The sequence below is a fragment of the Pistacia vera genome, unplaced genomic scaffold, assembly GCF_008641045.1.
Source record: "Pistacia vera cultivar Batoury unplaced genomic scaffold, PisVer_v2 Contig189, whole genome shotgun sequence".
NCBI classification, from domain to species: domain Eukaryota; kingdom Viridiplantae; phylum Streptophyta; class Magnoliopsida; order Sapindales; family Anacardiaceae; genus Pistacia; species Pistacia vera.
Genome location: NW_022195989.1, coordinates 479,732 through 540,679, shown reverse-complemented (window position 1 = coordinate 540,679; position 60,948 = coordinate 479,732). Strand labels below are relative to the sequence as shown.

The following is a 60,948-nucleotide window of genomic DNA, read 5'->3' as shown; positions in this document are numbered from 1 at the left end:
CCTTAATACTCGGTAGCATTTACTTTCCCAGTAAGGGAGATAATATTAGAGAGAGAGAGAGAGAGAGAGAGAGAGAGAGAGAAGAGAGAACAGTTTCAGTTGTCAAGTTAACTTCAAATGTACAAGCATATCTAGCTGTACATGTAAATATATAAATATATACCATCCGTGCTAGAATTACATTGTTGAATTCTGACTATAAATTCAAAAAGAATAAGAGGCAGTGACACGGCGACACCGACTACAAAATGCAGTTCCCCCACTTCTGCCTCTAGCAACTGCTATTTCCTCATCAATGTAAAACCAAATAAAGAAAGGATCCTTGTTGCTTGGCTCTCTGTCATTTTTTTGGCCCAGACTGATTCCAGAGGTTTCAAATTCCCAATTTTGATGCGAATACATTCAAAAATGAAGGCCACTATTCTCTTCTTCCAAGAAAATCTTGTTGGAGTTGTCGACTACTTCAGCATTAATGGGTAATGGAGACGCACTCGGGGTCCCGCAAGAAGATTGTAGATAAAATAGGAGGGAGTCGTGCGTTCAAAGAAGCTCAACCTTTGTGAATGGATATGGGCGCTTCTACATCCAGCCAGAGAAGCTTTCATTAAATAATTTTACTACAATCCATTAATCAATCATTCAACGCCGTGCCCTTTTCTCTCCTTCTACTATTAATGTTTGATATGAAAAAGAAGGTTATTATTCTATTATATAAATAGTTATAACATGTGGCTTTTTTTTTTTTTCATCAAAAGCTAATTAAAAAAAAAAAGTTGTTTATCTAGAATCACAAACAATAAAAACTTAGAAAATATGAAATTTATTTTCTACGAATAGATAAAACCACTTTAAACTACTACTACTTTATTTGTTTCAAAGTGTTTGTCTCAATTATTGATTTCTGTTTATAATTTTGTATGAAAAGTTTTGATTTAAAAAGGAGTTTTTGTTTAATGAGAGAAAAGAATATATTGAAAAAAAGTAAAAGAATATTTTTATTTAAATTTCTAATTTATTATATTATTAGAAGTACCCACGTCAGTTTCTTTTGACTATTTACTTTATTTTATTAGATACCATTAGATTGTCTCATTCCAAGGTTTTAGTTTTAGCAGTATAGTGCTATTTCATTTCTCTTAAACTACCTGATTTTCGCTCTCCTCAAAGAAAACAGGGCTGAATCCATTGTATTTGGCTCTGCCACTGAAATTTTGAAGAAGATAGGTTCCCTTGCTGGTGGGGAATTGTCGTTGCTGTGGAATCTGGATAGTGATTTAAGAAGACTTCAGCGAACCATGAGCGCCATCAAAGCTGTGCTGTTGGATGCCGAGACAAAGCAGACTCAAAACCATCAACTGCGTGACTGGCTTGCCAAGCTTAAGGATGTTTTTTATGATGCTGAGGACGTTTTAGATGAATTCGACTTTCAAGCTTCCAGGAGATCACAACAGGGGAGCTCAACATTAAAGGTATGTCAATGCTTTTCAAGCTCTAGTCCTGTTTAAAATTGGTCACAAGATCAAGGAGATTAGAGAAAGGTTAGATGAGATCGCAGATGATAGGCGAAATTTTCCTTTTCTTCTTATTGAGAGTCATGTTGACGTGAGGCATGTAATTCCCAAGGAGAGGGAGACTAATTCCTTCTTCCAAGCTTCTAATGTCATTGGAAGAGAGAAGGATAAAGAAAACATCATAACCTTTTTGACACAACCAGGCGATGTTAATGTCTCCGTCATTCCCATAGTTGGGATTGGGGGTTTGGGTAAAACCACTCTTTCCAAAATGGTTTACAATGATTAGAGGGTCTATAGGCATTTTAAGTTAAAGATGTGGGTATGTGTTGGCGATGACTTTGAAGTTGTTAGGTTGATTAAAGAAATTATTTATTCTGCAACACATGTGGATTGTGCGAAGTTAAAAGGCGATGAAATACCCAGGGGTTTGCAAGAAACTTTAACTGGTCAAAAGTTTTTGCTTGTTTTAGATGATGTTTGGAATGAAAATCCAATGAAATGGATGGATCTGAGAAATTTACTGCTAAATGGTGCCAATGGAAGTAAAATTATTGTTAGTAAACGCAGTAAAACTGTTGCCGAGATAATGGGCACCGTTTCCCCAAATTTCATAGAATTACAAGGTCTTTCGCCTGAGGATTCTTTATTGTTGTTTAAAAGGTGCGCATTTAAAGATGGAGAAGGAAAAGATTTTCCAAACCTCATTAAAATCTCCAAGGACATTGTGGGAAAATTTAGCTCTGAGGACTTTAGGGAGCTTACTTTTTGCAAACACAGATGAAGATGAGTGGTTAAGAATAAAAAGAAGTGACACTTGGCAGCTGAAACAGGAAAAGGCAGGCATTTTACCAGTACTAAAACTAAGCTATGATAATTTGCCGTCTCACTTGAAGCAATGTTTTGCTTATCTTTCCTTATTTCCAAAGGATTATTTCTATGACAGTGATTACGTGACCGGATATTGGATGGCACATGGACTCTTGCAACCTCTAATGATGATATTGAAGAGTTAGAAGATGTTGCTGTGCGTTGTATGAAGGATTTACGGAACATTATCATTTATATTATAGGTTTAAAATGCATGATCTTGCAATATCAGTGGCAAAAAGTGACTATGTTTTTACAAAATCCAGAAGCCGAATAGTTGATGGGAGCGTTCGGCACTTTTCAATTATTGACTCTGATTTCAACGCTAAAAAAACTCCAGAAGTTCTAGATAATAGATCAAAGACAGTTCAGTCCCTTATTTTTCTGCAAGGAAACGAGCATATTGGTGTATCATGTATCCATACATGCATATCCAAATTCAAGCACCTGCGACTACTATAATCCAAAAGACTCACAACTAAAAAACGCTCCTAATTATCTCAAAAACCTTTAAAACCCTTAAAAGTTAAAACTAACACAAACCACCCCAAAAAGTAGGGGTGTTCAAAAGAGTCGGTTGGAACCGGAACCGGCAGGTATTTTGAGTTTGGTTCCAGTTCCTACCCAGAACCAGTTGTCAATAGGCAGGTTCCGGTTTCAAATTTTTAGAACCGTTATTATGTGGTTCCGGTTCCAGTTCCTATAGTTAGGAACCAGAACCGGAACCAGAAACCAGGAACCGAGACTAATATAAAATAAAATTAAAGATTAGGGGAGTTAATATAAACTTTTGTAGAAAAAGTAATGTGAATACATTTATATTTATATTTCATAACATTTAAAGTAAGTTGGTTTGACTTTTGAGAATCTACCTTTACAAAGTAATGGAGTTTGTAATTTTGAATTTATAATTTGTAATTTTATTTTTGTTAACAAGTGTCAAGTGGGGGGTATTTGTAAGTTTTTAAGGGTTTTTTTGCCATTTTAAAAACTTTTGGGGGCTCATGATTTTTATAGGGTACCCAAAATCGGAACCGGAATCGTTGTTACAGGTTCTGATTCTGGGTACCTAGGAACCGGAACTGTCAGTTCTGGTTCTGGTTCCAAATTTTAAGGAACCGTCGGTTCTGGTTCCTTCAAAAAGTGCAAGGTACCCGGAACCGAACACCCCTACCAAAAAGTACAGATATTTTACATTTCATTTAGCTACCACCAAAGTCACGGAATTCAGCTAAATAACCGATTCAACACACACAAGTGGGTTTATGCAGTCGAAAGAAGCAAACTAGTTATATCACAATCATATGATCTGTATCCAATAGGTTTCATTGATAGGTAAATAAATAAAAATTTTTGTTATCTAAAAATCAATAAAACCCCTAAAGTTTAAAAACTAATAGAAGGAAAAAAAAAAATGAATGAATGTTATATGAAGAAAGGATACTGAGTAGCGATGAAATCTATGAAAAATAATTTTTTAAAAAATTATAAAAAAAAAAGAACAAAGTGGTAAGTTTGTGTTGTGTTGTTCTTGACTGGTTTTTACAACCAGGATGTTCCATTCTTTTCTTCTGTTTTTGTTGTTGATACTTGGTAGTTTATTTGAAGCAATAGTGGAAGACCGGAAAAGCTGGACTGATTGTGATAGGGACAGACGACTATGATTTATTAAAAAACTAGATAGAAAGCCCGCGCATTGTGCTTGTATATTTGTAGAATTTTTTTTACATTATTATTAATTGTTTGGCTGGCTTGAAATTATTTGCGTTGAAGTTGATTTTATATTGAATTGATAATTAAAGAAATAAATAATAAAAATATTATATACCAAATAATGAGTATTAAATTTGTACATATTTTAATTATATATTTAATGTTGGTGTAAAGATACTGCACAGGTTCTAGTAGTTGTATCTCTACTCATTTAACACATAAAACAAACTCCTTGTTCTTAACCTTCTTTCTTTATCTTTTTCTTTCTGAAAATAATAATAATAAATTGAAGTTTTTGGCCAAGTTGTGTCATATTGTATTGCACCACAAAATCTTTTAACTCTTTATAGTAAAATTACTAGTACAAAAAATTTTAAGCTATATATTTATCAACTTAAGTGTCCAAAAACAAATGAACAACTTTCTTACTTTAGCACATAAAACATATGTAAATGAATCTAACTTCTACAATTCAATCTTATTATCTCGATCTATCATTTTCTCTTCTTTCATCAAGAATAGAAACCTATGAATTTGAGTACTTGAGTTTAGGTTGGTGAACATGGTACTCGGTGAAATAGCCGCGAATATTATAATACCACTAAGCAAGGCTAACTCCAATCCTAAACTATTAACAACCATGGATTATGGACATTGTTTAGATACACTTCTCTTGCTTTGTAAAAATTTTAGTTTCTTTAAAAGACCTGTTTCTGTGGTCACCATAGCCAACCCATATGTGTAGAGACCAAGGAAAATGCGCCATGGCAATACACTAATTCTTGATGCACGCACCTCCCCTCAATGCCAAAAGCTCAAGAAACCCACTATCCACTACAATTTCAATCAAAGTAGCTGCAACATTGGTATACTATTCTCTCCAATGTTATGTAATACCAAAACTAATCTTAATTTCTATAAAGTTTATACACCATCACAACAAAATTTGTTTTATAATAAAACTTTGTTTGCTCCTCCTGGATTTCTTCTCTTTCGGTAAGTTATTTGCAATTGTCATTTTTCAACAACCAAATTTCACAAAATCTCAGACTTAAATTATTCAGTATACTCCAACAATATTTGTGCATTCCAGACACATAATTAGCTTCCAATGATCCAGTAACTTTAAAGATCAAATTCAAGTTATATGTGATTTTAACAGTCCTAACTTGTGATATTTGCTAGACTTGGAACTGAATTTGATGAGTCTATGGACTGAACATCAGGCCTTTCTAGCTCAAATTAATCTAATTCTAGAATTTAAAACCACATAATCTGGAAATTTGAGAAATCCTGCTCTCTATAGCTGTAAAAATGGTAGATCTCTACTTTACAGTTACCAATTGAACAATAAATAAATGAAATAGAACAATTAAGATTGAAACTAACAGAAATCACAGAGTAAGATGATATCCAGATACAATCACAATTTTTCAATTTAAGAAATAACACAAAAGCATAGCACAGGATAGTCACTTGGGTGGTTTCAGGATCCATGGTAAAGATTGCTTCTTGTAAATTACCAAGAAACGAATCCATGATTAGAGCACTCGATACCATTATAAAACCAATCATACTAAAATTTGGTGAAGTTTGTGCATCCGCTAAGGTAAAAGGAATCATCCCTACAACTAAAAGTATTGTAGATACATATTCATGAACTGGGTATTTTCGTTTGAGGCTCGATATGAATGCGCCCATGAACATTACTGGCAAAACTTGATATTACAAAATAAATTTCCAATTATAGCCAAATTGATCTCGTTTACTTGATTCACATAGCAAGAGTCAATGAGCTAATCTGAGTAATTTACATCATTACAAATTAAGAGACCCAATTTGACTATCAAACAAAAACTAAAGTTATCAAAATGTCTGGTAAGGAAAATTGTTATTTTTTTCAACATGAAATTAAAAAAAGTAATGGAGTTAAATATTTACCTTGTGGATTTGAACGTGAGTTGTGTTGGATAGTTAAGAAAGCCAAACCATGAGAATCCATTACAACTGTAGAGAGCTTTACATAAGTCTTCTATGGATTCACCATCTGTTTAGTGGTGAAACCTTTAGGATAAATGAGAACGATATAGACAAATCCTTGAACAAATGTGAGGTACCAACCAAAATTGGGAAAACAAAAGGTGTCCATTGATCAAAATTTACAAACTAATCCTTGAAATTTCAAATCACTAATTAACAAATACTTAAAGAAAATCATTAAAATATTACCAATTACAACAATACTTATATGCAAATTATACCTGAATTGGAGCCTATTGTATACATATTCTTGCAAATTACGTAATAATCAGTGTACAATCAAGCGGATCAAATAATTAATTACTGAAAAAGTTAATTCTCAACTCTATTTGGAGGTTTAATAGAGTTGAGAAACTTGAGAAAAAATATATATATATATTTTCAGTACATATCTTTTCCTTGAGCTGTATTCCTCAAATTTCTCGATGACAAAAACATATTTCACTAAACTAAAACCTCATATCTCTTCAACCGCCATATCGACATTGCTTAAAAAATGGAAGGAAAAATAACTTAAAACTCCAAGTTCCATTTTTCTTTCCTTGGTAGTCAATTTTCTCTGAGATCAAGCATAATCTAATAAAACTAAAAATGAATTATTCACTTACAGCTTCATCAATTTCTCCAAGGAATGTAATCTTCTGTCCATTTTTCATGCCCTTCTCAACTACTAATTCCAATACCTTCTTCTCTTGAACAACTTTCTCATCCTTACACACTGTGCAACGATCCTTGTCACTAAGAGTTTCTCCAATCCAATTGATCCATCGTTCTTCATTAACCTATTCCTAGGTTCTAGTACCTACAAATAAAGCAATCACACATAAATTAACAAATCATAAATACAATGCCTGGTTGAATAAAGCTATTATCTTTACATTATAACTTACCCAGTAAGGGTACCAAGTCCTCACCATTGGTCTCAAAAGTGATAAATCTATGCCTTTACAAAAATTAAAGACAACCCATCAAAGACCAAATGTGAAATCAATAGCAGAAACTCAAGATAAACCGATTAGGATGATACAAATCATTATCACTACAAGAAAACTGACATTTAGCAACCAATTTTTTAGCAACTAACCAGAATTAGTTGCAAAAAGACTACATTTACCAACTAAATTGACATCAATCGAGCAAAGAGGATTAAAATTTTGGGGCCCACATGTTCCAACATTTGGCATCTAAGGTTAATTTTTTGCAACTATTTTGTTAGTCACATAACTGGTTGCTTTAGTGACTAATAAATTTAGTTGCAATTTTTTTCGGGTGATTTTTCTCTCCAAAATTTGATAATTTGCATCTAAAATATTATATTTTGCATTTACATTTTTTGTTACAAAAAACAATTTTTTGCAACTATCCCTTAATAGCTAAATTAGTTGCGAATAATTAGGGATTTGTTAGTAACTATTATGATTAGTTATAGAAAAATGAAATTACCAAAATATCCCATATTTGGACAGTAATTACAAGGGCCCCAAAGTATATACAACAACTGTAGATGCAAAAAATCTACCGTCATGAAAATAGGGTCTGATCCCGTGAGTTGAGGTCACTGATAATCCGTTGGACTTGCACACATGAAAGGGCAAGCGTGAAGCTTCCGGAAAACACCGAGGTGGTGTTTGCCGTAGGCACTCCGACGCTCAAGTCAGCAAGGCTGAAAGAGATTTAATAAGAATTAAGGAGGAGAAGAATTACCAGGAGTCTTGTCGGAGGCTAGGACTACGGTGGAGGCGTCGGGTTCTTGGAAGCAAGAACTTAGGAGCAAATAGATGGTTTTGAGTAATGCAGATTGACTGTCGGAGATTTCCCTTAATGAGAGGGCAAGCCTCTGTTTTTATAGTAAACCCAAGGGGTTGGAGTCCTAGTAGACAACTGGTGCCTCCTTTTTTGGGAGTAATCCCTATCAAGAAAGAAATATATTTCTCACCTTATTAGATTAAGTTTAATAGTTTAAATAAGATTTGAAATCTTAGTAGGACATTAAGTCCTATTGTGGGAGATAATCCCTATCATAAAAAGATAAATTTCTTGAACTTATCATATTAAGTTTAATAGTTTGAGTAAGATTTGGATCTAGTAGAAGAGGATAGAATGGGATTCTGTTTCCTATTTATAAACTGTTGCAGGCTAATGGGCTGAAACCTAGTTTAGCTTAACTTATAGGATAGCCCAACTCATAGAGTGGGTAGGTCGCAAGGTGATTTTAAGCGTGAGCCCATCAGGATTGGGTTGAGGCCTTGGGCCGTGACATGTTTTTCGTTATTGGGCCCCGTCAAGCCCAAGACGATTTTTGGCCCTAACAGTTAGCCCCCCACTCTCTAAGTTAAAGAGTATTTAGTTTAGAGAGTAGATTAAATCGAATGAGTGCAGACGAGCGGATTAGTGATAGCAGCTCGTTAGGCCGGATGGATCGTTGTGTGATTGGTCGATGACTTGTCGATTTGAGGTGCAAGAACCCTTCAACCAGTCTGGCTGACTAAATGTGTAGCTTTATGGACTGGGCAGGGCCAATCGAAGGTGCAAATCCGTGGATCGAGCAGGGTCGATTCAGGTGTAACTGTGGATCGAGCAGCTCAATCCGAAGGTGTAAATCCGATCGTAGGGTCGATCCGAAGATATAAATCTGTGGATCGAGCAGGGTCGATCCGAAGATGTAATCCATGGATCGAGCAGGTCGATCCGAAGGTGTAAATCTGTGGATCGGGCAAGGCCGATCCGAAGGTGTACGTACGTTTATCAGGCAGGCTGATTTGAAGATGTCCGTACGTTTATCGCGTGGCCGATTTGAAGTGTCCGTACGTTTATCGGGCAGCCCGATTTGAGGTGTCCGTTGTTTATCAGCAGGCCGATTTGAAGGTGGTCGTACGTTTATCGGCAGGCCGATTTGAAGTGTCCGTACTTTATCGGGCCGTCGATTGAAGTGTCCGTAAGTTATCGTCAGTCGATTTGAAGGTGTCCGTACGTTTTATCGCGCAGGCCGATTTGAAGGTGTCCGTACGTTTATCAGGCAGCTAATTTGAAGGGGTCCGTACGTTTATCGCCGACCATTTGAAGGTGTCCGTACGTTTTATCGGGCAGCCGATTTAAAGTGTCCGTACGTTTATCGGCAGGCCGATTTGAAGCTGTCCGTACGTTTATCGAGCAGACCGATTTGAAGGTGTCCGTACGTTTATCGGGCAGGCCGATTAAAGGTGTCCGTACGTTTATCGGCATACCGATTTGAAGGTGTATGTAAAGTAGAGCTTGTATGGAGCTTGCGGTCAGTCCGCGTGACCGACTTGTAGTTGAAACCTTTTGATTGAAGCTGGAGCAGTGACTTGCATGGCATGCATGTTTTAAGCAAAGCCGAATGAAGAGTTAATATGCATAATGTGCATGTGTTATGGACTGAATAAAGAGTGAGCTAAATGGAAAAATGGGCTGCATGTATTTAAGTAATGGGCCGATAAGAGAAAGATTTACCCAAATAGAGTGGTAGTTAAATGAGATAATGACACATACCTTTCCCCTTCAAGTGTTGCCACCCATGCTGTGCTGAATCAAGTGGAGTATTTGATTTGACTTTTAAGAGGTATATAAATACCATTAGTCCACTCAAAAAGCTCATGCAGCCAGAATGAAGAAGTAGCCTCGCCCAGGATAACGATGTTCCAAACAAGGTAGAGTTGTAATGCCACTAGAATGATTACTGTCATTCACCTCCATAAATCCTGATGTGTATCTTCTAGAACAAATCGAATAGAAAGAAAAGACCAAATGGAGAAATAACCAATGATCATATGGTGTTATGTGTATCATGCGTGTCACACAGTCGAATAAGCCAAATGGAGAAACAAAGGCTGAATGGAGTAAAATGCATGAGGCCGAATGAATATGTTTAAATCAATGAAAAGAATGAACCGAGCAAGTGCTGATCTTTGGCCCTTCTCCCCTGCATGTGAGAACAACTTATGAAATATGAGTCCATTGTGTAGGAGGTGGAATTGAAAGCTCACTTTTCCAAATATTTGCCACGTGGCCCTTTTGAATCAAGGTGCATTAAACGCATGAAAAAAGTCTTACAGCTTTTGAAGTTTGAAATATTTTATTATACTATAATTTTTGGCGTCAAGTCTTTAAAGAAAATGTGTATTTGATTTCTTTGACCCGTCATCTCCCCATTCAGTTTCTTCACGAAGATTTTTCTGGCCATAGGAGTTTTTCAACTTTTCCCTTAGCGAATCACGGTAAAGTCTTCTCCTCTCTTCAATTTCTTATTGTTTTCTACTTTTCTGTATCCAATATTTTGAGGAGTTGAGGTGTTTTTGGATAAAAAAGTTAAAGTTTAGGGCGGGGTTTGTGGCGTTTCTTGATAATTTTCTAGAGAGCGAAAATTGGAATTCTTTGAAATATGGTTTTGGTCTTGTAACAAATAATTTTGGGTTGGATTTGTTATTAGTCGGGTGAACTTCTGGAAAAAAGACGGATTTCTGTTGTGAAGTATTTTTACAAATGCTTGGTGCCTTTATTTTTGAAGGAGGCTGAAGGTGTTTCATGGGTTTCTTCGTTTTTTTACAAAGTTTCGTTTTCCAATAGCTCTTGAGGTTCTTTAAACGATTTGGTGATTTTGAGAGATTAGAATTGTTCTTGGCAAGTTTCTTGGGAACTTTGACATTTTTCATGGAAGAAGAAGGAGATTGGGAGGCGGCATTCTTCCCTATTTTCTATGGGTGTATTGACTAGTAGATGATGGATAGTAGACTACCGCACTAGGCTAGTATCTGACACTCGGTGGAGAACTCGAGTTATAGTCGGGGCTTCCCCCAGAATTATATGGACTGCGAGGACTAAATGACGGGCTTGAGGAATAAATGGAGACGTAGGTGAATATGATGAAGGTGTTGGGCTGTAATTTGGAGATGTGGACTGTAAGGCTGGCAGTGACAATCTTGGGCTGCTTGGTGGATAAGCCAATGATGACTATATTTGTTAGACTGGGACCGTGACTTGGCGAAGTAGGGCTATAGGTTGGTGAGTAGGGTTGTATGATGGAGATGTGGGGCTATAAGAGGGTGATTGTTGGTATAAATAAAAGAGGGAGTAATCGCGTGAGGGTCGCTTCTATCGTTTACATGGAAACCAATATGGATGGACAAAACTCTGGTGGCATGAACCGAATGACGGAATCCATGCTGACTGATCTAAGTATTATTACAGTTTTGACTGTTGTATGTATATGGCGCCATATGTGGAAAGGTAATGTAAAAAAGAAAGGAATCTGGCAAGTATGGGTGGGTGGGGGTGTTTTTGTTAATTTTTAAACTTTTTTCTCTGGGGGTATTTGATGAAATTAATAAACTTAAGGGGACTAAAAATAATTAAAAAAATAGACTAATATTTCTCAAATAATATGCCAAACAATATTTGGGGAATAGGATTTGGAATATGAGTAGAAATAATAAAACAAACGGAGCCTAAGTTATTCATGAAAGGGCTTTAGTTCATGATGAATAAGGAATGTATATTCATTGACAAAAAATTGTGATACAAAATGAACTTGTATTTATGAGAATGTATTTAAGAAATATATGTAAAGGTTCACTGGTTTATTATAAAAATATTAATCCCTCAAATATAATTGAGTGATAATGATCATCTCTTCTTTAATGTACTTTGTATATATAAAAGGAGTAAAACTGTAATGTTAAAAATGAGAACAAGACGTTACCTTGGTTCTTTTGGCATCAAAATTCTTGATTTCTCTTCATATATATCTTTTTATAGTTGTCTTTCTTTCATGTAGACGATCAATTTAAGTTCTCATTGCTTCATGAATGGTTCTGCAGCTTCATCCAAATTCCACACCATTCATCAAACATCGCCTTGCACCCAAAGTTAAGCAATAAGTTGGAGCTTCACTCTTTAGATTCTAGTTCATGGCTTGTTTTGTTGCTTGGGACCTATCCAAATGAGATGCCATTTTTTTCTTTCCACCAGGAAAAGCCATCGACAATTTCTCAACCATCCACATCCTGACTAAGGTAATATAAGCGTTAAAGTCGTGTGTTTTCAGAACCCCTCTAGTATTTAGAAACTAGTGTTTGATCAAAGGATTTCATGCCTCACTGGCTACAGTTTATAGAAGAACTTGGAGGCATAAAGCTACTTGATCCTCGTAAGTTTCCATCACTGTATGAATGGACTCAGAAATTACTACAAGTGCATTTGTTGCTTTAATGTTCCCTGCTGTCCTGATAAACAACCTAAGATTAAAAACATTACAAAAAAGATATCTCTAGAAAGCAGGTCACATCTGCGGTAAGGAAGAAGCATGATTCATGCATCGCAATAACCTTCAAATAATTCAATCACAGAACAATGTCCTAAGAAGCTACTAACATCTTTCCCCTAAATTTATGAATGTCCAATTGCTTCAAGATGTCTTTGACAGTAGTCCTAAATTTTTTGCGAAATGAATATGAAGAATCTAGTTAATATCACTGTTTCAGCTCCATTTAAACAGTAAAACCAGTGTAATGTAATGCCTCCCATAAACTCACACCACCACATTGCAGTGTCAGAACCTTAAAACTCAGCAGCATTTACTTTCCCAGTAAGGGAGATAACATTAGAGAGAGAGAACAGTTTCAACTGTCAAGTTAACTTGATATGTACAAGCATATCTAGCTATACATGTAAATATATGAATATATACCATCCGTGCTAGAATTACATTGTTGAATTCTGATTATAAATTCAAAAAGAATAAGAGGTATTGACACGGTGACACCGACACCAAAATGCAGTCCCCCCACTTCTGCCTCTAGCAACAGCTATTTCCTCATCAATGTAAAACCAAATAAAGAAAGGATCCTTGTTGCCTGGCTCTCTGTCATTTTTTTGGCCCAGACTGATCTCTAGAGGTTTCAATTGAAGCTCGACAGATCGAAGCTTGGAGAGAAGACTCTGTTCACGGTGGGACAATGGCGTGACTCTGTTGGAGTGCTGGGTGTTGGCGAACGACGAAATAGCTCACAGTGTGGATGGGTGATGGCGAACGACGATCGACGCAGACGAAGTGCAGAGATTTGAATCTTGAAATTTTCAGATTTGGTGACTGGAGGCTGAGAGAGTGAAAGACGAATGTGGATGGTGCTGTTGAAGGCTTGTAGCGTGACTGCGTGAGTGAAAAAAAAAAATTTTGCTTTTATATGTAGGGTAAAACCGGTTTAAAAACCGGTTTTCGGTTAACCGGTTTGCAATTTTTCAAATCGAACCAGTTTTTCGGTTTTTTGAATTTTACTAACCGAAAACCGAACCGGTTTGTAAAAAAACCTAATTTTCAGTTCGGTTTCGGTTCGGTTACCGGTTCGGTTCGGTTTTCGGATTTTTTATCCCGCCCCTAGATACAACCGAAGAAACCAAATATACTGTATGTTGAAAACATGAGCAACTAGGATAAAGAAAAGAGAGAAAATGGCAATGTTGTAATATAATATAGCAAATGTGGTTTAAAAATAAGATGAAGAGTGAAGATGAACACGTGTCATTACATTAAAGATACAATGAGAGGGAGTGATAGGCTCAAGTGTTTGTATAATTACATGCGAACCCTGTAGGTTTCAGATAAATACATTTTATCCCACTCTCATTTCGGGTGAGATTCTGTTATTTAAATGTAAATCCTCATAAGACTAACTCAGTTTGAACCCTAGATAATCCACAAACGCAGCTACTCAAATGGCCTCCAAAACCTTTCTTCGTCGTTGTTATTCTTCTTCTGAAACCAAATTCTCATCTTTATTGACAAATTCATGTAAAGTGGCTACAACTATACCAAAAGATTCAGTACATAATGTTGAAGAGGTAGCGAGGCTTGATAAATTCCTTCAAAAAGATTATAAAGAAGGTACTATCACTGCTGATGAAGCATGCTATTTCTTTTGTTTAATGACTCATATGCAACCGAAACCACCGATTTCTTCATTCAACCAGTTGTTTGGAGTGCTTGCTAAGAAAAAGTCTCATGAAGATGTTATTTTGCTGTACAAGAGAGTGGGTTTAATTGGGTTGTTGCCGGATTTGATTACTTTGAATATTTTAGTTAATTGTTTTTGTAATGTGGGTAGAGTATGTGATGGTTTTGTTGTTCTTGGGAGGATTTTGAGGTGGGGTTTTAGCCCAAATGTTGTGACTTTGACTTATTTGATTAAAGGATTGTGTTTGGAGAATAGGAGTTCAAAGGCTAGGAGGTTGTACAAGAAAATGGTTGTGTTTGGGGTTATGCCTAACGTGATTACGTATGTGACTTTGATTAACGGGTTGTGTCAGACAGGAAAGGTGGAGGAAGCTAATGGGTTGATGGAATTGATGATTCAAAGAGGTTTGCAGCCTAATGTGGTGACATTTAATACAATGATAAATGGGCTTTGCAGGGAGGGGAAGACGGAGGAAGCTAATAGGTTGCTGGAATTGATGAGTCAAAGAGGTTTGCAGCCTGATGTGGTGACTTTTACTACAATGATTAATGGGCTTTGCAAGAAGGGGAAGATGGAGGAAGCTAATGGGTTTTTAGAGTTGATGAGTCAAAGAGGTTTGCAGCCTGATGTGGTGACGTTCACTACAATGATAAGTGGGCTTTGCAAGGAGGGGAAGATAGAGGAAGCTAATGGGTTATTTGAATTGATGGGTCAAAGAGGTTTGCAGCCTAATGTGGTGACATTTAATATAATGATTAATGGGCTTTGCAAGGTGGGGAAGATGGAGGAAGCTAATGGGTTGTTTGAATTGATGAGTCAAAGAGGTTTGCAGCCTGATTTGGTGACATTTAATACAATGATTAATGGGCTTTGCAAAGTGGGGAAGATGGAGAAGGCTAATGGGTTGTTGGAATTGATGAGTTAAAGAGGTTTATCAAGAATATCGATCAACCAAACGAAAAATGCAACACTGGAACTAATTACTAATTACTGTTCCAAGAGTTGATTTCTAAGGATTTGATCTCAATTTCACCGAAGCTTTGTTTATACAATTTCCGGTGTGAAGCATCTAATTAGGGTGTTTCAGTTGATGGAATGGGGGTCATCGTGAAGAGACTAGGAGATATATATTGGGAAGAAATGTTTCAGGCTTAAGTGAGTACAATTTAGTAATGTATTATAGGAAGAGTGTAATGTTTACTGCTTTTCCTAACCGTATCGAATAGAACTTCTTCATATAAAACCTGCTCGATTTAGATTGGGAGAAAATCATGTGCTATGGTTCGAATCCATAGTCAATCCTATTTATAGGAGCAGTTGACAATTGATTCCAATTTTTCCATTAATTTCGTATTCGTAATAGTCCAAAAGGAAGGCTCGTCTCCGAGTTGTTCAAGAACATTGGCGTTGAGTTTATTATTTCACTGATTGTGATGGTGGACCAGGGCTTCATTGACTTCGTTGCTCATTTGCTTGAAGTGAATCTTAGGACATGCCTTACTGCATGGCAATCATAGCCTTAGAAGTTTCAACCCATATCAACTCACACAATCTGTATTCACTCAAATTAAATTCATGTTGTTGGTGATATATGAAGTATGATTTTCCTTTCTCATACGTAGTTGTATTTCAGTTTTCCATTATCAAGAATGTAAATTTGCACGTATCATGTATTTCAGGGATTCGTTCCTCGCTTTGTTTTATAGGGTAGTATCGGAATCTCATTACAGTCTTGTTGTACATCAGGAGAATTCTTCTTTCTTGTTTGAGGAAATATACTTTGAGTGTCTTTGACTATATTAGAATTTTTTATATAATTTTAGAACTTCTATCTTTTTAATCTTTTTCCTATTTCTCATAGTCCATTGCTAATTTATGTTCTAATCAATTACTAAATACTGTTCCAAGAGTAGATTTATATGATATGATCTCAATTTCACTGAAGCTTTGCTTATATGATTCTGGTGTGAAGCATCTAAGCAGGGTGTTTTAGTTGATGAAAGGGCAGTCGCTGTGCATTGTCTAGGAGATATATATTGAAGAGAAGAAGCATTTTAGACTGAAGTGTAGTGTAATTTTCAAACTCTTTAACATGAAATAAGCTGCAACATTTTTGTTGAAATTTTCTCTATGTGGGGGTTTGACGGTGGTGGCGACAAGCTACATGTGTGGCCGTGTAGCATTGGTTGATTGGTTGGGGGGATTGTATTGGTGGTTTTTTGTTAAAAGGCTGGATAACTTAATCTTTAAAGAATCAATCAAAGCTTCCATATATTAAGAGCCAGAGGGCTCTCATCACTATATATATAGTTAATTTACACAAACGAATAGCTTTGTATTTGTACTGGGCCTGTTCTCTGTTGTTTTATGCGGTTTCCAAGTTGAAATGTTCGACGGTGGCGGACGGCTGCCAACAATCAGTTGGGGGAGTAGAGGGTTTTTTCTTAATTTATAAACTTTTATTGTGAAAGCGTTTAGCTGAATTAACAAATATAATCATAATCATATCTTATTTGATTAAAGCATATCCTATCCTATTTAGAATAAAATAATACTAAAAAAAGTGTAACAAATGGAGCCCCATAGCTGTATTTGTTTCCTTATTCCTGTCATATCCTATTCAAAATGCATGTTTGTTTCACTGTTCCCAAAATCCAATCCTATTCTATTCAACTCAAAATATTTAAATTTTTTTAACCCCTTAGGTTTGTTAATTTAACTAAACACCCCCAACAATAAAAAATTATAAATTGACAAAAACACCTTCACCCACCCACATATTCCTGACAGAGTTGGTCACCACCGCCAGCATTTAATGGGTGGGTGAGAGTGTTTTTCTTAATTTTAAAACTTTTATTGTAGGGGATGTTTAACTAAATTAACAAATATAAGAGATTAAAAAATAATCTTACCAAACACATTTTCAAATTCGAATCCTATCCTCGTAATAATAACTCAACTTAACTTTTTCAAAAATACTACTCAAAATAATAAAACAAACACACTCTAGATATTCTTTTAGAAGCAAAGTTGATTAATTTAGTAAAGACTGGCTCACAACTCATACTTACAAACTTTCTCTCATAACCTTGATCTAGTAGTTCGTAATTGATCAACTAATAATTGAGTAAGCGAGATCCACTGCAAGCAGGCGGGACCAATTTGTGAGCAGAACAATTACGAGCTATCATGTCAGGGTTGTAAGAGAAAGTCTATGAGATTAGATTGTAAGTGTAGTACTGCCTGATTAATTGTGTCATGTATATTCTTTTTTAATTTCAAAATTTCTTCAAAAAAGAATGAAAAACCTCGTTAAAAGCATTTGAGCAAAAGTCCTTTCATAATTTGGATATGGATTATGAATTCATAAATAGATATATAAAATACTATATCATTTGAAATCATGAATGTTTTTGCCTTTTGAATGAAGGCAGATTTGAGTTCAATATTGAATTTGACCTAATCCATAATTAGGTTGGATTGCATTTAATACAATTTATCAATTTGAAGCTGTCAAGTGAGGCAAGGCCAGCCACTCGTGAGTAGTTTGAAATCATGAATGTTTTTGTTTGCTCAAATACTATTATATCATTTTTCTTCCACAGTGCATGTCTTGACAAGTTAGATATATTTGTGGCATACTCTGTTTACCGAAGTTCTTTAGTGGTGAATGTATACTTCCGTAGATATGATTTTCCTTTCCCAAACGAAGTTGTATTTCAACTTTTCATTATCAAGAATGTAAATTTGCACATATCATGTATTTTAGGGATTCGTGAAAATAATAGTAATAAATTGAAGTTCTTGGCCAAGTCTTCCCATATTGCATTGCACCACAAAATCGTTTGACACTTTGTAGTGAAATTACCATTACCAAAAATTTTAAGCTATATATATCTATCAACTTAACTATCCAAAAAAAAATGAACAACTTTCTTACTTTTGCATAGAAAACATATGTAAATCAATCTAACTTCTACAATTCAGTCTTATTATCTCAATCTATCATTTTCTCTTCTTTTTTTAAAAAGAGAAGCCTTGGAATTTTAGTACTTGAGTTTAGGTTGGTAAACATGGTACTCGGGTGAAATAGCCACGAATATTATAATACCATTGAGCAAGGCTAACCCCAATGCTAAACTACTAACAACCATGAATTTAGATACACTTCTCCTTTGTAAAAATGTCAGTTTGTTTAGAAGACCTGATTCTACAGTTGCCACAACTAACCCATATGTGCAGAGGCCAAGGAAAATGTGCCATGGCAATATACTAATTCATGATTTCAATCAAAGTAACGGCAACATTGTTATACTATTCTCTCCAATGTTATGTAATACCAAAATTAATCTTAATTTCTGCAAAGTTTATACACCATCCCAACAAAATTTGTTGTACAATAAAACTTTGTTTGCTCCTCCTGGATTTCTTCTCTTTCGGTAAGTTATTTGCAATTGTCATCTTTCAACAACCAAATTTCACTAAATCTCATACTTAAATTATTCAGTACACTCCAACAATATATGTGCACACCAAACACATAATTAGCTTCCAATGATCCAATAACTTTAAAGATCAAATTCAAGTTATATGTGATTTTAACACTCCTGACCTGTGATATTTGCAAGACTTGGAACTAAATTTGATGAGTCTATGGACTAAAAATCAGACCTTTCTAGCTCAAATTAATCTAATTCTGAAATTTAAAACCACAGAAGCTGGAAATTTGAGAAATCAAGTTCTCTATAGCTGTAAAAACGATAGCTCTTTTCTTTGCAGTCACCAATTGAACAATAAATAAATGAAATAGAACATTTAAGATTGAAACTAACATAAGTCACATAGTAAGATGATATCCAGATAAAGTCACAAATTTTCAAGTTAAGAAACAACACAAAAGCATAGCATAGGATAGTCACTTGGGTGGTTTCAAGATTCATGGTAAAGATTGCTTCTTGCAAATTACCAAGAAACGAATCCATGATTAGAGCACCCAATATCATTATAACACCAATCATACTGACATTTGGTGAAGTTTGTGCATCTGCTAAGGTAAAAAGAATCAACCCCACAACTAAAGGTATTGCAGATACATATTCATGAACCGAGTATTTTCGTATAAGGCCTGGTATGAATGCAGCCATGACCATTACAGGCAAAACCTGAGACGACAAAATAAATTTCTAATTATAGCCAAATTGATCCCATTTACTTGATTCACATTGCAAGAGTCAATGAGCTAATTTGAATAATTTACACCATTATAGATTAAGAGGCCCAGTTTGACTATCAAACAAAAACTGAAGTTATCAAAACGTCTAGTTAAGAAAATCGTTACTTTTTTCAACATGAAATTAAAAAAAGTAATGGAGTTAAATATATATCTTTGTGGATTTGAACGTGAGTTGTAATGGATAGTTAAGAAAGCCAAAGACTCTTTGGTAAGTCCATGAGAACCCATTAAGACTGGAGAGAGCTTCCACATAAGTCTTTCATGGATTCATCATTTGTTTAGTGGTGAAACCTTGAAGATAAATGAGAACGATATAGACAAATCCTTGAACAAATGTGAAGTACCAACCGTAACTGGGAAAACAAAAGGTGTCCATTGATCAAAATTTAAAAACTAATCCTTGAAATGTCATATCACTGATTAACAAATACTTAAAGAAAATCATTGAAATGTTACCAAATACAACAACACTTATATGCAAATTATACCTGAATTGGAGTCTATTGTATACATATTCCTGCAAATTACGTAATAATCAATTTACAATCAAGAGAATCAAATAATTAATTACTAAAAAAGTTAATTCTCAACTCTATTTGGAGGCTGAGAAACTTGAGAAATATATATATATATTTTTTCAGTACATATCTTTTCCTTGAGCTGTATTCCTCAAATTTCTCGACGACAAAAACATATTTTGCAAAACAGAAACCTCATATCTTTCATTGCTTAAAAAACGGAAGGAAAAATAACATAAAACTCCAAGTTCCATTTTTCTTTCCTTGGTAGTCAATTTTCTCTAAGATCAAACAGAATCTGAAAACTAAAAATGAATTATTCACTTACAGCTTCATCAGTTTCTCCAGGGAATGTAATCTTCTATCCATTTTGCATACCCTTCTCAACTACTTATTCCAATACCTTCTTCTCATCCTTACACACTATGCAACGATCCTTGTCGCTGATAATTTCTCTAGCCCAATTGATCCATCCTTCTTCACTAACCTCTTCCTAGGTTCCAGTACTTACAAATAAAGCAATCACACACTAATTAACAAATCATAAAGACAATGCTTGGTTGAATAAAGTTACTATCTTTATATTATAACTGATCCTGTAAGGGTATCAAGTCCCCGCCAGTGGTCTCAAAAGTGATAAATCTATGCCTTCACAAAAATTAAAGACAACCCATCAAAGACCAAATGTGAAATCAATAGCAGAAACTAAAGATAAACCCATCAGGACCATACACATCATGATACAGAAAAACCAAACACAACCATAAAAAGTAAACAACTTCTTGGCATGATTCCGACACAAGGTGAATGTGAAGAGACTAATGTGTGCTATTATTACTAATAACAAACAATTTCATATAAAAAAAGTTTTCTTGAGACCTTTGGGATCCCACTATTTAATTGTTATTAATATTTGGGTGAATGTGAAGGGACTAACATGAATGTATATTTGTTTTAGTTAAACCTTTAGATGCCCAATATGTGCTATTAATACTAATAAATAACAATTTACATATAAACAAAGTTTTCTTGAGACCTTTGGGATGCCACTATTTTTTTCTTATTAATATTTAGGTGAATGTGAAGGGACTAACATGAATCTTCCTACATGGCAATCATATATTAATAGAGCTCTTAAGATCCTATGTGGCATCCTAGGTGGAGTTATATGTGGATTCCAAATGGCGATCAATAGAGAGGGTGAACTTAAGGATTATATAGATGTATAGATCGTAGAAATTTATAATTAAATTTTAGTGAATGGGAATTATTATTTGATTTGATCTTTGAGAAAATAAATGGTCATTAGTAAATTATAAATTAACCCCATTCATGTGGGGATGAACATGGCATTTGCGGGTTCAGAATTTATATCCATATCAATATTGATTTTTTTTTTCTAATGATTGGAGCGTTTGGACAATTTGTGCACATCTCAACTATTTTTTTAGGGATTTTGAAAATTATCGGTCGAATAAGAGTTCTAGTAGCCACAAGTATTAACAACCTTAGAGACTTAAACTCGAGAGACAAAACTATCGGCCAAATAAGGTAGTAATTTATGTGTTGCTAATAGGGGTTACTATTAGTGTATATTAGTGTATGCCCTAGAAACCATTCGTGTTGTCGGTTTCAGAGAATTTTGTCTTGTATCTATATATATATCATAAATAATAGAAGAAAGAGTTCTTCAATTCATATATATAAATTGCTTCCTTTATTTAGTCACGCATTTAAAATAAAGTATGTATATGAATTGCCCAGATGATTCATTTAATCGGTAAATGAATTATCGAAAAGGGTTCCCTATAGAAGCAATATAATTTGGGCAACTATATTGCATAGTAGGCATATCGGATGCTTCCGAAAGATATCATGAGTTGATATAAGTACGGATGAGGATGATAGTCATGTCACTGGGGCATTGGTATGGATTGACGGTTGGTGAACTGTTTTTCGAACATGACCGAATAACGACAAATCACTTGGAAAAGCATGTAGTCAATGATTTATCGTTCGGTTATATCAGTGCACGATGTAGTCCTTTGACCTGAGACATTGTAGTCGGATCTGATATGGATGTATATGGTTCATACGGTGTATAAGTACGAGACTAATCATGTTTCGTACAATAAAGCCTATTTGGTCATGTGTTTTTCATATGCGGAAACGAACGATGGTCAAGAGGGGATCCATTGACTCGGAAATATATGATCGGGAGTACCGCGGACTCCATCCAGATTCGAGTTCCTAGACGAACATCGATAAATGTCGGAAAACTGAATCTCTGGCCAGAGTCTATTATTAGTCATACAAAAGCAAGTTTGTGATGACGAGTTTCGGACATATTGATTGACGATTCGGTAGAAGATCGAGTTTAGGATTTTGACTTTCCATGAATCCATACTCGATTAGGATATCTCAATGGAAGGACTTTACCTGCATGGTACGTATGATCTGAAATGGGTTCGATGAAGTATTTCTTCATCGTGGTTTAGGGACTATGGCACATTGCTTGATGTTTACCATAGTCGTTGGGCCTCCGGACAGGTTTTTGGATTCATCCAGAACCAGCTCACGGCTAATCCACGGTGGACCTACATGGTCACACCAATAGCCTTGAGAAGTTAGAGAAGGATGAGAGAGAGAAATGATTATCCGAAGAGGGCTAGCACCTTCTGAGGGTAATAACGGGATTTCTATAGTAATAGTTACATAGAAATCATTTGTGACATTTTAAGGGTTAAAATGGTCAAGAAATAATTAATTATATTTAATTATTATATCTTAAAGTGTTAAGATTAATGAGATGAACAAAAACAGCCTTTTAATAGTTAAAGGGTAAAAGAGGTAAATTTATGGGTTGTTAATGTAAACTAGTTTAGTTTACATGGGCCCTTGAATAATATTGATTATTCAAAGGGTAGCATATTAAATTCGTGGGGTCCCTTTATAAAATAAGATTTTATTGGGCTTGGAAGTGAAAAATAAATAATTGCAAAATTGACCAAGTATATATAAGTGCAAAAGATTGCATTTTAGTTCATTCTTGACTTGTTCACAAAAACACAAACCAAAACTCTCTCTCAAACACACGGCCACTCTCTAATCTCTCAAGGTGGTGTTAAAGTGTGGAGGTTTCATCCTTTTGAAGCTAATCTTCATCAATCCAAAGCCAAGGAGTAGGTATAATTTCTTCTCAAGCTTTGTTATAAAAACCGTTTTCTTGAATCCATCCTTTTATGCTTTCTTCTCCATCTCCACCACTCTTCATGCATGCATGCTGTTCTTTCAAATGGTATCAGAGCTAAAAGCTCCTTGCATGTCGAATTTATAAGCTAAAATGACATTTTCCATGTGTTCATATGTTCANCCTAGTCCAGGTCAAAGTTCAAAGTCACCTAGTTTCCTATAGGTCAACCTAGTCCTATAAGAATGAGCCAATCTCCTAGTCAGCCTAATTCAAGTTAGGTTCCCATAAGTCAACCTAGTCCCATAAGGATGAGCCAGTCTCGTAGTCAGCCTACCAATTTAGGTCTTACTCTAACTATATAGCCTACTCTTGGTAAACCAAACTCTTAGGAAAGATTGGAACCAAAGGAAGGTTTGGATAGATTAAATCAGCCAGGTCTTCAATGTTATTCTTGAAGAACTGACTATCAAAGTGGAAGGAAACCTAATGATCTGCATGAGCAATCATCCCAACTAGAAGAAACTAGTTATTCACAGTCACAGGGTAAGGAAGAACTATCTTCTGATGAGTCTAAATCAGGGCATGATGATTTACATTTACCTATTGCACTAAGGAAGGGTATTAGATCCTTTACATTGCATCCTATTGCTAAGTATGTGGCATACGATAAGTTGGTAGATGATTTTTTGGCATTCACCACTAATCTCTCAGGTGTGAAGGTTCCAACACCGATACATGAAGCGTTTGGGGATGAAAAATGGAGGAAGACTATGATAAAGGAGATGGAGGCTCTTGAGAAAAAACAAGAGTTGGGAGCTGGTGAGTTTACCTAGAGGGAAAACAACTGTGAGCTGCAAGTGGGTATTTACTATTAAGTATAAGGCAGATGGAACAGTTGAAAGGTATAAGGTAAGGCTGGCGGCAAGGGGATTTATGCAAATGCATGGAGTAGACTATGGGGTGACCTTTGCTCCGGTGGCTAAGTTGAATACTATCAGGGTGCTCATCTCTTGCAACAAATCTAGACTGGCCTTTACAACAACTAGATGTGAAAAAACGCGTTTTTAAATGGTGAACTTGCAAAAGAGGTATACATGGAAATGCCACAAGGGTTTATGGGAGTGGAAAGAATGNTGATTTTAACACTCCTAACCTATAATATTTGCAAGACTTGGAACTGAATTTGATGAGTCTATGGACTAAAAATCAGGCCTTTCTAGCTCAAATCAATCTAATTCTAAAATTTAAAACCACAAAAGCTGGAAATTTTAGAAATCCAGTTCTCTATGGCTGTAAAAAAATGATAGATCTCTTCTTTACAACCACCAATTGAACAATAAATAAATGAAATAGAACAATTAAGAATGACACTAACAGAAGTCACAGAGTAAGATGATATCCAGATAAAGTCACAAAAGCATAGCACAATATAGTCACTTGGGTGGTTTTAAGATTCATGGTAAAGATTGCTTCTTGCAAATTACCAAGAAACGAATCCATGATTTCAGCACCTAATACCATTATAACACCAATCATACTGAAATTTGGTGAAGTTTGTGCATTTGCTAAGGTAAAAAGAATCAACCCCACAACTAAAAGTATTGCAGATACATATTCATGAACTGGGTATTTTCGTCTGAGGCCTGATATGAATGTGCATGTGACCATTACAGGTAGAGGTGGAACAAATAGGCCGGGTTAGGGTTGAACCCAACCCGGCAGCAACCCCCAGGCGGGCCCACGGGTTGCTGTTTTGTCCTTTTTGAAGAAGGACTGCCCACCTGCCGGGTTGACCCGCGGGTTGGCTATTGTCAACCTGGCGGGTTGGCTGTTACACACTAACGGTCAACCCGGCAGGTTGGCCGGGTTGGCCAAAAAAAATTAAAAAAATAAAAAATTTTATTTGTTTTTTCAAATTACCCCCCGGGTTGGCCGGGTCTTTTTCATCATTTTCCTTTCCNTTGGGATTGAAAATCCACTCAAAAATACCCAAAACCTATGAATTTCCTTTGAAGAAGAATTGAAGAATTTGAGAGAATATGGAGGTGAAAGTGGCGTGAAAATGGGTAAGAGTGGCTAGGGTTTCACTCTTCAATTTGATATAACATAAAAATATATATATTAGATTCCCATTTTGCCCTTGCACTTTCTTTAAAATTCCATCTATGTCCCTTAGTCAATTACCATAATGCCCTCATTTTTATTGCATTCTCCATGAAATTCTACCTCTTTTCACTCCCCACTTTTTCAATAATTTTGAGTGAAAAGACCATTTTACCCTTAATGCCAGTTTAAGGCATTTTCTCAAAATAACTTTAGAAACAATCAACTAAAGATATAAGAACATAAATTAAATTACGTACCTCCATGTGGGCGTTACAAAAATTTGGTGTTAGAATTTAGAAATAAGGATTTTTTGCACCATACCTATGTAAGCATGTTGATCATAGACAAGTATGCAGAATTTTAAATATTATGTGTATAAACTTAAAGCAAAATAAGTGTGTAAAATGTAAATTTAGTTACAAATGACTGTTCTTTATTTATAAATGACCATTCCTTTAGTTGTTCCTTCATAAGGAACGACCATTCCTTCCCGAGGAATGACAATTCCTTCATAAAGAACGGTTGTTAACTATGAAAGAACGACCGTTTCTTTGGTCTAGTTAAAATTATTTTTGTAAGAGAAGTTTGTGAGAAAAAAGGTTATTGGTGTAGCATTACTCTACTTTATAATGGTTGTATAAACAATCGACTAATCAAAAGATGTCACGTCAAAGCTCGGGTGCTAGTTTACAAATTTATGAATCAAACCATGTCATGGATATATAGGAGTAAACCAGGAGAACAATAAAAACTTTGTAATTTCAATTGTGCATACAATAAACCAATCAAAGAAAAAAAAAAAAAAAGAATTATTCATAATTGATTGTACATACAATCAACGATAAATTTTATTTAACTTTTTTCTGGATTGACAGTTTATACAACCGACGAAACCAAATTTACAACAGTAATGCTACCCTTACACCATGTTTTTACAGAATTCTCTTACTTCATGACGTGGCAATTGACATGGCGTTACCACCTTATTTGACACATCAGCAAGTTTCCACATCACTTCCCCAAATGTATTTCTTTTTTTAATTTTAGTAACCCTAATTTTTCCCCAAATTCAAATCTCCTCCCAAAATTCATTTGCCCTAAATTTGCAAACCAAACCATAACCCTAACCCATTTAGCCAAATCCATGTAGCCCCCACCACCTAAAACCTCACCATCGCAACTTTGCCAGAGTCGCTACTACCGTCGCAACTTCGCCAAAGTCACTACTACCATTGCAACTTCGCCAGAGTTGCTGCTACTATCATAACTTCGCTAGAGTCACAACCGCAGCCGCAGCCGTACGCTAGGACACCACCTAATTGTAAATTTCTGCAAACAAGTCTGAATGGCAATGTGGTCATTGAAGGCCAATTTCAGTTGCTGAAAATCCAATTTTGAAGTTGTATTGTGGTTATTGAAGTTTAGTTTTGAAGTTGTGTTGTGGTTATTGAAGGTCAGTTTTGGTTGCTGCAAATCCAATTTTTGTGTTACTAAAGTTGTGATTGGATTATTGAAGTTTAGTTTTGGTTGCTGCAAATCCAATTTTTGTGTTACTAAAGTTGTAATTGGATTATTGAAGTTTACATTTGGTTGTTGCAAATTTTTGTTATTGGTTTTTTTTTTTTTTTTTTTTTTTTGGGTTACTAAAGTGATTTTGTTGTGTTGACTATTATGCAATTATGGCTGACTCTATCTGACTTGTCCTTGAATTGTGGCCCTTGGATGGTTATATGGGACTTTGATTCTGTTCTTGGATCCCATGAAAAGAAAGGTGGATGCCCCTCTCTTCAACTCGCTTGTAGTGCTTTCAAACAAATGTCTGATTTTTGTAACTTGATTCATCTTCACTCGATTGGAGCTCCCTATACATGGTCTAATGGTTGGAGAACCCGCAGTCATATTGAACTTCGGCTGGGCAAAGATTGTTGAAGTCATTTTGGTTATTAAAGGATGTTGCTACAAAGAAGATTTAGCTAATACAGAGAATGTTCTTGCAGAGAAGTTAAGCTAATGCAGAATATTGTTTTTTTTTTGTTTTAAGATGCTGCATTACTGAAAACTAGAAAAGTTAGAAGATGTTTAGTTTGAGGGGGAATGTTAGAATAAAAATGTAAATGAGAGTTAATTAGTCTTATAAAAGCCCACCTATGTATCAGTTTTATTTAGTTAATGAAAATCAATTCTTGTTTTTCTCTTCATAAGTTTTTCTTTGTTTGTACCCCACGAAGCATAAGAGATAGCCACAAGAAGGTTAGAGACAGCCATGATGGCTTGATATTTTTGTGGATATACTGACCACTTAGGAATAAAATCATTTGGGAATGTTCTTCATCAATTATGCCAAAGAAAATAGTTTCTATTAATCTGTTAGTGTATGCATTGTTGCTTTAGATTGTTGCATTTTATGCAAAGTCCATGATTTTTGTTCAACTGGTGCAGATTGGTAGGTGCTAGAAATGAAGCCTGGGCATGTTGTAGTTTTTGCATTGTGCAGATTGAGCAGGTGTGAGAGGTTGCAATTTGTTTCTGCAGTTTCTAAGAGTCTTAGGCAGTATGTGCAGGGTTGTGTGTGCTAGAATTGAAGTAGTGATCTGGACAGTGGTTTGTATAGAGCTGCAACGTGATTGCTACATTTTCTGCAGTTTATGTCTGGAGTCTTCAGCTTGGTTGTCATGTGTTTGTATTGCTTTTGTGTATAAGGATTGTATATCCTTGCTTGGTTTTGTTTCTTTTTGTGTAGTTTGGTCCCTTTTAATGTATTCCTTGTATTTTATCACAAGTTTCACTCTTTAGGGGAGATTACCCCAATTTTAATGATTCAATTGTAATTTATTCCCAGATTGCTTGTAATGAACAAAATTGAGGCTTTATGATAATGTATAAATTTCATATCGTTATTATTTGTATAAATGCACATATTATTATGCATGGATAGTAATGTAGAATAATGTTGTCTTCCACCTAAAAAGACCAAAAACAGACAATTTTGGTCAATTAGTATATAACATTTTTTTTTTTTGGGTAACTTGTAATTTTATACAAAGAATAAAGAATATCTACAAGATAAAGAAAAAATTGAAGCTGCACGCCCCTACTCACAAGAGAGGGATGAAACAAACAATCGAAGACAAGGAAAAACCAGCGTGCATAGCCCTATAAACACCCAATCAAGCTCCAAGAGCAAAACAAAAACCAGCCAGGGGCACCTAAGCACGACAGCCCTTAATAGGCCCCAACAGCAGCAAAAAAGTCTTAACCGTAGTACCCGCACCAGCAGCTAAAAGACCACCAACAGCAGTAGTAACAAAAAGCCCTAGCAGTAGTAGCAAAAAACAACCTAGGAGTAATAGCAAAAGCCCCAGCAGCAAAACAAAGCCCTAGCAATGACAGCCCCAACAACAGAAGAAGAACACCACCACTAGCAAAAAGGCTCTAACAATAGCAGCAGATCAACCCAGGAACAACAACACAAACCCTAGTAGTAGCAAACAAATGCCCCAACTATAACAGCCCCAGTCGGAGCAACAAAAGCACCCCATGAGTAGCAGCGAAACCCTAACAACAACAACCTGCACAACACCACATCTGCACAAACAAACCCAAGACCAGCAAACCATCCACAGCCAAAAAGAAACACCGCCTCACAACAAAACCATAGAATTACCCAAAGTGCACAGCCCTAATCAAACACAACCCAAACTCCACTTGCCCAAACAACTAGACCAGCAACCAGAAAAGCCACCAACAAANGGTAACTTGTAATTTTATACAAAGAATAAAGAATATCTTACAAGATAAAGAAAAAAACGAAGCTTCACGCCTCTACTCACAAGAAAGGGATGAAACAAACAATCGGAGACAAGGGAAAACCAAGATGCAAAGCCCTATAGACTCCCAATCAAGCCCCAAGAGCAAAACAAAAACCAGCCAGGGGCACCTAAGCACAACAACCCTTAATAGGCCTCAATAGTAGCAAAAAAAGTCCCAACAGTAGTACCCGCAACAGCAACTAAAAGACCACCAACAGTAATAGTAACAAAAAGCCCCCAACAGCAGTAGCAAAAAACAACCCAGGAGCAACAGCAAAAGCCCTAGCAGAAAAAGGCCCCAGCAGCAACGAAACAAAGCCCGAGCAATGATAGCCCCAACAACAGAAAAAGGAACACCACCAACAACAAAAAGGTTCCAACAACTGCAGTAGATCAACCCAGGAACAATAACACAAACCCTAGTAGTAGTAAACAAATGCCCCAATAGCAACAGCCCCAATCGCAGCAACAAAAGCACCCCATGAGCAGCAACAAAACCCCAACAACAATAACCTGCACCACATCTGCACAAACAAGCCCAAGACCAGCAAACCATCCATAGCCAAAAAGAAACATCGCCTCACAACAAAACCATAGAATTACCCAAAGTGTCCAGCCTAATCAATCACAACCCAAACTCCACTTGCCCAAACAACTAGACCAACAACCAGAAAAGCCACCAACAAATGGCCAAACAACAAAACACCTTCCATATTACACACACCCCAAGCCCCAATGACCTCACCAACCATAGTAACCCCCAAGATCCCTCCCAAACATGCTCCTCGGGCTGCAAAAAGACAAGGATTTACAATCCTAAATACCAGCAAGCTAGTCTTGCAGAGACCTAAAACAAGCAGACTAGCAGCACAAAAAGGGCAGGCCTTGTGATGAAGCAAAAAAATAGTCTGCACAACTATACACATGAAGCAGCTATAAAAAAAAACCCATTGCATATCAAAAGGATTTTTCTACTCCTATAATATATTGTTCCTATATACAAGTCAAAAATTGTGATTGCTTGCAAGCAATTTTCCACATTTTTATTAACGATCGGCTACCATGCATCTTCAAGTGATGGCCTCAAATTTACTAACATGTCATTATAACCCTGACCAGTGAAAACACAATAACATTAANCAACAGCAAAAGCCCAGCAGAAAAAGACCCCAGCTGCAACAAAACAAAGCCCCAGCAACGACAGCCCCAAAAACAGAAAAAAGAACACCACCAGTAGCAAAAAGGCTCCAACAATATTAGCAGATCAACCTAGGAACAACAAACAAACCCTAGTAGTAGCAAACAAATGCCCCAACAGCAACAGCTCCAACTGCAGCAACAAAAGCACCCTATGAGTTACAGCGAAACCCCAACAATAGTAACCTACACAACACCACATTCGCACAACCAAACCCAAGACTAGCAAACCATCCACAGCCAAAAAGAAACACCGCTTTACAACAAAACCATAGAATCACCCAAAGTGCCCAACCCCAATCACCCACAACCCAAACTCCACCAGCCCAAACAACCAGACCAGTAACCAGAAAAGCCACCAACAAACGGCCAAACAACAGAACACCTCCTATATTACACACACCCTAAACCCCAGTGACCTCACCAACCATACTAACCCCTAAGACCCCTCCCAAACACGCTCCTCGGGTAGCAAAAAGACAAGGATTTACAATCCTATATACCAGCGAGCTAGTCTCGTAGAGGTCTAAAACAAGCAGACTAGTAGCACAAAAAGCGCAGGCCTTGCGACAAAGCAAAAAAATAGTCTGCACAACTATACACATGAAGCAACTATCAAAAAAGACCCGTTGCATATCAAAAATGATTTTTCTACTCCTATAATATATTGTTCCTATATGCAAGTCAAAAATTGTGATTGCTTGCAAGCAATTTTCCACATTGTTACTAACGATTAGCTACTATGCATCTCCAAGCAATGAATCTCCAAGTGATGGCCTCAAACTTACTTACATGTCATTATAACCCTGACCAGTGAAAACACAATAACATTAATTTTTTACCGTAAAACAAGGTTCTAGTTACAACAAAAACATCTTATAAAATAAAGGATTCTTACTTGACTTAAACATAGACTCCTGCATCATGATTGTGGAAGTTAATATCATTTACATCAACTTCATTTGATTCTTGTGAACTCCCACCCTACAATTAAATATAAATGTAACATCTTCATAACATTTAGTAAAAGACTTGTAGACATTAACGATGAAGAAGTTACACTCACTTGGTTAAGCAATTTCTTCCTTTTCCGAACAATTTGCTTGACCTTCGATTGCTTTCTTTTGAATGGAGGTCGACCTTTAGAACGAACAGCCCGTGGAGTCATGATTTTATTGCTAACTTATATAGAAGTGTAATCAACACTATCAAAGTTAATTTTGCTTTTACATGCAACGTAAACGCTTCTATCAATCCCCCCAACATTGTCATTCAACAATAATTTCTTCTTCATGTCACTTATCATTTGCATCACCATATTACAATCATCAACACTGGTTGATGCCAAGTTACCACCTCACTAAAATGAAGTAGACAATGTGGTCAAAATCGTTCACCTTCGCACTAGTTCTCAAACGTATTAACACTTACTAACTTTCATGTGGCAATCTGAATACATTTTCCCTTCAATGCTTTAAAATGTACTATTCAAGGATAAGAGTAAATTTCTTATGTATAACACTGCAATTGCATGTCAACATAAAATCCCTTTAAACGCAAACAACGACACATAAACAAACCTCAAACAACAGTCTTAGACCAAACCACAACAGATCCGACGGTAGTCTCTCCAACCTTACATCTTCTTTCACAATGTAAACCCCAGCTATTATTCCGATGCCCTAAGGTATGAAATTTACCTTTCAAGTAATTTTCTTTTGAATGGAGGGTAAAATGGTCAATTTACATGTATTTCAAATATGTGGCCATTTATAAAGTGTAAAGGATGATGTCATTGAAGAGAAATGAGGTTAGAATGTTATAAAGTTGATTGATAAGGTTAAATGGCTAAACGGTAACCAAGGGTATAAGGGTCTTTTCATACAAAACCATATGATTTAAGTGTCCATAAAAGTGCACCAAGGGTAAATTAGTCATCATTACCTAGTAGAATCTTTAATGGTAGTGTTTTAAAGAAGTCAAAATGGGCATTAAATGAGTATATCTTTATGTTGTGGTAGAAGCCAAAACGCCCTTTATGAAAAAATTTATGCCAAATAACCTTAATCTAACTTTTATGACCAAATCACATTAGAGTATCAATGGAAGAATATTTACAAGGTTTAAAGAGAGTAGCGGCCTTGAGAGACCCCAAAGTATATCATCTTCTTCTATCTCTCAAATCCACCATAAAGCCACTAATCCAAGTTTTTATTCTCAAATTTCTTAGGATTTCAAGTTTATTTTAAAGGAGATCACCATCCCCTTAAAGAACTTCATATTCAGGGTTAAAGTGAGTTTCAAAACCCTAGTTTTTCTGAATTTTTTAGTTAAAAGAGAAATCATAAGTGGTTATGTGTGGAGGTAGAAAGGTAAAACTTTGGAGACCACAGAGAGGAAGGGCCTTGTGCTTTGAATACAAGGAAGGAAAAAATCTCCCATGACTACACATTGATAACACCTAGGTTTTGATGAAACTTACATTTATTTATGTTATATATGAGTGTTGATGCCATGTTTGGTAGGAGTTGTTAAATGGGTGGTTGATTGGTGTAGTGTGCATATGGAGGATGATTATGCCAATTAAGAGATTTGTAGTGTGGACCGTTTTGGCACTTTTTGGTTCGAAAAAGGGAGGTTTTATGGCCTTTTATACCTAGAAATGATATGGCAAATAATATGAATGGGCAATTGAAGGTGACATGGTTAAAATGAATAGGAATTCGGATTGGCTGTTTAAACAAGACTTTATTGTACAGCGTCACTGAATCCGTCATAACTGAAGTTAGAGAGTCAGATTGAGTGTCTTGAAGTGTTAAAAAGTGAGAGAAACAGACCTAAACTTTTGTTTTTAGGCAAGAACCAGTTCGAATTGGAAGATAAGGTAAAAATTCTTGAAAAGTGAGTGATTATATGGCATCCAATTCTTAATGGAAAATTCCCATTTGTTTTAATTTCTAATAACCCCTGAATAAACTTAATACCAAAGTTCCTTGAATGTATGAGAAATAAATGAATTAAGTTTAAAGTTTAGTAGTAGAGAATATAGTATGATTAAGCAGGGAGATGTTAGTCATAGTTTGCATTCATAATGGTAATGCATATAGCTTATTTAGTTGTCTATGAAAAAAAATTATGAAATGTTAATGAATGAATCCATGAGGTTCTTGAGGTAAAAAGATCAGAGGATGGAATTCTTATGGAAACCACTGAGTCCTTTGAGGGTGACGACCAAGAACAAGGTAATGGTTCAAATGAATCCGACGGATAACAAAGACTAATGAAATCGTCAAGTATATAGACAAAACAAAATAAGCATGCCATGTCACATGAATATTTATAAGTCATTTATGTTCTATTATATTATGTTGGTATGTTATGACTTATGTTCATGAGAAAAGTCCAAAATGTATGATATGTTTATGAACTTTGTTTGTCAAAGAATAAGGTCATGTTTTGTAGGTAGGTAAAGTCCTAAGTAATTTACTTGTATAATGAACCCTTAATAGTTATAAATGGCCATATTCCTACTGAGCGGATTAGCGCTCACCCACGAAAATGTTTTAAATGGTTTGGTAGGTACGGATTAAGGCATGAGCTGGGAGAGGATTCCAAGGGGACGCTATGAGCATGAGGGGATGCCTTTATGATGACTATTGAATGGTTTTGCTAATATTTAGTATAGTAATTATGTTCATATCATCAATGTGAGTAATTATGTCCATGTTCTATAATGGAGTAAATATGTTGTATTAATAAAGGAATCAAATTGCATAGTAAATTTATAAAGTGTGTATGTTCTAGTAATATTACATATGGATTTCATAATTTACTCAAGAAAGGAAATTATATTTTTGTGATTATACAATGAACTTATTATAGTTAAGAAAAAAAATTAAAACACATATATCTATATATATGTTTTAAACTACAAGTTATTCTTTAAATAGGATTTTAAAATAAACTTCTTTCCTGCGGGTGCGTTTTTTTAGGTTCTCAATGGCCAAGGGATACTTAGGAAAATACCCGGCTATGGAAGGGGTTACATTGGTATCAGAGCGTTGATTTTGGCGTTTGTAATGAGTTTGTGATTAAATTGTTAGAGGATTTTTATTTAATGATTGCTGGGAAAAGGGTTGTTTATAAGTAATGGAAGTATCATCCTGCTGCGTCCCAAGTACTCTCTCCCAGCCGATTGCTGTAAGTATTTGTCTACTTGTTAGTGAAATAGACTTAGTAAATGTGATTGAAAATTGGTGTTGTGAGTAAAGGATATGGCTACGGGAGGTGGTAACCACGAAGGAATAGGAGGGGCGAGGAGAAGGTTAAGTGAAAGTAGGGCAACTAGTCAACAGGTAGCACCGACTAGTAAGTGAACCCCCATAATAGTAGACACGCTATTGTCACCCAAATGCTTCTGTTTTGGATGAGATGCAATCAACAGGATGTTCAGACAGCATTACGAGCCTTTAGGGGTGGATCCCAGAGGGTAAAGTAACCCAACGTGAAAACATTAAATCCCTCAGCTCCAGAGTTCAGCCACAGCTCCCAATTACCCATTTCCACCATCCAGTAATGGGACCCCATTTATGCCGATGGTTGCTACCACCTTCTGGACACGTGGAACCCATAATAATCTTCTCAAAAGCACCAACCTCCAGAGTTCAGTGCGTTCAAACGATCGGCTGGAGGACAAGAGGAGTGGCTAGAGACTGCATGCGACACGAGCGCGCAAGTGGCCTTGGTTTCTCATGAGTGCATCAGGAAAAGAAAGTTACGCTATTTGTTCCTAGGATTTGTTGAGAGGAGATGCTGGGTAGTGGGGAAGCTAGATGAAGCATTACCTATGTGACGAGTAATCTTTCGATGATAAAGTTTGAAGAGAAATTAATATTTATTTTTAGGTTTACAAATTTTATTTGGGTCGGCAGGACATGTTTCTGTGAGAAGACTCAGTAGTTCACAGAATTGGCAAGGTTAAATATGGGACTGTTAGAGAGTAGTATTGCTACAAGTTCAAAACTCTTAGCACCGTTTTTGCTATCTACTATGTGTGAGTCTCAACAGTGCCGTTTAGAGCAGGATAGTTATTAATGGGACTACACCCAAAATTCTAGATGTTATAGCGGGTGGTCAACCCTCAGACTTATATGAGGCCTTGAACAGGCATGAGGCGGAGATTTATGTGAATAAGGAGAGGGGATGGAGAACCCCAAGTAGTTGGTGATTGGTAGTTTCTAGTTCAAGCCAGATAGCAGTTCAGGAAAGCTGAGTGGGGAATTCCACTCAATGCGCCGGAGGATAAAGGTAAAAGAAAGGCTCAGCAAGGATTTCAAAAGAGGGTGGCAAGAATAAAAGGACTCCACGCAACAACAGAGAGGAAAATCTTCCCCATTGTCAAAAATGTGGGAGGCAGATAAAGAGAATTGTCTCTAGGACCAAGTGTGTTTCAAATGTAAACAAACGGGCACACGGCAAAGGACTGTAAAGTTACTCAAGCTACTTCCCCTAGACTGTTGGGAGGTTCGACGTGCAGAGTTTCTCAGTGGCTCAGGGAAAGAAGATGAAGCCAATCCATCTGTAGTTATTGGTCAGTTACAATTCCACTTACCTCTTTATATGTACTAATGATTCTGGGGCTACCCATTTTTATCTCATATGGTATTCTAAAAAGACTAGGTTAGACGCCTTGAAAGTGGAACATGCTGTTAAAATCGAGATGCCTAAGGGGGAGATATTTTGCTGATAAGTTGTTAATGGGGGAAAACTATAGTGATTGATAGGCATGAGACATGTTGATTTGATTGTTTTAAGCCTGATTTTGAGATGATTTGTGGAATGGACTTCCTGAGCAAATATGGAGTATGATAGATTGTCGGAAGAAGAAGGCCAGGTTTAACTTAGATGCTGGAGATAGTTCACATTGGGGGAAGGTCATCTACAGCCTAATGATAAGTGCAATGAAGGCAATGAAGATGATAAGGAAGGGGTGTTGTACACTGTACATAGCTAATGTGGCAAATAAAAGAAAGTTTCCAAACGTTAGTGTCGAGATGTACCCATAGACGAGAATTCGAAGATGTATTCCCAGAAGATTTGCCAGGATCCTCCAGAAGAGAAGGTGGAGTTTGTATAGAATTAGCTCCTGGTGCGGCACACCAATATCTAAAGCCCCATATAGAATGGTCCAGCAGAGTTACAAGAGTTTAAAGAAGCAACTTAGGAGTTGTTAGATAAAGGTTCATTCGACCTAGTATTCCCATGGAGAGCTCCTATTTTATTTGTGAAGAAAAAAAGATGGTTCGATGGATGTATTGATTACAGGGGCTCAAAAGGTGGACGGTGTGAAACACAAGTATCCATTACCAAGAATTGAGACTTGTTTGATTAGTTAAAGGGATCCTTCGGTGTTTTCCAAGATTGATCTCAGTCAGGGCTACATCAAGTAGGGTCGCTGACAAGGATATTCCCAAGACTGCATTTTCGAACCAGATATGGGCATTATGAATTTATAGTGATACCTTTGGATTGGAATAATGCACCAGCAGTGTTCATGGATTGATGAATAGGATTTCATGATTGTTAGATAAATTTTCTAGAATTTTTATAGATGATATTCTGGTCATTCCAAAACAAAGGAAGATCAGAAGAGCATTGAGATTTGTGGTACAAAGACTAAAGGAGAAAAAGTTATATGTAAGTTCTCAATGTGAGTTTTGGTTGGATCAAGGTAACATTCTTGGGACATGTTGGTTCACAAAGGGTATTCAGTGGACCCCAGGAAGATTGAAGCAGTGATTGAATGGCCAAGACTAAAGACTGAAAAGAAGTTAGAAGTTTCTTGGTTTAGCAGGATATTACAGGAAATTTGGGGAAGGCTTTGCTAAATTAGCTTCTCCACCTCACAACGCTGACCAAAAAGGAAGCCCGTTCAGATGGACTGAACATGTGAGAGAGAGTTTCCAAAATTGAAAAGAAGATTAACCTATTGCTCCTATTTTAAACACTTCAGAGGATGGAGTAGTAGATTATGATATTATGATGCTTCTCATAACGGTTTGGGGGGCAGTATTGATGCAAAAAAGGCAGGGTGATTGCTATGCCTTCGTCAATTGAAGAAGAATATGAAAAAAGGTATCCCATTTATGATCTTGAATTAGCAGCAGTCGTTTTTGCTTTGAAGATTTGGAGACAGTATCTCTTTGGGGGGAAATGTAATATTACACAGATCACAAAAGGCTAAAAACTTTTCACCCAGAAAGATTGAATTGAGGCAGAGAAAAGATGGCTTGAGTTGGGGCGGTGAGGACTTGAATGTGATATTATGTATCAGCAAGGGAAAGCTAATGTAGTTGTAGATGCCCGCAGCGGAACGTCTCCTTAGCTCAATAACTTTTCAAAGCACCTGAAACAGAGAAAGAAGGACGGGGATGGAGTGTGGAGTTTGGGAAATTGTCCAAAATTGAAGTTCGGGTTTAAGTGTTGGAGGAAATTAGAGAAAAAACAAGCGAATGACGGGTTAGTAAAGGAATGAGCAGCAGTTTGAAAGATGGTAGAGGAATCAGAATTCAAATGGGTGCATGGAACTTGAAATTTAGAGATAGAGTGTAATGTCCTCCGGATATTGAATTAAGAAGAAGATTAGAGGAAGCATATAGTCTCTTTACGCTGCTCATCAGGGAGTGGAAAGAATGTATTGGAATTTGAGGAAGGACATTGGTGGCCAAGGTTTAAGGAAGATGTAACTGAGTATGTTGCCAGATGCTGTGTGCCAACAGTTGTAACACCTACTGAAAACTAGTACAATGCATGCAATTAACAATGAAAAATTGGGCCCAAAATGTTTCTTTTCATTACAATTCACATGTCTTTTATACACAAAGGTTACTGTTTACAAAAGGCATTTTAAAGACAAAATAGGGGAACAGTGTAGCTATTGCTCCTCGCGCGCCAACGCCCGCCCAACCGCATAAACACCAGAACCTGCATCCACAAAGGAAAATAACGGGGTGAGCACAAATAATGCTCAGTAAGTAAAACTCTCTAACGTCTTGTCCCCGTGGTGTGACTCTTAATTCTTTCTTTCTAATTCTGTTCTATTTCTGTTTCTATAACATCATGGCCTCATCTTACCGGAGGTACGGCCGAATGGCGTTCACACAGCACCATCTCACTCTCTATGGCTATCGGGTGGAATTCACACAGTACCAACCCGTTCTTAGTGACTACGAGTGAGGATCACAAAGCACCAACTCGGTTCTTCTAACTATCGGGTGGAGTCACCTAGCACCTACCCGTTCCTCATGAATTTTGGGTAACGATCACCAAGCAGTTACCCGTCTCTAGTCACTATCGGGTGATGATCACAAAGCATCAACCGCTTCTACTAGCCATTTGGATGATGATCACAAAGCATCAACCTACATATCTCTTATTTAATGGGTAGTGGTACAAAAGCATCTACCCATTCCTAACTATCTATGGGTGACGATCACTAAGATCGACCATCTCTAAGGGCCATTCGGAGGATGATCACAAAGCATCAATCGGTCTCATAACGGTGGGTGATGATCCCAACAGCATCATCCCAACCATACTACCTTCTAACTATTCTATTGTAGCATTTTTTTTTTTAATGCTCTCTACCCTTAGAGTAATTTTACCCACTAAGCTCTCTATCATAGGTATTTCATACACAAAGTTCCTACTCTTCTAGGTCACTTCAAGCATAACAATGCAAATGGATGATCATCTTACTAATGCACTTGTGAAAGCCAACATGCAATGTTGCAAGAATTAAGGTTCATTTCTCACACTCAAACCTCTATTGGGCATTCATCAAACAACTCATGGCACTATAAGACTCTATATAGCCATGAATCTAAAACTTTTCCTAACCATCCAAAATGGGGAAAAACCCTTCACAAAGCCATAATAACCTGCCAAATAACACAATTCCAAAAGGGTTTTCATAACACCCCTTCAAATCCATCTCAACTACCTTGCCCAATCCAACAATCCATTTCTCATATTACAAGGTATACATTCACAAAGCATAGAAATCTTATTCATAAACCATACATGCATATCACATGTATTTCACATACATACTCTATCTACTATAAAACCCTAATCAAGAAATTTATAAATCTCAACTTGGGGTGGGTTTTACTTACTTGCTATGGAGAGACTTCACCAAATCTTCTCCACTGGTTTCTTGGCTATTCTCTCTACTCTTAACCAAAAGAATGAAACCCCAAAAACCAAAATGACAAAATCTAATATCACACAACCTTAAGGAGAATCCTTACTTAGGAAGCCTTAGGTTGCTTTCTATACCCCCAACATCAATTCAAAACCCTTGAAATCTTTGAACCAAAAGAAAAGAGAAATTGAGAGGAGAGAGAGAAAATGAAGAGTCACGTTGAGAAGAAGAAATGAGGGGTTTGATTCTAATCCTTTAATGAAATATTAACACACTCATTCCCATTTGCCTTGTCTATTTTGGGAATTCCATCCAAATCCTTTGATTCATACAAACTCACCCCCATATCAACATATTCTCATAAAAATCCTTTACAATTCACTCCCCACTTTTCCTGCTATTAGGGGTAGAAGGGTCAAATTGTCCTTAGGGAAGAAAATGTTAAAACTCCACCAACATGAAATTCGGCCCGTCACGCCGGGGGAAGAAACATTTGTCGCCGCGGCGGAACTGTCCAGAGAGTTTCACCCTGGTTAACCCATCTTCGCGCGGCGAAGATTCTTCTTCGCCCCGGCGAAGCTTGGTACACTCAAATTCTTCTATTTTCAAACAATTTCAGGGCAACAATCAAACATAACATTCAAACAAACAAATATAACAAAAACCAACTCGTAAGGGCGAAAGAGGAAACAATAACAACGTACCCAAGCGGGGCGTTAACAATTCTTCCCCCCTTAAAAGAATTTCGTCCCGAAATTCAAACAAATAAATCTGGGAAACGATTCTGCATGTCGTTCTACTCCCAAGTGGCTTCTTCCACTTTATGATTCCTCCAAAGGACTTCACTAGCGGAACACTCTTGTTCCGAAGCTCCTAACCCTTCGGTCTAAAATCTGAACTGGACGTTCTTCATAATAGATTCTCTACTACTTCAAAGTCTTCTATGCTCAGGATGTTGGAGGGATCACTTAGATATTTCGTAGCATCGAGACATGGAAGACATCGTGCACTGTCCATGCTAGGTGGTAGAGCCAATCTATAAGCCATTTCCTACTCGTTGCAAGATCTCAAAGGGACCTACATACCTCGGTGCTAACTTCCCTTGGTTCCAGCGTTCTCGCTTGTAGGGGGGACCTCAGGAACACTTTGTCACACTAAGGTTCTACCTCTTTTCCTCTTCAAGTCGGCATAACTCTTCCGATCTTGGGCTTTCATTCTGTGTTTGATTAACCTCACATCTTGATATAGTCATCGTCTGCCCAGAGAGCGGTACTCAACTCATCTCTCTCTCCTACTTCATCAATGAAGCGGAGAGACCTACACCGTCTACATACAAAAAGCCTCGTAAGGCGCCATTCTAATTGTAGACTGATAACTATTGTTGTAGGCAAATTCCACTAAGGTAACATCTCATGCCAGGATACTCTATAATCCATGCAACAGGCTCTTAACATATCTCGGCACTGATTCGTTCTCTCGGTTTGGCCATTGTCTGAGGATATAGGCAGAGTACTGAATGCTAAACGGGTATCCAATCTCTGTAAACTTGTCCAGAAGGCGTGAAACAATCTGGAATCTCTATCTGATACTATAGTCTGGGCACACATGCAATCTGACTATCTCTTGAGGTAAATCTGAGCCAACTGATCTGTAGTGGTACTTTCCTTACGGGAGAAAATGGGCTGACTTGGTTAATCTATCCACATCAACCATATAACAGTACATCCTTTGCACCCTGGGGAGACCGTGATAAAATCCATTGAAATGCTCTCCATTTCCACTCGGAATACTCAATGGTTGGAGAAACCGGATGGCCGTTGATGTTTTGCTTTCACCTGCTGGCAGGTTAGACATTTAGCCACAAACTCGGCGCGATGTCTTTCTTCATACCTGACCACAGTAGCCTTCTTTACATCCTGATACATCTTGGTTGCTCCCGGATGAGCGGTTGTACGGTGTGTCATGAGCCTCTATGAGGAATTTCTATTTCAACTCCTATTTGGAGGAACGCACAACCGATTTCTGAAATAGAGGACACCATCTCTCACAAAGAACTCTGATGTCTTGCCCTCATGCACTGGAACTATTTTCGAGCACCACTCATCAGCCATTTGCTTTTTCCAATTTCCTCTAGTAAAGAGGACTGTGCCACAAGGCTGGCAATTCTTCCCGGAAACCACTCAATCTGCTCTTAGACAATTCTTCTATTAACTCTGTCTGCCTGGTAAGCCGGAAAAACATGAGCTTTTCTACTCAAGGCATCGGCTACTACATTGGCTTTCCCCGGTTGGTACTTGATCTCACAATCATATCCTGACCAGCTCTAACCACCTTCTCTGCCTATGTTCAACTCCTTTTGAGTGAAGAAGTACTTTAGACTCTTAGGTCGGTGTTTAGATATTACTCTTCACACCATAAAGGTAATGCTCCTATCTTTAAAGCAAAGACCACGGCTGCTAACTCTAGGTCATGCGTAGGGTATCTGGTCTCGTACTCTTTCAATTGACGAGAAGCATAAGCTATAACCCTACCTAAACTGCATCAAACACAGCTCAAGTCCCTGCAAAGAGGCGTCTGTATAAATGTCATAATCACAACCTCCTGCGGTAACACTAGCACAGGAGCTGATGTTAACCTCTTCTTCAACTCGTGAAAGCTTTCTTCACATGCTGCTGACCAGATAAAGGAGTCTTCTGTTTAGTAAGAGTGTCAACGGTTTAGCCAAATGGGCGAATCCCGCTACAAAACGCCGGTGAGTAACCTGCTAAGCCTAAGAAACCCTGATTTCTTTCACTGTCCTCGGCTTCTGCCATTCCAGAATTGCCTGCACTTTTACTCGGATCTAACGAGACCCTCCTCGACACGGTATGACCCAGGAATATCACTTGGTTCAGCCAAAACTCACACTTGGAAACTTAGCACACAACTTCTTTTCTCTCAGCCGTTGCAATACTAATTCCAAGTGTTTTATGTCTTCCCTGACTTGGTAAATCAGAATGTCGTCGATGAAGACAACAATAAACTGATCCAAGTACTCATGGAATACTCTGTTTTCACAGTCCATAAAAACGTGGGGCATTAGTCAAGCAAAAGGGATCACTACAAATTCATAATGCCCGTACTGGTACGAAAGGCAGTTTTAGCCACATCTTGCTCAGCCACTCTACTGATGATACCCCGGACTCAAATCAATTTTGGAGAACACTGTTGCACCTTTCAACTGATCAAAGAGGTCATCTACCGGGTACGGGGTACTTATTCTTCACTGTAACTTTATTCAACTCCCTATAATCGATACACATTCTTGTGATCCATCCTTCTTTTTCACAAACAGGATTGGAGCTCCCCAAGGGGAAATGACTTGGTCGGATGAAGCCTTTATCTAAAAGTTCTTGGAGTGGCTTCTTTTCTTGGAGCTCAGCTGTGGGGCTATTCAATAAGGGGCTTTGGATATTGGTGCTTCCTGCTGGTAGTCGATACTAAATTCTACTCTCTCTCTGGAGGGCAAACCCGGGAACTCTTCCGGAAACACATCTAGAAAGTCTCGAACTACTGGCACCCTCGGATCTCTAAGTGGAACATCACCACTCTGCATACAGGGCAATATACCCCGAACACCCTTTCTCACATCTTCTGGCCTTCACATTACTAATCAGCATGCTAACTGATGGCCTTCTCCAAAACTAAACTTATCTCACAATCGAGGTTAAACCTCCCTTCTTTTCCGACAGTCAATCTCTACTCCATATCTCCCTAGGAAGTCCATGCCCAGAATCACATCAAAATCGGGCATATCAAAAACTATTAAGTCAACTGTTAACTCTCTACCTGGATCACTAGGACTCTCTTAACAAAATCTCTTGAGTCCAACACTAACCCCATCGGGTAGTTCTATCTTAATGGGCTGAGTCGCTCTAGTAGGTTTCAAACCTAGCTCTCAAGCATCCCATAAGATATAAACGAATGGGTAGCACCCGAATCAATTAAAGCATATAAAGGGACTGCATGAATAATAACTGACCAGAACGGCTGATGGACTGGCCTCGCTTCCCCTTGTGCACAGTAAAACTCTGGCACTCGCAGTACCTCCTGAACTCTGAGCGTTGGTGGAAGAGGAGCTTTGCAATCCCTCATCATGTGCCTGGCTGCCGGACACCTATAGCATATCTCTGATCTTCAGACACTCCCCCGGGTGGTTCTTCCCACACTTAGGGCAAGGAGGAAACCCTTCCGTTCGAGGGCGCTTATTCCTCCACTCCTTCTATTCTGTCTATACTGAAACTTCTTCTTGATTCTTCATGTCTTTACCTTATCACCTCATGTTTCTCCTCGGAGGAGCGGAGGGTAGCTCCTTTGGTCCTCCTGTTGAGGATCTACGGGGAAGATTTTATTCTCAAAAATCTCCGCCTTCATTGCCCGCCTCAAGGCCTCACTGTAATTGCGAGGAGGGTTGGAGTGTCATAATATCCCGGGCTATCCGGCTTCAATCCATGCATAAACATCCCTTCTCAAGGCCGGAGTGCTCACTATTCCCGGTGCAAACCTTGCAAGAGCGTTGAACTTCACGGAGTATTCTTCACAGCGCTAGTCCCTTGCTGAAGACTGATAAATTCTTGGACTTCTCATGAACTTGGTCCTCTGATCTATACTCAGCCTCAAACTCTTGCCTAAACTTTCCCACGTCATTACTGTTGCGTCGTGAGTTTCTCATCAATTCCCACCAAATTCGGGCATCACCCCGAAACAAGAAACTCGCATACCGGATCTTCTCCGGTGCTGACATGGGAAATAAACCCGTGGCTCGTCTACTGACCCAAGCCACTCCTCTGCTGCTACTGGATCCGTAGTACCCTTAAACTCTGAGGGCTGATGCTGACTGGAAAGACCATAAATCGGTTCAACTCTGTTCGGTACTGGGGGAGGTACCGGTTGCCCTCTCTCTACGGGCGTAACTGGCGGTAATTGTAAGGGGGGTACCACTCTCCCCTGAGTTTCAGTCATAACTTGCTGTATAATTCCCGGATTCTAGCTTCATCCAAGGGAAGGGGCGTAGACTTTGGTGGGTTAGAAGGTTCTCTTCATTCACCACAACTTTACCGCGATTTCGATAACTACGCCTCATCTACAAAATGATCACACTAATGAACTCAAGAAACAATTACTGTAAGGAAAGAATTACTCACACAGTCGGTTAGAGGACGTCGTGGCGATGGAGAATAGACAATGTTCAATCCCAAAATCTTTGCTCGATACCAAAAATGTAACACCTACTGAAAAACTAGTACATGCATGCAATTAACAATGAAAATTGGGCCCAAAAGGTTTCTTTCATTACAATTCAATGTCTTTTATACACAAAGGTTACTGTTTACAAAAGTGCATTTTAAAAGGACAAAATAAGGGAACAGTGTAGCTATTGTCCTCGCGCGCCAATGCCCTCCAAACGCATAAACACCTAGAAAACTGCATCCACAAAGGAAAAATAACGGGGTGAGCACAAATAATGCTCAGTAAGTAAAACTCTCTAACTGTCTGTCCCCATGTGTGACTCTTAATTCTTTCCTTTTCTAATTCTGTTTCTATTTCTGTTTCTATAACATCATGGCCTCATCTTACCGGAGGTACGGGCCGAATGGCGTTCACACAGCACCATCTCACTCTCTATGGCTATCGGGTGGAAATTCACACAGTACCAACCCGTTCTTAGTGACTACCGAGTGAGGATCACAAAGCACCAACTCGGTTCTTCCTAACTATCGGGTGGAGATCACCTAGCACCTACCGTTCCTCATGAATTTTGGGTAACGATCACCCAAGCATTTACCGTCTCTAGTCACTATCGGGTGATGATCACAAAGCATCAACCCGCTTTACTAGCCATTGGATGATGATCAACAAGCATCAACCTACATATCTCTTATTTAATTGGGTAGTGGTCACAAAGCATTACCCATTCCTACTACTCATTGGGTGACGATCACTAAGCATCGACCCATCTTAAGGGCCATTCGGATGATGATCAAAGCATCAATCCGTTCCCATAACGGTCGGGTGATGATCACCAAAGCATCATCCCAACCATACTACTCTTCTAACTCATTCTATGTAGCATTTTTTTTTTAATGCTCTCTACCCTTAGAGTAATTTTACCCACTAAGCTCTACATCATAGGGTATTTCTATACACAAAGTTTCTACTTTCCTTAGGTCACTTTCAATGCACATAACAATGCACATGGATGATTCATCTCTACTAATGCACTGTGAATGCCAACATGCAATGTTGCAAGAATTAAGGTTAATTCTCACACATCAAACCTCTATTGGGCATTTCATCAAACAACTCATGTGCAATAAGAATCTATCATAGCCATGAATCTAAAACTTTTCCTACACCATCCAAAATGGGGAAAAACCCTCTCACAAGCCATAAAACCTGCCAAAAACACACTTCCAAAAAAGGGTTATAACACCCCTTCAAATCCATCTCAACTACCTTGCCAATCCAAACAATCCTTCTCATAATTACAAGGTATTAACATCACAAAGCATAGAAATCTCTATCATTCATCCATACATGGCATTCACATGTATTTCACATACATACATCATTACTATTAAAACCCTAATCAAGAAATTTCATAAATCTCAACTTGGGTGTGGGTTTACTTACTTGCTATGGAGAGACTTCACCAAATCTTCTTTCCACTTGGTTCTTGGCTATTCTCTCTACTCTTAACCAAAAGAATGAAAACCCTCAAAAACCAAAATGAACTAAAATCTACATATCCACCAAAAAGGAGAATCCTTACCTTAGGAAGCCTTAGGTTGCTTTCTATACCCCCAAATCACTTCAAAAACCTTGAAATTCTTTGAACCAAAAGAAAAGAGAAATTGAGAGGAGAAGAAATGAAGAGTCACGTTTGAGAAGAAGAAATGAGGGGTTCTTTGATTCTAATTCCTTTTAATGAAATATTAACACACTCATTCCCATTTTGCCCTTGTTCTATTTGGGAATTCCATCCAAATCCTTTGATTCATTACAAACTCACCCCCATACACAATATTCTCCATATAAAATCCTTACAATTCAATCCCACCTTTTCCTGCTAATTAGGGTAGAAGGGTCAAATTGTCCTTAGGGAAGAAAATGTCAAAAACTCCACCAACATGAAATCGGCCCGTCGCCGCGGCGAAGAAACATTTGTCGCCGCGGCGAAACTGTCCAGAGAGTTTCACCCTTGGTTCAACCCATCTTCGCCGCGCGCGAAGTTCTTCTTCGCCCCGGCGAAGCTTGTACACTCAAATTCTTCTATTTTCAACCAATTTCAGGGCAACAATCAACATAACATTCAAACAAACAAATATAACAAAAACCAACTCGATTAAGGGCGAAAGAGGAAACAATAACAACGTACCTCAAGCGGGGCGTACACAGGTTAAAGCAGAACATCAATGCCCATCTGGATTGTTGCAGCCCTTAATATTCCTTCGTGGAAATGGGAAGTATTTTCTATGGATTTCATTTTAGGTCTTCCTAAAGTGCAAAGGGGTTATAATGCCGTTTGGGTGATTGTAGATAGATTGACTAAATCTGCTATTTCATTCCAGTTACAGACAAGATCTCCTCTGATCAGCTAGGCCGATTATATGTTAAAGAAATAGTTAGATTACATGGAGTACCTAATAGTATTGTCTCAGACAGGGATGTGAAATTTATGTCAGTATTGGAGAGTAGCATACAGCAGGCATGGGTACTAGGCTTAATTTTCAGCACAGCCTATCATCCTCAGACAGATGGACAGACAGCAAGAACAAATCAAATATGGAGTATATGTTACGGGCATGCTGTATTGACACATAAGTTGAATTGGTGTGACATTCTCCCTCTAGTTGAATTCGTTATAACAATAGTTATCAAGCAACCATTAAAATGGCACCATTGAAGCCTTGTATGGAAGGGAATGTAGATCTCCATTACATTGGGACGAAATAGGAGAAAAGAATGCATTGACTTAAGCTCTTGGTCAGAAATGACATAAAAAAATGATAGAAGATGTAAAGTTAATTCGAGAGAGAATGAAGCAGGCCCAAGATAGACAGAAAGAGCTAGCAGACCCAAAAAAGAAAGGATAAAATTCCAAATAGGAGACAAGTGGTTTGTGAAAATCTTCTCTTATGAGAGGGTCATGAGGTTTGGAAGAAAAAGGGAAGCTTACCCCTAGAATATTGGTCCATATGAGGTATTAGAGGAAGTGGGCAAAGTAGCTTACAGACTTGCCTTACCAGCTAGTATGGATCGGATCCATAATGTTTTCCATGTTTCCCTATTGCGAAAGTATGTTAGTGATCCTTCGCATATATTACAAGCAAATGAAGCGGAGTTAAAAGATGAAACTAATTTATGAAGAATGTCCAGTTCAGCTCTGGATAGACGAATAAAAGAGCTCCGAAATAAGAAAGTACGCGTTAAATATTATGGAGGAATCATAATGTAGAAGAAGCGACATGGGAGGTTGAGCAAGATATGAAGGAAAGATATCCAGACCTCTTCAAGAATTTTGAGGACGAAATTCTTCTAAGGGGGGATGATTGTAAACCCCACGCTTTATTCCGATGCCTAAGGTATGAAATTTACCTTTTCAAGTAATTTTTTTTTGAATGGAAGGTTAAATGGTCAATTTACATGTATTTCAAGATGTGGCCATTATAAAGTGTAAAGGATGATGTCATTGAAGAGAAATGAGGGTAGAATGGTTATATAAGTTGATTGATAGGAATGGCATAAACGGTAACCAAGGGTATAATGGTCTTTTCATACAAAACCATATGATTAAGTGTCCATAAAAGTGCACCAAGGGTAAATTAGTCATTTACCTAGTAGAATTACTTAATGGTTAAGTGTTTAAAGAAGTCAAATGGCATTAAATGAGTACTTATCTTTATGTTGTGGTAGAAATAACCAAAACGCCCTTAATGAAAATTTATGCCAATAACCTTTATATCTAACTTTTATTGACCAATCACATTAGAGTATCAATGGAATGAATATTTACAAGGTTTAAAGAGAGAGTAGTCGGCCTTGGAGACCCCAAATATATCATCTTCTTTTCATCTCCAAATCCACCATAAAAGCACTAATCCAAGTTTTTATTCTCAAATTTTCTTAGGATTTCAAGTTGATTTTAAGGAGATCACCATCCACCCTTAAGAACTTCAATTTAGGGTTAAAGGTGAGTTTCAAAACCCTAGTTTTTTCGAATTTTTTAGTTAAAAGAGAATTCATAAGGGTTATGTGTGTAAGGTAGAAAGGTGAAACTTTGGAGCCAAAGAGAAGTACCTTTGTCTTGAATACTAAGGTAAGGAAAAAATCTCCCTTATGACTACAATTGATAACACCTAGGGTTTATGAAACTTACATTATTTATGTTAAATGAGTGTGTGATGCTAGTTTTGGTTATGAGTTGTTTAAATGGGTGTGTTGATTGGTGTAGTGGTGCATATGGAGGATTGATTATGCCAATTAAGAGATTTTGTAGTTGGACGATGTTGTGGCACTTTTTGGTTCTGTAAAAAGGGAGGTTTTTATGGCCTTTTATACTTAGAATGACATGGCAAAAATATGAATGTGCAAATGAAGGTGACATGGTTAAAATGAATAGAATTCGGATTGGCTGTTTTAAGACTTATATGTAATGCTTCACTGAATCTGTCATAACTGAAGTTTAGAAGTCAGATTGAGTTGATTCTTGAAGTGTTAAAAAGTTGAGAAACAGACCTAAAACTTTTGTGTTTTAGGAAAGAACCAGTTCGAAATGGAAGATAACGTACAAATTGCTTGAAAAGTGATGACTTATAGGCATCCAACTTCTTAATGGAAATTCCCATTTGTTCTAATTCTAATAAACCCCTGAATAAACTTAATACCAAGTTCCTTGAATTGTATGAGAATTAATGAATTAAGTTAAGAAGTTTAGTAGGAGAATATAGTATGATTTAGCATGGGAGATGTTAGTCCATATGTTGCATCATAATGGTAATGCAATAGCTTATTTAGTTGTCTTATGAAAAAAAATATGAAATGTTAATGAATGATTCCATGAGTCTCTTGAGGTATAAAGATCAGAGGAATGGAATCTTATGGAAACCACGAGTCCTTTGAGGTGACGACAAGAACAAGTAATGGTTCAAATGAATCCGATCGGATAACAAAGACTAATGAATCGTCAAGTATATAGACAAAACAAATAGCATGCCATGTACATGAATATTTCATAAGTCATTTTGTTCTATGTTATTATGTATGGTATGTTATGACTTATGTTCATGAGAAAAGTCAAAATGTATGATATGTTATGAACTTGTTATGTCAAAGAATGAAGGTCATGTTTTGTAGGTAGGTAAAGTCCTAAGAATTTACTTGTATAATGAACCTTAATAGTTATAAATGGCCATATTCCTTACTGAGCGATTAGCGCTCACCCCACGAAATGTTTAAAATGTTTTGCAGGTACGGATAAGCAGAAGCTGGGAGGAGAGGATTCCAAGGGACGCTATGAGCATGAGGGGATGCTTAATGATGACTATTGAATGGTTTTGCTAATATTAGTATAGTAATATGTTCATATCTCATATGTAGTAATTTGTCCATGTTCATAATGGAGTAAATATGTTGATTAATAAAGGAAATCAAATTGCTAGTAAATTTTATAAAAGTGTGTATGTTTCTAGTAAGTATTACTATGGATTTCATAATTTACTCAAGAAAGGAAATTATATTTTTTTGATTATCAAATGAACTTATTATAGTTAAGAAAAAAAAATTAAACACATATATCTCTATATAGTTGTTAAACTACAAGTTTATTCTTTAAATAGGATTTTAAAATAAACTTCTTTCCTAGGCGTGCGTTTTCTAGGTTTTCAATGGCCAAGGGATACTTAGGAAATACCCGACTAGGGAGGGGTTTTACACACAACATATTCAATTTTGGACTCCATATCCTTCAAAGAATATATCTCACAGTGGAGCTTACCTGCTCTTTTTGAAACTCTTTGAATTTTGCAGTAGTGTATGCCTCTTGAAATTGTTTCTCCATAGGACAAATGCTTATACAAGGGATCCATGATTTGATCGATTTTAAATCAGCCTCATTTTCTTTTTTGACTTTATCATGCAATGCATTCTCATATTGTTCTACAAATTGTTTTAATGTCATTTTCAAATTTACGTACCCTTCGAAAAAGGCATGCATACTTTCACTATGTTGCGTAGTAGTCATTCCCGCCTAGAAAGTATCTTTCACAAAATGCTAACACCCAACAATATCTTTCATTATACAAACCAGATAACCAATCATTGCCGTGCAGGTTGTATTTTTCAATGAACCAATTCCACCATTCTTCAAACTCCTCACATGTCAACGAATCATACACAACATTTTGCAAAGTAAACTTTATATGTTCATATTCCCTATAACCTTTTAACTTTTTTGGCAACTTCTTCATAATATGCCACAAACACCATCTATGTCTTGTATCGGGAAACACAATCTCAATGACATTTTGCATAGCCTTGTCTTGGTCTATGATTATTGCCTTAGGAGCAGAATTTCCCATACAAGCAAGCCACGCTTCAAAAAGCCAAACAAAAGTTTTTGTGTCCTCGTGAGAGATTAACCACAACCTAATAATGTGGATTTGCCATGATGGTTAACACCGACAAACGGAGCAAACAACATATCATATTTGTTGGTTAAATACGTCATGACGAATGTCACAACATCGCCAAATTCCCTAAATGTGACCCTACTTCTTGCATCCACCCATAGAACATTTTGCAATCGACCATCATCATCTAAATCCACAATGTAAAAGAAATTGGGATTATCTTTTTGTATTTTCAAAAAATATTTCTATAACGCAACAACATCACCATCACCAAGTCGGATCTTCCTAACTTTTTCAATGTAATTTCTACAATCCTTTTGTAAGAAACTCAAATTCTCAATAGCCCTAGCTTCAACTACCAAGGAATTGAAATTCTTACTCGGTCTATCATTCACTTCAATCTTTCTTTTCACATGCGCTTTATAAATCTATTGCTTTTGAAAAATCTTGTTTTGCTAGGACTTATAAGTTCATGGTTATGCTCATAGATGATTGACACTATTTCCCATTTACCATCTGAACGTTGAGAGGCAATACTACGAGCCTTACAACCACTTTTTGTCAACAGATGCAATTTAAAGATATTTTTTTAGTTACTATCTGGCTTTCCACCATAACAATAAGTAACGTTCCCATAAATCAACTCCCTATCATCTGCTTTCCTTGAAGATCTTACTGTAACTTCAAACCCCATTTTATTTCCATAGCTCCGGTAGTATTCAAAAAACTTATCAAATGATTCAAAAAACATTCTAGGCTTAGGCTTAGGCTTGCCTTCATCTTCCGCACTACTTCTATCCCCTATTTGTTGTGCATCATTACCCTACAGTACTCAAATTATAATTGCAAAGAATTAGTATATAACATTCCACAACCCCCAAACCCCCCCCCCCCCCACCCCCCCCCCCCCAATACCAAAAAAAAAAGGGTGCAAATAATACACATTAAAGGAATTAAGATAATATTAATGCTTAAGACAAATAGATAACAATTACAAGAATACCTCACCACATTGATTTCTGGGGAATAGTTATCTACTTTTTCTGGCTGCACTCTTCCATGTGTAAACCGGCTAGGATTAGTTGTGGGGGCTTGCTTATTTAACAAGTCTGCACATAGAAAAAATCTTTCATTACAAAAAATAACAATAGCAATCACTTGAAGCACACTAGGTGCCAACCCCACAAATATTCAAGTTTATTCCCATTCACAAACCAAACTTCCTAAATTTTCAAACAAGAAACTTCATCACGACTGACAACAGAAGTCAAATTAGAATAAGTCAAAACTTTAGTTGCATTTTTCTAAAGTATGCGATAAATTTGTGCAAAGAAAATATATCACATTGGACAATATAATATATCCTTCCCCTTACATGAATGTTGCAAATATTACACAATCATCAGATTCCAAAAGTATGTATATATATTTAACCGAAAAATGATATAAGGAAAATAATAGTATTTATATATATTTAACTAGCAAATGATACAAACAAAATACTCCTATTGGGTCCTAAAATGGGGAAAGGATTAAAATAAAACAACCCACATACTCCATGGGATCAAGGACAGCAGCCACACAACCCACACCCCAAGCAGCGGCCACAAAATCCACACCCCAAGTAGCAGCCATGAAATCCACACCCCAAGCAGCAGCCACTAAATCCACACCCAAAGCAACAACCACACAACCAACACCCCAAACCGATTTTGGATGGCCTCTGGATTCCGTGGGAACAAGCTATGATCAAAGATTAAGCCAGGTTTTCAAAATTGACATAATTTTTAGGAGAAATTTTTGGGTTTCTTTGTTTCGGGAGATATGAAATTGATTTTGAGAAATTAATGTTTCAAATTTTGGGTGAAATTTTAGGTTTTTTGCATTTTTTTTTTAAATTTGGAGGGAAGTGATATGGCATCCTGATGAAGTGGCAACTATGGCATATGCCACATAGGATGCCATATCATGGAGTAAAAAAAAAGGTGTAAAGGGTGGTGTAAAGGTAGCATTATTGAATATACAGTTAATAAATAATAAAAATTGAAAACTAAAAACAAATACTGTACGTTGAAAACATGAGCAAATGGCATAAAGAAAAGAGAGAAAATGGCAATGTTGTAATATAGTATAGCACATATGGTTTAAAAATAAGATGAAGAGTAAAGATGAATACATGTCATTACATTAAAGAGACAATGAGAGAGGGAGTGAAAGGCTCAGTAATTTTGCTTTGTTTAACATGCCCTCGGTGTCTAGATAATTACATGAGAACCCTAAAGGTTTCAGATAAATACATTTTATCCCGCTCTCATTTCCCTTGAGGTTATATTATTTAACCCTAAACCCACAAAAGACTAAGCCAGTTTGAACCCTAGATAATCCAGAAACGCCGCTACTCAAATGGCCTACAAAACCTTTCTTCGTCATTGTTATTCTTCTTCTGAAATAGTTACTAAAACCAAAATCTCATCTTTATTGACAAATTCATGTAAAGTCACTACAACTATACCAAAAGATTTAGTACATAACGTTGAAGAGGTAGCGAGGCTTGATAAATTCCTTCAAAAATATTGTAAAAAAGGTACTATCACTCTTGATGAAGCACGCTATTTCTTTTGTTTAATGATTCATGCAACCCAAACCATCGATTTCTTCATTCAACCAGTTGTTTGGAGCTCTTGGTAAGAAAAAGTTTTATGAAGACGTTATTTTGCTATACAAGAGAGTCGGTTCAATTGGGTTGTTGCCGGATTTGACTACTTTGAATATTTTAATTAATTGTTTTTGTAATATGGGTAGAGTATGTGATGGTTTTGTTGTTTTTGGGTGTTGTGACTTTGACTTCTTTGATTAAATGATTGTGTTGGGAGAATAGGAGTTCGGAGGCTACGAGGTTGTACAAGAAAATGGCTGTGTTTGGGGTTATGGCTAATGTGATTACGTATGTGGCTTTGATTAACAGGTTGTGTCAGACAGGGAAGGTAAAGGAAGATAATAGGTTGATGGGATTGATGATTCAAAGAGGTTTGCAGCCTAATGTGGTGACATTTAATACAATGATAAATAGGCTTTGCAGGGAGGGGAAGATGGAGGAAGCTTATAGGTTGCTAGAATTGATGAGTCAAAGTGGTTTGCAGCCTGATGTGGTGACGTTTAATACAATGATAAGTGGGCTTTGCAAGAAGAGGAAGATGGAGGAAGCTAATGGCTTGATGGAATTGATCAGTCAAAGAGGTTTGCAGCCTAATGTGGTGACGTTCACTACAATGATAAGTGGGCTTTGCAAGATGGGGAAGATGGAGGAAGCTAATGGGCTGTTTGAATTGATGAATCAAAAAGGGTTGCAACCTAATGTGGTGACTTTTAATTCAATGATAAATGGGCTTTGCAAGGAAGGGAATACAGAGGAAGTTAATGGGTTGCTGGAATTGATGAGTCAAAGAGGTTTGCAGCCTAATGTGGTGACATTTACTACAATGATACATGGGCTTTGCAATGAGGGGAAGATAGAGAAAGCTAATAGGTTGTTGGATTTGATGAGTCAAATAGTTTTGCAACTTGATGTGGTGACATTTACTACAATGATAAATGGGCTTTGTAAGGAGGGGAAGACACAGGAAGCTAATGGGTTGTTGGAACTGATGAATCAAGAAGGTTTGCAACCTAATTTGGTGACTTTTACTGCAATGATAAATGGGCTTTGCATGGAGGGGAAGATGGAGGAAGCTAATGGATTGTTCAAATTGATGAATCAAAGAGGTTTGCAGCCTGATTGGGTGACTTTTAATACAATGATAAATGGGCTTTCCAAAAAGGGGAAGATGGAGGAAGCCTATGGGTTGTTGGAATTGATGAGTTAGAGAGGGTTGCAGCCTGATGTGGTGACATTTACTACAATGATAAGTGGGCTTCACAAGGACTGGAAGATGGCGGAAGCTAATGGGTTGTTGGAATTGATGAGTCAAAGAGGTTTGGAACCTAATGTGGTGACATTTACTACAATGATAAATTGGCTTTGCAAGGAGGGGAAGATGGAAGAAGCTAATGGGTTGTTGGAATTGATGAGTCAAAGAGGTTTGCAACCTATGATCTGATCTTCTAGTCTTGACCTTTATAAGTACGCATAGGTTGATTTGGTATCTTTATATGTTGCAACCTTCGATCGTAAGTCTTAACATATATAACCCTTTATATTATTTTTTTAAGTTTTTAGCATATTTCAATTTGTTATTGCTCACCTGAATTCTGATTCCTCTAATTATTTTAACTCTTATTTTTGCAATGAGTTCTAAATATTTTGAGAGTATAATGCCATGAGGGAAAGATGGCAATTGATTGTTTTTTCAAATATTTGCCACTAGGTGTTTAACCGTGAAGGAAAATTTTAAGATAGCCATTTAGTAAATAGACATTTTTTCTTTGTTTAAATGCTTGTTTACCAAAGTTCTCTAAAAGCATGAAGCTAGACCTCCAAAATCCAATGGTTATTTTTTCTTTTATGGAACTTGTCCACCCTTGTGTTTGCTCAAATACTGTTATATTATCATGACTTGGTTCTTCTTGCTCTATTTTTTTAAGTATATTGCTTCTCCTAACCATATTGAATAGAACTTCTTCATGTAAAACCTGCTTGATTTAGATTGGGAGAATCCTACAGTTTTATGAAAGCATGTGCTATGGTTCAAATCCATAGTCAATCCTATTTATAGGAGCAGTTGACAATTGAATCCAATTTTTCGCATTAATTTCGTATCCATAATAATGCGAAAGGAAGGCTTGTCTTTGAGTTGTTCAAGAATAGAGGCATTGAGTTTATTATTTCACTGATTGTTGATGAGGTACCAGGGCTTCATTAACTTCATTGCTCATTTGCTTGACGTGAATATTATGGCATGCCTTTCTGCATATAAGGCTCTGAAGCACCCATGGCAATCATAGCCTTAGAAGTTTCAACCACACAATTTATATTCGCTCAAATTAAATTCATGTTGTTGGTGACGTATGAAGTATGATTTTCCTTTCTCATACATAGTTGTATTTCAGTTTTCAAGAATGTAAATTTGCATGTATCATGTATTTCAGGGATTCATTCCTCACTTTGTTTTATAAGGTAGTATCGAAATCTCATTACAGTCTTGTTGTACATCAGGAGAATTCTTCTTTCTTGTTTGAGGAAATATACTTTTAGTATCTTTGACTATATTAGAATTTTTTATATAATTTTAGAACTTCTATCTTTTTAATCTTTTTCCTATTTCTCATAGTCCTTTTTTGATTTATGTTCTAATCAATTACTAAATACTTTTCCAAGAGTAGATTTATAATGATATGATCTCAATTTCACTGAAGCTTTGCTTATATGATTCTGGTGTGAAGCATCTAAGCAGGGCGTTTTAGTTGATGAAAGAGCAGGGTGTTTTCGTTGATGAAAGGACAGTCCCTGTGCATAGTCTAGGAGATATATATTGAAGAGAAGAAGCATTTCAAACTGAAGTGAATACAATTTTCAAACTCTTTTACATGTAATAAGCTACAACATTTTTGTTGAAATTTTCTCTATGTTGGGGTTTGACGGTAGTGGTGACAAGCTACATGTGTGGTCGTGTAGCATTGGTTGATTGGTTGGGGGGACTATATTGGTGGTTTGTTGTTAGCAGGTTGGATAACTGAATCTTCAAAGAATCAATCAAAGCTTCCATATATTTGCAGTCTAAGAGCCAGAGGGCTCTCATCACTATATATATAGTTAATTTACACAAACAACTTGTAATATACTCTCTAGCTAGTAATTCTTTGAGAAATATATGATAAAATACACTAAATAACGTACATATATACATAATGAAAAATCCAAAAATTCTAATTTTAATTCATATAAATATATACATAAAATACTGATATACTTTAGTAAGCACAAGGTAATCTTGAACAGTGCCTCCAAACTCCTCCGCTTCTTGACATCCTACCCAGTTGTAAATCATCTAGTGCCTGTAAAATAGTAAAATAACAGAGTGAGCACTAATTGCTCAGTAAGTAAACCAAACTGCACTACTGTGTTTCCTCCGTTACTCATGTTCTGATTTTCCTTTTCTCACTTTATTATTTGATAATATTCTTCATTCTTTTCTGATAGTCTGCATTCTTTTCTGATATTTGGATTTGCTACTTATTAACGTGTAAAGACAATGAATAAAACTGTACAACGTCGAGCACATAAGAAATACTGAATCACGTAAGTAGCATAATACATATGCAGAAATAATATACTTTCCTAACAAAAGAACTTTCTTTTCTTTTCTGTTATCTATCTCTTATGTTGTATCTCTTTCTTTTCTTCTCTATTTCTCTTTCTTTTCTTTCTTCTATTTTGGTTTGCCAATCGGACTAGGTTGATGCATGGATTTGGAACCCTAGCCATGTGAGTGGGTACAGTCCTCATCTATCTGCACTACTCACGGACTGTACAAGTACTATATCTCTCTATTGTGGCTGCTCGCTTGTGGCGACGTGCATGTAGGTATGCTCTGCTGGGTATAGTCCTCATCCACATACACTACTCACAGACTGTACAAATACTGTATCTCTCTGCTGATGCCGCTCACTCGTGGTGGCATGTATGTGAGCATCTCTGTCACTCACGGGTTCCCCATTGTAAAAACCTTATATCATAGCATGCTCTAGAAAGAGAATAGAAAGAGATACTATACATATTTCAACATGAATTTCCAAGCTATGGAAATTTTACACTTGCATTCTTTAGTAAATGAGAAAATATACATATTTGCATGTTTGCTTAAAAGAAAATTACCGGTCCTTTTCTTTTCTTTCTTTCTCATTCTATACTAACATATTCTTTCATGTTCTCATTTACTAAATCAAGGTTGTACATATATATCATGTACACAAAATATGCATGATCAAGCCCACTCTTTAATATGCTTTCCAAATTCACATATACAAACTTGCAAATTCATTATGGCATAATGGTATGTCATGACATATTCTACCATTTGATAATCCATGGATTATACTGTTTTGATTAGACTTTTTAGTTGGATTTCAGATACTTTTTAGTTCATTTTGACCTGAATTGCTACTTAATTCTTTATATTTTATGTTTCACGCTAAAATGGACATTTTATGCTAATAAGAAGCGAATTGGAGTTTTTGGATTCAGAAGTGAGCAGATCTCAGAAGTTGGGAAAGTTCTAAAGCAGAGTGGATGCACAATGAAGCTTGTTTCCATGAGAAGAGCGTCGAAGATCAAAGATTCAAGCAAAGAAACAACAGAGGGCAATTTTGTAAATTCAGAATTCCACATGAAGGTTCGCAGCGGCGAAGAGAGTTGCGCACGAGGGATGAGTTCATTTCTTCGCCGCGGCGAGAATCCTTCTTCGCCGCGGCGAAGTCTGCGAATTCGAAAAACGCGCAATTTCATTTAGGCATTTTTTTAGGTTTTTGACTAAGTATAAAAGAAAAACTTAGTCATTTTTCTAAGGGTTCATTTTTCTTGACAGAGAGCAATTTTTTACATTTTCTTAGATTTTGTTTTGGGCGAACTTTGATTGCAAAATGTGAAGATTCGAAATTAAACCAATGGATTCGTCATTTGGGGAGATTTTCTTATCTTTTCTCTTATTTTCATTATGTTGAACTTTGGATTTTTCATTTCTTTTATTTGTATTGTTGATTTAGCCATGAATTAACCTATTTTGGGTTAGGGTTTTGATGTAGTTCGGATTATAATGGGTTAAAGAGTTGATGATTATTAATTTCATATGATTTTGCTTTGATTGGGTGATTATTCTGCATTTATTGTTTTTATGTGATGAACATGATGAGATTGAGAAATAATTCTTGTTAAGCTTCTTGGGTAATCACCATTGTAGTATTAAATGCTAGAGATAGATTTAAGAATCAATGAAATCAATCTAGGATTCTTGTGCTTAATGAACTTTGAACTATTAGTCTTCATTTTGTTGGGTGCGGACGTTTAATAGGAAAGAGTAAGGAAATATGACCTGAGAAGGTATATTTTATACCTTAGAGAGTTCGATTTACAATCAATGCATGTGAATATGGAATTAGTATGATCCTTAGGTTTAACCCAGAAAGTCCGAATGAAGTCAAAACCCTACCCGTTTGTTTGAATTGATTTTATCCGTGTTTTATATCTTGCTTTCATAATTTAGTTTTAAATATTTAGAAATTTGGATTTAGTTTAGTTTAAAATTCTCCCATAAATCCAAACAACTCGATTGCTCCAACTTGAAAGCAGTAGAAAAACTTAGTGCTTAGCAACCAATCCTCGTGGGAACGATACTCACTCATCACTCTATTACTTATGCGACTAGTGCACTTGCTATTTATGCATGTTGTAGTAAAAACGCATCAAGTTTTTGGTGCCGTTGTTGGGGATTGAATTTTGTGTTAACATTAAAATTTTCTTGTGTTAGCTAGATTGGAGTGTTATTTTTACTTAATTGTTATTTGTTTTATTTTTGTTACTTGCCTTCGTTGGTGTGCTTTTACTCTTGCTATTTGTTTTTCTGTGTAGTTTATGCGAAGAGCAAGACGTTAGCCAGTGGTTCCTGTTGATCCTGAGATTGAAAGAACTACTCGAAGACTGAACAGAGGAAGAAGAGAAAGAGAAGTTACAGTTGAACCAAAAGAAATAGTTGTAGAGATGGTAGAGAATAGAACATTGAGGGAATTCTCTGTACCCTCAGTTGAAGGCAGTGGGTCGAGCATTACGAGACCAGCGGTTCAAGCCAACACTTTTGAAATAAAGCCAGCAATCATCCAGATGATCCAGCCATCAGTTCAGTTTAGGGGTGATTTGAAGGAAGATCCAAATCTACACATTGCCAATTTTTTGGAGATTTGTGATATGTTCAAGTCAAACAGAGTGTCAGATGATGCAATCATATTGAGACTATTCCCATTTTCATTGAAAGATAAAGTTAAGGGATGGTTACTGGCACTACCAACCGGAACAATCACCACATGGAATGATTTAGCACAGAAGTTTTTGACCAAGTTCTTTCCTCTAGCAAAGTGGGCAAAGTTGAGAAATGACATCACGTCATTCATTCAAGAAGAGTCAGAATCTTTGTATAAGGCTTGGGAGAGATACAAAGAGTTACTGAGAAGGTGGCCACATCATGGGTTGCCAGTTTGGATGCAAGTCCAAACATTTTATAATGGATTAACAGTGAATGTGCAAACTATGGTGGATGCAGCCTCGGGAGGAGCATTACAGAATAAGACTCCTGAAGAAGCTCACGAGTTGCTTGAGGTTCTGGCAAACAACAACTATCAAAGACCAAATGAGAGGGTGCAATCGAAGAAATCCATGGGTCTTCATGAAGTTGATGCATATATAGCCATTTCAGCCCAACTGACAGCACTTTAGAAACAGTTGGGAGTATGCAGGTAAATTCCATTCAAGCTCCTTAACTAACTTGTGATTTTTGTGCGGGTAATCACGTGAGCAGTGAATGTCAAGTAGGGAACACTTTTGCCTTAACGTCCTCATCATCGGAGCAAGTGAACTACTCGGCAGAAAATCAAAGACAACCGTACAATCCGTACTCCAACATATATAATCCTGGTTGGAGGAATCACCCGAACCTGTCTTGGGGCAATCAAAACCAACAGAATCAGCAAAACAATCAATGGAATCAAAGGGCATTGCTAAATAACCAAACAAGGGTGAACAACCAATAAGGGGATCAAAGAGTGACAAAATTGGAGGACATGTTTGGGAAGTTCATGCAAGAGACCACGGGTTTCATGAATGAGACGATAACTAATTTCAGAAATCAAGGGGTGTCCATTCGGAATCTAGAGGTACGGATGGGACAGTTAGCTGAAAAGTTAAATGAAAGACCACAGGGGTCTTTACCAAGTAA

General features: G+C 37.0%; 2 protein-coding genes and 1 non-coding gene across 3 annotated transcripts; 2 read left to right on the top strand and 1 right to left on the bottom strand.

Moving 5' to 3' along the window:
• The first annotated feature begins 1,827 nt into the window (after positions 1-1,827).
• Positions 1,828-2,295, top strand: LOC116127115 (putative disease resistance protein RGA4). Its single transcript, XM_031412783.1, has one exon. The coding sequence runs from the start codon at positions 1,828-1,830 to the stop codon at positions 2,293-2,295; it is 468 nt and encodes a 155-aa protein (XP_031268643.1).
• An 11,567-nt stretch (positions 2,296-13,862) lies between these two features.
• On the top strand, positions 13,863-23,878 carry LOC116127114 (pentatricopeptide repeat-containing protein At1g62680, mitochondrial-like). Its single transcript, XM_031412782.1, has 2 exons — positions 13,863-14,479; positions 23,503-23,878. Exons 1-2 carry the CDS (start codon positions 13,863-13,865, stop codon positions 23,876-23,878), a joined length of 993 nt encoding a protein of 330 aa, XP_031268642.1.
• A 36,220-nt stretch (positions 23,879-60,098) lies between these two features.
• LOC116127175 lies at positions 60,099-60,205 on the bottom strand. The gene has a single exon (XR_004127588.1). It is a non-coding gene; the product is annotated as a small nucleolar RNA R71 (small nucleolar RNA).
• Positions 60,206-60,948: the final 743 nt, after the last annotated feature.

Coding starts and splice junctions, on each gene's coding strand:
- LOC116127115 (XM_031412783.1), top strand. CDS start 1,828: ATGTGGGTATGTGTTGGCGATGACTTTGAAGTTGTTAGGTTGATTAAA.
- LOC116127114 (XM_031412782.1), top strand. CDS start 13,863: ATGGCCTCCAAAACCTTTCTTCGTCGTTGTTATTCTTCTTCTGAAACC. Junction 14,480..23,502: donor AAGGTGGAGGAAGCTAATGG/GTTGATGGAATT, acceptor TTATTCTTGAAG/AACTGACTATCAAAGTGGAA.